The sequence below is a fragment of the Hypanus sabinus genome, chromosome 9 (assembly GCF_030144855.1).
Source record: "Hypanus sabinus isolate sHypSab1 chromosome 9, sHypSab1.hap1, whole genome shotgun sequence".
NCBI classification, from domain to species: Eukaryota; Metazoa; Chordata; class Chondrichthyes; order Myliobatiformes; family Dasyatidae; genus Hypanus; species Hypanus sabinus.
In genome coordinates, this window is record NC_082714.1 from 110,450,661 (window position 1) to 110,522,749 (window position 72,089).

Consider the following 72,089-nt stretch of genomic DNA (forward strand, 5'->3'; position numbering starts at 1 on the left):
TTCGACTTATTTGCTGTAGGGTTGGATGATCTCTCCCAAAGGTGTGGGATTATCTTCTCTTGAATCCTGAGGGTTCATCCTATTGGTTTCAGAAGGCCAACTCCTTATGTTTTAATGGATGGTTCCTATAGACTGGATCTGGGGGCCCAGAAAGTCTCCAAGATAGATCACTGGCTGTTTGGTGCATTTTCTCCTCGATTCCAGTCTCAAATGTTCACCACACTGTTTCCAGAGTGATCACCTCTGGACGTCCACGCACGCTGCTGTCGCCGACTCTTCCATCTGGTTTTCAACAGAACCTCTATTACAAGTTGGACGTTACCCCGCACCTCCTTTCCCTAAACCCTTGTGAATCCCGCCAACTCCACCCTAGCGATCCTTCTCCCTCCAAATTCCCTCCCATATTCAACTGTGCCAGAGCGTGTGGGCGGGTTCTCCCGACGGACTCTCGTTTGGGAGGCGCGTTCGGAGCCAGCTCGGCATAAAGGACAGGGAGCGACCGTCCACAGGGAAACCAATGAAAGGGTGGGACCATCTGGATTCAGCGCGCGGGAGTTCAGGAAAACAGACTCAGGACATAGAGCACCTGGATCTCGGGACAATGACCGGAATAAAGTAACCGGAAGATTCCGGGATACAGAACTCCGAGAAATCCTGGAATACGGACGGGGACGGTAGACTACGAAATTATAGAGACCAATATATAGACTCCAGGGAAAAGAGATCACGCAGACTCCGGAACAGAGTGAACGGTTTACAATTTGGTTTACGTGGATACTGTGCGCCAGAGAGAGCTGGATACAACCCGAGACAGTCCGGGAAAAAGACGGTAGTTCGGAGAGCGAGGCACTAGTTCAATGTGGGTCCTGGCGCTTGTGCTACTGGTCGGAATTCTCCCGGGTGCAGGTAGGGAAAAGCCAAAGCGAGTAAGGTGGCAGCAGCCGAGGGACAACGCGGGGATGAGACGGGCGAACGTGGGACGCGAGAGGCGACGTGCAAAGGTGGATTGAAAAGGAAGTGTTAAAAGCTGGAAAAGAGTGTCAATAAGTGGAAGAGAGACAGAAAGGCAACATGGAAAGGCAGAGGGGATGGAATTCACAGGGAGAGATGTGTACAGGGTGAGAGAGATTGAGAATGTGATACGCATAAAAGAACTAGAAAGGAGCGAGAAAACAGAGTTGAAAGGGGAGTGAAAGGAAAAGCAGGTAATTGGAGACCGATAGCGCAAGGAACCGAGAAAGGAGCTGGATAGACGGAACGAGGGAAAGGGGAGAGAGAAAGACAGAGTACTGTATAAACAGAAGCGATTCTTCAGATGCTGGAAATCCAGAGAAACACACACGCAATGTTGGAGGAACTCAGCAGGTCAGTCCCCGTCTTGGCCCGAAACGCCGACTGCTTACTTTCCTCCGTAGATGCCGCCTCATCTGCTGCGTCCTGCCGGCACTTTTGTAATAGAGACGGCGCAAGGAGAAGTTGGTGATGAAAGAGGACCCTGGTGAGACGTACAAGCTGACAAACTTATGGGAGGCACAGACAGGAAAGACGGTGGGAGACTACTCCCAGAGGCATGGGTGTGTAAAACCGGGGTGCTTAGGTTAGAAGGAGGGGTGCGAATTTTAGAAAGGGTCTGATGTTGTGTGCTTTAATTGGGTTCGGGAATGTACTGCCCGAGAGGTTCGGTGGAGGCAGAGATTCCCATGGCATTTAGAAAGCATCTTCAGGGGTTTTGAAGCCCCCAATGAACAGAAAGTTCAAGTGCTGGATTATAGGATTTGTATCGGTGGGGACTCCAGCATCATTACGGACCAGGTGGGTTGAAGGTTAGGGTTAGTAAACTGTGGGCATGCTCTGTGACGCCGAAAGCGTGGGACAGCTGAGGGCTGCTCTGCACAATCCTCGCTGAGCTGAAGTAAACGGCGCATTTCGCTGTTTCGATGTACGTGTGACAAATAAAGTTAAACTTTAATCTGTGCTGTACGACGCTATGGTTTCTCGCCAAGTGGCCGTGAAATACCGAGAGAACATCAGATTAAAAATATGACAGCGATTGTGAGGCGCAGAATTAGGTTTGAGAGTATGTTGGAAAATGAGGGCGCAGAGAGGGAGAAAGGGGACTGAGAGAGAATGTGACGCGGTGAAAAGAAATTGCGAGGGTGACCAGATAAAGGGGACCAAATGACATGAGACACAGAAAGGGAGTGTGTGAAAGCCAGAGAAGGTGGTCTGAGAGAGTTAAAGCGGGTCCAGAAAGGAGAAGACGGTCTGGGGAAACGCACCAGTCACAGCCCGAGGTACATCGAAACATATCAGGAGGGGGAGTAACTCGTCAGCCCTGGATCATACCCCACCTTTCAATAAGCTAGTAGATGATCTAACCTGTCTACTCAGGTGACCTTTCGCCCCTTTGTTTCTACTAACTTAAAGGCACTCCTTTCAGTATTTCAGAGTTATAAGTAAAGTTATTATATCAAAGTACACACGTATCACCATATACGAGATTCATTTTCTGCAGGCATTTACCGTAAATACAAAGAAATAGAGTAGAATCGACTCAAAACTGTACAGAAACAAAATCTGACAAACAACCAAAGTGCAAATGACAATAAATTGTGCAAATACAAAAACATCAATAAATAAATAATATTGAGAACCCAAGTTGAAAAGTCCTTGAAAGTGTGTCCATAGGTTGGGGAATCAGTTCATCGTTGAGGTGAGTGAAATTATCCACTCTCATTCAGAGCCTGATGCCTGAGGGATAATAACTATTCCTGAATCTGGCAGTAAAGGTCCTGAGGCTTCTGTACCTCCTTTCTGATGGCAGTAGTGAGATCATGATCTGGGTGGTGGGGGCCCCTGATGATGCTGCTGCTTTCCTGCAATAGTATTGTAGATGTACTGAATGGTGGAGAGGGTGTACCTGTGTTGGACTGGGCTATATCGACTATTTTTTGTAGGATTTTCCATTCAAGGGCATTGGTGTTTCCATACCAGGCTGTGATGCACCTAGTCAATATACTTTCCACTGTGTATCTATAGAAGTCAAAGTTCTAGATGATGCCAAATTTTTACAAACTTCTAAAGTAAAGGTGCTGCCATGTTTTCTTTGTAATGGCACCTATGTGCTGACCCCAGGATAGGTCCTCTGAAATTATTACTGAAGGAATTTAAAGTTACTGACCCTCTCCACCTCTGATTCCCTGATGAGGAGTGGCTCATGGACCTCGGGTTTCCTCCTCCTATAGTCAGCTCCTTGGTCTTGCTGACACTGAGTGAGAGATTCAGCCAGATTTTCTATTTCCCTCCTACTGTATATGCTGATTCATTTTCAGCTTTGATTTGGCTAACAACAGTGATGTTCTCAGCAAATGTAAGTATAGCATCAGAGCTGTACTTAGCCTCACAGTCATAAGTATAAAGCAAGTAGAGTGGTCAGCGTACAGAACCTTGAGGTGTACCTGTGCTGATGGAGATTGCAGAGGAGATGTTGTTGCCAATAGAAACTGACCAAGTGAGGTAATCGAGGATCCAGTTGCACAGGGAGTTATTGAGGCCTATGTTTTAAAGTTTATTGATTAGTTTTGAGGGGATGATAGTATCTGAATAGTAGTATTTAAATAGCGTTTAAACTGTAGTCAATAAAGAGCACCCTGATATAGACATCTTCATTATCCAGATGTTTGAGGGTTGATTGAAAAGCCAATGAAATAGCATCTGCTGTTGACCTGATATGACAGTAGGCAAATTAGGGAGGACCCAAGTTGTTCTTTGAACAGGAGTTGATATATTTCATCACCAACCTCTCAAAGCACTACATCATTGTGGAAGTAAGTGATACAGCATGCTAGTCATTGAGGCAGGTTCTTCTTAGGCACTGGTATAATTGAAACCTCCTTGAAGCAGATGGGTACCTCAAACTGCTGAAGTGTGAAATTGAAGAAACTTTCCAGCCAGTTGATTAGCACAGGTCTTCAGTACTATGCCAGCCACATGTTTTCTGTGGGTTCACCCTCTTGAAGGATGCTCTCACGTCAGCCTTAGAGGCTGAAATCACAGGGCCATCGAGGGCTGTGGGATTTTGTGAAGCTATCTCCAGGTCAAAGTGAGCATAAAAGGCATTGAGCTTAACTAGGAGCGAAAGCTTGTTGTCACATATGTATATCACTTGGTTTACTTTATGGGAGGTAATGGTATTCAAGCCTGCCTTCGAGGAAGATTCACAAATCTTTGAGAGAAAAACATTAAGCTCATCTCTTGTGACCACCAAGGTTGAGATTTTCTCACAAGACAAAAAATATCCTTTCAATGCTTACCCTGCCAAGACTGATTGAGATCTTCTACATCTGGATCAGGTCACTTCTCACACTTCTTAATGAATACAAAGCTAGCCTACCTAATCATTTTTCATTGAAGGAAACATGCCATTGCAGGCATTTGTCTGGTAAACCTTCTTTGAACTTTTTCCAATGCAGTTACATTCTTTCTTGACTAAGGAGACCAATGACCAATGCAGTGCACAATATTCCAGTGAGGTCTCACCTATGCCCTACAGAACTGTCACTCAGCCTCTATCCTTAAATTGTGGGGCGGGGGGTGGAGTGGAGTGTGAAGGTGGTGGGGAAACAGTAGTTTCCATCACATACAGCAGGAAGTAATGAAGGAGACTAGTAGGATCTGTGTAGTCTGTTGACCCCTGGAAAAGATGCTGCCAGTCCCACAAATACACACATATACCATGCCAGTCAAGAAGCAGCACAACTCACAGCAGCCCATGGCACCCCAGACTCTCTACACTAATACAGTTTTGGCTTCTCCCCTGGTTTATGTATATGCATGCATAATGCTGCATTGTCACCAGTTAGCACAGAATCCATAAGATATTTAATCCAGGGAACATGTGCTGAGAAGCATGTTAAGTAATAGTTCAGTGACCCAATGAACATAAATAAGGTTGGAGGTATATGTAGTGAATCAATGTATAGAGATGAGGGTTGAATTGTCTGTAGTGAATCGCCATATGGAGATGTTGACAAGTTGTGAACTGACGTGTAGAAATGGAGGGTGGAATTATGTGTATGTAGTGAATCAATATATAGAGCTGGGCCCCTAGGACCCAAATGCCCAAGGCCCCTACCCCTCTGTCCTCGTTTTGTCCACCTCATTTTGGTTGTCAGTAGGATGTCGCATGGTTATTTGGGCCATAGGTGACCTTGACAGAAGTGAAGCACTTCATGAGCACTATATGCAGTGAATCAATGTATGGAAAGAGGAAAGGATTACAGTACTGTGCAGAAATGTTAGGCACATCAATATATAGGTAAGGTGCCTAAGACTTTTGCACGGTAATGTATTTGTCAATATGGAGCTGGGAGCAAGTTTGTAAATCTGGCAGCAGCAAAAGATGTTGGGAATGGTGAGGATGGAATGCTGCAGGAGGGGTGTGAGACAGGTGGCAGAGAAGGAGTGCCAGGGGTGGGGTTTGGTGTGGGTGCAGGCACACCCAGCGCTGACACACCAGGCAAGGAAATCTGATTCCATACAATTAATTTATTGATCATTACAGAATGTCTCTCTGGTGCTTCCCGCTTCCTTCCCTTTACCTTCCCCTTTTCCCAATGATGATTCCCCTCTCCCTGCTCCCTTCCCACTCTGTCTACAATAGAGACCCTATCAGAATTAGGTTTATCACCACTCACATATGTTAAGAAATTAGTTTTTTTTTGCAGCAGTATAGTGCAATACATAAAATTACTACAGTACTGTGCAAAATTCTGAGGCATCATAGCTATATATATGCGCCTAAGAACCTTGCATAGTACTGTAAATTAATGTATAGACTAAGGGACCATTAATATATATTGAATTGAAACAGAGAGATGGGTTTAGTTATATAGATTTAATCGACCTTTAGAGATCAGGGTTGTTTTTTATCAAGTAATTGTAGACAAAAGGGATAAAATGGTTAAGGTATAGAAATGGGATGGGGTTGTTTATCAAAACTGTAGAGAAAGGGATGAGATGGTTTAAGGTATAGAGATGGGATGGGGTTGTTTATAGTAACTGTAGAGAAAGGGATGAGATGGTTTAAGGTATAGAAGTGGGATGGGGTTGTTTATAGTGTCTGTAGAGAAAGGGATGAGATGGTTTAAGGTATAGAAGTGGGATGGGGTTGTTTATAGTGACTGTAGAGAAAAGGATGAGATGGTTTAAGGTATAGAAGTGGGAAGGGGTTGTGTATAGTTAATTCATGAATGGAGATGTTTTATACCTTGTTGCTTTGCCCACCTTCTTTCCTTGCATTGGTTACCAATCCCACTCTCTTCCACAGTGCCTCTACTCCTTGCTCTCCCTTGCCTCACCTTCCCCAACCTTGGAGGCATCATTTTTGGCAGAGGAGGTCCTCCACTCCAACTTTGAAAAACAAATCTTGGCCTGCATCATCAAGGAACTCAAAGTGATCTGTTTGGGAAAACCAGTGCGTGAGACGGAAAGGATACAATCCTCTGGCAAAGCGTGATCATTGAGGGAATAGGGAAAGCGAACTCTAATTGAGTCCTCCTCTTGACAAGATGCTTGAAGCACAATTAGCATCCTGTTTGGCCAAAGAGTTGAACAAAAGATGCCATGGCTTCGTCCCTGATCTGGGCACTGGTATCCATTGGTTTCGACCTTTGTCAAATCAGCGATTCACAAGGATGCCTGCATCGCCCAGGGATAGGGACAGATGACAGTTGCCTGACCACTGTCTAATCACTAGCAATGTGGGAAGTGGGAGGGAGAACAGCCAGAGGTCGTGGTACATATTGGTACCAACAACATAAGTAGGAAAAGGGAGGAGGTCCTGAAAACAGACTACAGGGAGTTAGGAAAGAAGTTGCAAAGCAGGACCTCAAAGGCAGTAATCTTGGGATTATTGCCTGTGCCACATGACAGTGACTATAGGAATAGAATGAGGTGGAGGATAAATGCGTGGCTGAGGAATTGGAGCAGGGGACAGGGATTCAGATTTCTAGATCATTGGGCCCTCTTCTGGGGCAGGTGTGACCTGTACAAAAAGGACGAGTTGCACTTGAATCTGAGGGGGACCAATATCCTGGCAGGGAAGGTTTCCTAAGGCTGTTGGGGAGAGTTTAAACTAGAATTTCTGGGGGGTGGGACCCAAACTGAAGTGACAGAGGAAAGGGAGGTTGGCTCACAAATAGAGAAAGCTTGGAGACAGTGAGAAAGGGAGGATAGGCAGGTGATAGAGAAGGGAAGTGCTCAGTCCAGTGGTTTGAGATGTGTCTATTTTAATGCGAGGAGTATTATGAATAAAGCAGATGAGCTTCGAGCGTGGATCAGCACTTGGAGTTGTGATGTTGTGGCCATTACAGAGACTTGGATGGTTTAGGGGCAGGAATGGATACTTAGAGTACAGGCTTTAGACGTTTCAGAAAGGACAGGGAGGGAGGCAAAAGATGATCTTAGGGTGTGGCACTGTTGATCAGAGATAGCGTCACGGCTGCAGAAAAGGAGGAAGTCATGGAGGGATTGTCTACTGAGTCTCTGTGGATGGAAGTTAGGAATAGGAAGGGTCAATAACTCTGCTGGGTGTTTTTATAGATCACCTAATAGTAACAGGGACATTGAGGAGCAGATAGGGAGACAGATTCTGGAAAGGTGTAATAATAACAGGGTTATCATGGTGGGGGATTTTAATTTCTCAAATACTGATTGGCTTCTCCCTAGAGTGAGGGGTTTAGATGGGGTAGAGTTTGTTAGGTGTGTTCAGGAAGGTTTCTTGACCCAATATGTAGATAATATGTAGACAAGAGGAGAGGCTGTACTTGATCTGGTATTGGGAAATGAACCTGGTCAGGTGTCAGGTCTCTCAGTGGAAGAGCATTTTGGATATAGTGATCACCAATCTATCTCTTTTACCATAGCATTGGAGAAGGATAGGAACAGACAAGTTAGGGAAAAGTTTTATTGGAGTAAGGGGAGATATGAGGCTATCAGGCAAGAACTTGGAAGCAAAAACTGGAAACAGATATTCTCAGGGAAACATGCAGAAGAAATGGGCAAATGTTCAGGGGATATTTGCATGGGGTTCTGAGTAGGTACGTTCCAATAAGACAAGGAAAGGATGGTAGGGTACAAGATCCATGGTGTACAAAGGCTATTGTAAATCTAGTCAAGAAGAAAAGAAGAGCTTACGAAACATTCAAAAAACTAGGTAGTGATAGGAATCAAGAAGATTATAAGGCTAGCAAGAAGGAGCTTAAGAATGAAATTAGGAGAGCCAGAAGGGGCCATGAGAAGACCTTGGCGGATAGGATTAAGGAAAACCCCAAGGCATTCTACAAGTATGTAAAGAGCAAAAGGACAAGACATGAGAGAATAGGACCAATCAAGTGTGACAATGGAAAAGTGTGTATGCAACCAGAGGAAATAGCGGCGGTACTTAATGAATACTTTGCTTCAGCATTCACTACTGAAAAGGATCTTGGCGATTGTAGGGATGACTTGCAGTGGACTGAAAAGCTTGAGCATGTCAATATTAAGGAAGAGGATGTGCTGGAGCTTTTGGAAAGCGTCAAGTTGGATAAGTCGCTGGGACTGGACGAGGTGTACCCTAGGCTACTGTGGGAAGCGAGGGAGGAGATTGCTGAGTCTCTGGCAATGATCTTTGCGTCATCAATGAGGATGGGAGAGGTTCTGGAGGATTGGAGGGTTGCAGATGTTGTTCCCTTATTCAAGAAAGGGAGTAGGGATAGCCCAGGAAATTATAGGCCGGTGAGTCTTACTTCAGCGGTTGGTAAGTTGATGGAGAAGATCTTGAGAGGCAGGATTTATGAACATTTGGAGAGATATAATATAATTAGGAATTGTCAGCATGGCTTTGTCAAAGGCAAGCTGTGGCTTACAAGCCTGATTGAATTTTTTGAGGATGTGACTAAGCACATTGATGAAGGTGCAGCCTTAGATGTAGCGTATATGGATTTTAGCAAGGCATTTGATAAGGTACCTCATGCAAGGCTTATTGAGAAAGTAAGGAGGCATGGGATCCAAGGGGACATTGCTTTGTGGATCCAGAACTGGCTTGCCCACAGAAGGCAAAGAGTAGTTGTAGATGAGTCATATTCTGCATGGAGGCCGGTGACCAGTGGTGTGCCTCAGGGATCTGTTCTGGGACCCCTATTCTTCGTGATTTTTATAAATGACCTGGATAAGGAAGTGGAGGGATGGGTTAATAATTTGCTGATAACACAAAGGTTGGGGGTGTTGTGGATAGTGTGGAGGGCTGTCACAGGTTACAACAGAACATTGATGGGATGCAAAACTGGGCTGAGAAGTGGCAGATAGAGTTTAACCCAGATAAGTGTGAGGTGGTTCATTTTGTTAGGTCAAATACAATGGCAGAATATAGCATTAATGGTAAGACTCTTGGCAGTGTGGAGGATCAGAGGGATCTTGGGCTCTGAGTCCATAGTACACTCAAAGCTGCTATGCAGGTTGACTCTGTGGTTAAGAAGGCTTATGGTGCATTGCCCTTCATCAATTGTGGGATTGAGTTTAAGAGCCGAGAGGTAATGTTGCAGCTATATAGGACCCTGGTCAGACCCACTTGGAGTACTGTGTTCAGTTCTGGTCGCTTCAATACAGGAAGGATGTGGAAACCATAGAAAGGATGCAGAGGAGGTTTTAAGGATGTTGCCTTATGAGAATAGTTTGAGTGAACTTGGCCTTTTCTCCTTGTTGGGTGAGAGGTGACCTGATAGAGGTGTTCAAAATAACGAGAGGCATTGATCGTGTTGATAGCCAGAGGCTTTTCCCCAGGGCTGAAATGGCTAGCATGAGAGGGCATCATTTTAAGGTGCTTGGAAGTAGGTGCAGAGGAGATGTCAGGGGTAAGTTTTTTTACGCAGAGAATGGTGAATGTGTGGAATTGGCTGCCATCGGCAATGTTGGAGGCAGAAATGATAGGGTCTTTTAAGGGACTCCTGGATGGCTACATGGAGCTTAGAAAATGGGTAAAGCCTAGGTAATTCTAAGGGACATGTTCGGCACAGCTATGTTTCTTGGTCTATATTTCTAATGCGGCTCCATCACAAGTTTGGCAACAGAAGCTTTCAATGTAAGTGGTTTAATGAACCTAGCAGCTTAAGCTCTTCTGAGCCAGCTTCTTACAGTCTCATTTACATCAGCAAGAGTGTTCAAAGTCCATCATCAAGGAGACACCTTACTTATCCTTCATGTTGAGCCTGGTCTGGTTCGATGAGAGTGACCAGGAGATCAAGGAGCTAACTGCACATGCATCGTGTTCTAAAAGTGACAGCTCCACCAATCCTCAAGGGAAAATTAATTTGAATGAAAATTAATTTGAAAGGTATTTGAATGCTGAACCTCACAGAAAATCCAAGACACTATAAGTGGATAGTGGGTGGAAAATGCAGGAATTCCTGCACCCTGCCCCTGGGACATGACCCCTATGAAGTGCTTTACCTCCATCAAGGTCACCTATGGCCCAAAAAACCATGCCACACTCCACTGACAACCAAGATGAGGTGGACAAAACGAGGATGGAGGGGTAGGGGTCTTAGGCATTTGGGTCCTAAGGGCTTCAGGAAGCATTGAAGTAGCTTAAGAACACATGCATGTTGCTGGATTTACTGCTCTTTTACACCCTCCATCCAAGACTCTATCCTTGTCATTTGCAATCTTAACTTCATTACAAGCTTTCCTGGCCAGACTTGCTACCGCTCTTGGCCAACAAGAGGGCGAGAGGCCATATGCCAAGCTCTGCTGGGGTTAAGAACTGAAATTTTAAAACTTCGAGTGGAACCTCCATCAAAGCATCATACATCTCCCACATCTGGCAAGACAAGTCAGCACTCCTCAGGGATGCTATTATTGTGACCCTCTTCAAAGAGTAATAAAAATCTGACTGCAGACTTCCCACTGCCTACCACATAGAGAATCATTTTCAGGATCCTTCTCAATCATCTCCTCCTAGAGGCTAGAGAACTCCTGCCTAAATTCTAGCGTGGATTATCCCAAGAGCAGCACCGAACCATAGACATGGCCTTTGACTTCCCAAAAACTTTTGACACCCATCAAAGGTTTGTATAAAGGGAGAGTTTGTATAAAGTACTCCTTATATCTGACAGTTCACAGAAATGCTATGTCTCTTCTGTGATCCTGTGTGAACTGTGATTGTATACAGTATGTGATGTATAAAGCTGTGTAGTTGTAGTGCTGGGTGTGTATAAAGTGAATCAAGGTGATGTAGAGTAGGGGTATACATTAGTAAATCAATGTAAAGAAGTGTAGAGTGGGGCTGTACAATATATACTAATCAATAAGCAGAGAGGTTGTGATCTTAAACACTGTATTGCTGATTGCTTTTGGGATTAACACCCTGACCCATGGTTCATCTGTAGGTGATCCTGGGCTGGCATCTTTGCCTGGTGCTGACCCCAGTGAGACGGAGCTGCCAAGTCCTGATGGCTTGAGGGTGACTGCAATGGAGGTGGCTGCTGCGGAGGTTCACTCCATGCCCCGAACTAAGCGTTGTACCTGCTTCTCGTTCAAGGACAAGGAATGTGTGTACTACTGTCACCTGGATGTGATCTGGATTAATACTCCAGAGTAAGTAACCTTCAGGCAGAGCAGACCTTATATTTACACGATGGCTAACCACAGGTTTAAGTCCAAACAGGTTCTTAAAGTTAACACGAGGGAATCTGCAGGCACTGGAGATTCAAGCAACACATACAAGATGCTGGTGGAACGCAGCAGGCCAGGTAGCATCTCTAGGAAGTATAGTCGACGTTTCGGGCTGAGACCCTTCGTCAGAACTAACTGAAAGAAAAGATAGTAAGAGATTTTCTTTCAGTTAGTCCTGACGAAGGGTCTTGGCCCAAAACATCGACTGTACTTCTTCCTATAGATGCTGCCTGGGCTGCTGCGCTCCACCAGTATTTTGTGTGAGGTTCTTAAAGTTAAACTGTTCTCCTTTCTCAAGGGAAGACACTGAAAGGTTGGCACTGCAAATGGAAGCTCCTTGCATAGGGAACATCTAAACCCTTCCACTTCCTGAGTTTTGTGTGATCCATTTGTTCATGAAATTCTATTTTGCTAAATTTTTGGATTTTTTTGCATATTTCAGGCACCAGTTCAATATTCAATATGTTAAACATCATTATAAAACTGTCTTGAAGACATACTTTGATATATTTAAGTGCAGTTTAAATGAAAACAGTTTTTTTAAAAGATAAGGATTAGGCTATTTTACAGTATAGTACAGTATATCAAACCATACAGTGAAATGCACTGTTTGCACCAATGGCCAACACAGTCCAAGGACTCACTGGGGCAGCATGCAAGTGCTGCCTGCTTCTGGCTTGAATGTAGCATGTCCACAGCCTACTAACCTAACCCCTATGTCTTTGGAATGTAAGAGGAAACCAGAGCACCTGGAAGAAACCCATGTTCAATAGTTCAATTGTTCCATTTAATATCAGAGAATGTATAAAATATACAACTTGAAATTCTTACTCTCTATAGATATCCTCTCGACAGAAAGAAAAAAACCCAAAGAATGAATGACAGAAAACACATAAGAGCCCCCAAACCCCTTGCCCCCTCCCACACACAGGCAGCATCAGCCCTCCCCTTCCCCCAAATTTTTCCTGAGTAGTCATGGGGAAATTGTACAAACTCCTTACAGACAACGGCAATAATTAAATCCCAATCATTAACACTGAAAAGTGTTACGTTAGCTGCTGTGCTGTCACTGGTAGTAGTCTGTCACAACACTGGCCAATTTGATCAGTCTGATGCACTACTTTAACTGTTTCTACTGGTTATGCTTATCAAAGCTATGCAGAAGGATCTGTTTACTTTCAGAGTGCACAATAATACATTTATTTTATTTATCAATAATGTTATTTTTATTTTAGAGTCCTTTAATGTAGCCATTTAGTATTTTTGCTTGAAAAAGGAGAGCAAGTTAACTTTAAGAACCTGTTTGAAGGCCCACAAACAAATTAAGCTGGGCCATTTTGCATCCAGTGTATTGTAGGAGATGGTGAAATGACTTAATTTGTATCACAAAGTGCTGGAGGAACTTAGCAAGTCAGGCAGCATCTACAAAGCTGAATAAATAATCAATGTTTTGGGCTAAGACTCTTCTTCAGGACTGGAAAGGAAGGGGAAAGAAGCCAGAATAAGAAGGTCGGGGTGGGGGTGGGGGATGAAGAAGTACAAACTGGCAGGTCTTAGACGAAACTAGGCAAGGGAATGAAGTGAGGAGATGGGAGGACATTGGTAGAAGAGATAAAAGGCTAAAAAAGGTATTGGATAGGAGAGGAGAGTGGACCATGAGACAAAGGGATTGGGGAGGGAAACCACAAGGAGGAAATGGGCAACTGAGGAGAAGAGAAAGGGTGAGAGGGTAACCAGGATGGGGAATGGAAAAAGGGATAAGGAGGGAGCAGGAAGAGATTTCCTGAAGCTGGAAAAATCAATGTTCACACCATCATGTTGGAGGTTACCCAGTCAGAATATGTTGCTCCTTGAACCTGAGTTTGCCCTCATCATGGTAGTAGAGGGGGCTACAGACAGACATGTTAGAATGGGAATGGGAAGCAGAATTGAAATAGGCATGTCAGAATAGAAATGGGAATCTCTCTCATTCCTTCTTTCTCCTCACCTGCCCATTACCACCCTCTGGTTCTCCTCCTCCTTCCCTTCTTTCCATGGTACACTGTCCTCTCCTACCAGATTCCTCCTTCTTCAGCCCCTTATCTCTTTATTCTAGCTTCTGTTCCCTTTCTGTCTACTGCTGATTAAAACTCATGTTTATTTGCCTCCATAGATGCTGCCTGACTTGTCGAATTCCTCCAGCATTTTGTGTGTTGCTCAAACATAGCATCTGTAGAATCTCTTGTGTTTATGAAATAACTACTGTCACTGATTTCATTAAAGAACAAATACTTATCTCCCTACCCTCTAAAAAGTACCGCCCCATTTTCAACCTCTCCTTTCTCTCAGATCCTTGAACACGTAACCAATGATTTTGTGATGTGCCTGTATTCCCTGAATCCCTCTAATCAGGCTTTATCCTCTGCTGTGGTGCTGAATTAGCCCTGATCAAACTCATCTTGCATTACGGTACTCTTGGTAATCCCTCTTTCTCACCACCCTCCGTTTTTAACATGGTTGCACCATCCTTCTCCAAAGCCTCACAAAACTGAGTGAGACTACACCCATCGGGTCATCCCTACTAATCAGATCCTCTCCAGGAGATCAGCTTCAAAGAGCATCTTCTGCCCCAGGACCTCTTGATTTTCCAAGGGTTAATATGGCTTGTCCTCATGACAACACACAAATATCCACATTGTCAGCCATAGGCTGATGACCCCTCGCTCAACCTCACTACCATTTCCTGAGAGTTCTGCTTTATTACACTATCTGTCTGGACAACTGAAGTCTATTTGTTGGTGTCTGATTCTGTCCCTTTCCCTGGCCAGTAGGCTTTGCTTGTAAGGTTCAATGTTCAAAATGAATTTATTATCAAAGTTTGTTTATGTCTCCTTATATCACCATAAGGTTGATTTTCTAGTAGGGATTCACAGTAGAAAAAAGAAATACAACAGAATCAATGAAAAACTACACACAAAGACTGACAAACAACCAATGTGCAAAAGTCAAGCTGTGCAAATACAAAAAAAACAAATACACAAGAAAGCAAACAAACAAATAAATAAATGCTACCAAGAACATGATATGTAAGAACCCAGTACAAAGCTCACTTCCTTCTCTGTGCACCTGGTGAAACCCACACTCTTACATTTTCTATGTCTAGGTTGGATAACTCTAATGACATCCTGCCCAATCTTCTATTTTCCACCCTCTCTAAACATCAGCCCCCCAAAATCTCTGGTTGCAATGCTCTATCTGTTTTCTGCTTGCTGCTCTACCAACTTCTAAGTCTTTTAAGCCCACATTTAGTTTACAGATCCTTCCATAGCCTTGCTTTGTCCTAACTCTGTGGCCCTTTGCAGGACAGTAATCTGAAGGATAACCATACTCCTCCAATTCTGATCCCCCGAGATCTACTAATTTTAATCAGTCTGCCATTGGCCATGTAACCATCAAGTGCAAAGACCCAGAATCTGGAAGTTCTATGTAATTTTCTCTGTCACTCCCCTCTCTATTATTATCTCATTGCATTTCACACCACTTTTTATTATGACAGACAGACAGACATACTTTATTGATCCCGAGGGAATTTGGGTTTTGTTATAGCCACGCCAACCAAGAATAGTATAGAAATATAGCAATATAAAACCATAAATAATAATAAGTTAATCATGCTAAGTGGAAATAAGTCCAGGACCCGCCTATTGGCTCAGGGTGTCTGACATTCTGAGGGAGGAATTGTAAAGTTTGATGGCCACAGGCAGGAATGACTTCCTATGATGCTCAGTGTTGCATCTCGGTGGAATGAGTCTCTGGCTGAATGTACTCCTGTGCCTAACCAGTACACTATGGAGCAGATGGGAGTCATTGTCCAAGATGGCAATGTTGTTTACATTGTAAATATATGCTGGAATTTATGTGTTTATGCACATGTTATTCTATATGTATTTTTAATTTTATTTTTATTTTTATAATTGTTGAATGATGTTTTTTTGTTGCCAACACACCACAGCAAATTCCTAATAGATGCATATGGCAAATAGAGCTAATTCTTTCTCCTTGATCAAAAAGTGATCCCTTAAAATTTATCTCCCTCATTCCAACTCCATCACCACCCCATGTTCTACATGGTTTGCTCTTGACATTTGTTTGATAAGTACTTTGGAAAACATCACTGTGCTTTTGCTCCACTGTAACAAAAAAAAGGAGATTTTTGGGTTTTCTGTAAACAACTGATACCTGATGAGGTAGTTGGTGCAGAGGTGGGAAACTGAGGAATGTGAAAGAGGGGAAAGAAGAGTAAAAAAGAGAGTAGAAAAGGATGGGGGAAAGAATGGAGGAGGAGTGGGCAGGGAACATAGTCAATTCAGAAGAGGAGAGAGAGCAGGAAAAGAAGAAAAAGCAAGAAAGGAACTGGGGAGGACAGAAGGAATATGGGAAGGATGTGAGGGAAAGGTGACTGAAGTGGAGTTGTGAAGAGGTAGGAAAGAAGAAGTAAGGTTGAGCTGGATGGACGTAATAGAATGGAGTAAGAATGGTGGGGAGAGAGGGCGAGGGGAGAAGGGAAACTGGGATGGTAGAGGGGAAGAGGGAATGAAAAAGGTTCATTGTTTAATTGTGGGTCAGAGAAGCATTTAAATGTTTCCCTTAGTGATCTGACCACATCTTCCAACAATCAATCTTTAGGATAGTACCTGATTGAGTCTGGGTGAGCTTTTGTTCTTTATATTCTTCAGTATTAATGCTGTTTTTTTCATTCCAGGAGGATTGTGCCTTATGGACTGTCTAATGTGCGAAGGCATAGGCGTTCAAATGAAAAGGAGATGGGTTGGCTGGTGAAATCCCTGAGACCTCGGTGTATCTGTAGAGAGGATGATGATAGACTGTGTGGCCTGTTCTGCAGGTCTAGGCAAAGGGATGTGAAGTAGACACCAAATGAGGTATAACTGTGAGATCAGAGTGAAGAAATTAAATAGCCAAATATGTTGCTTGGCTGATGAAAACTTGCTCAATTGCTGAACTGCTTTGTTAAGGATCAACTCCCGATATTTCTGAGCAGAGTCAGTCCCAGGTTGATCAAAGTTATCTTGTGTAACTAGGAGAAAAATGGGGAATAACAACCCTTTATGGATTCAGTATCTAGCTTTATTATTCAGGTAATCCTCTCCTCCATGATATATCACAGAGCTGACAATCAGACTCCAATTCAACAACCCTGAACAAAATTCTGTCAGGCTGCCGACTTTCCCTGCAGTCATGGTTCTAGAGGCTCACCGTTCTCAGCTGACTCCCACATATTGCAGACAGAGCACATCACCTGTCCTGTCATTCCTATTAAGTCTTGCCTTACACACAAAATTTAGAGCAACACACACAAAATGCTGGAGGATCTCAACAGGTCAGGCAGCATCTAAGAGGGAAATAAATAGTCGATGTTTCGGCTCAAAATGTCAACTGTTTATTTCTCTCCATAGGTGCTGCCTGACCTGCTGACAACATTCCCTCAGTTTTTTTTTACAGAAAGCTGTGGGATACTTTAAATGGTCTTTTTTGTAATATGAATTCTATGAATGTTTAGAATGAAAATTGAAAAATCACATACTTTTGATTTTGTTTATTTATTAAAGGGTACATTGAAATACAGTACAATATTCATCGGCCTGGCGGTTTATTAACATTGAGCTACCAACTTCCATTCTGTGTTTATTATTACAATTTGTAACAGTGTTGTAATTTGAAACACTGACAATGTAAATATGTTGAAGCTCTAAAATGTTTCAAAGTAAAGGGTTGGTACAGTTATTTAGAAAATTTATAGATTACAGTATATTCATTAACACAATAAGAGGGCATTTCACAATTATATTAACATAGATTTCAAAATTATATTAGCATAATTTCAAAATTGTATTAACGCTATATGAAAGAAAATGCTAGCTGTGTGGTAGCAAAGGCTATGTGCGCGGAAGCATTTCAGTTTCTGCGTGGCTGTGCACCCACCTGGCTTAGAGGGAACAGTGCCCGCTGAGTTCCTCCACCACTTGTGTGTGTTGCTCTGAATTTCCAGCATCTGCAGAATCGCTTGCGCTTAAATCTTGTTTTAAATATTCAGTAAGCTGAGGTACTACTCATGTTCTTTAGTTTATTTTAACTGATTTAACATACCCAACAATGGAAACTTTACTTTGCACAGCATGTTTAAGTTATTAATGTGCATATAAAACAAGTAGAATACTGCCATCTGCCATCCTGTAGCTTGTAAGACCATTCAATACAATTAACTGATTTCTGTCTATAAGCCAGTTTCCCACCTATGACCACATTTAATTCCACAGGCCTTGAGTTTGTTCATCAGCCTTTTCTGTGGATTGTTTCTTATCAAGTACATTCTGAAAATTCACGCACATGGCATCTATTATTAACCTTTATCAAATTCCTTTATCAGTCCATTTAAATCCAGACTAAATCCAATTTCCCTTGAATATATCTGTCAATAGCTTCAATAGAAATGTATACAATATACATCCTGAAATTCTTTTTCTTTGCAAACATCCACAAAAACAGAGTGCCCCAAAGAATGAATGACAGTTAAATGTTGGAACCCCAAAGCCCCCCAACTACATCCTCCCATGTATAAACAACAGCAAAGCAATGACCCCCCTCCCCCACCAGCAAAAAGCACCGCCCCCCCCCCATCGAGCACTCAAGCGAGAAGCAGAGCGTCAATAAAGACACAGACTTGCAGTACCCCAAAGACTGCTCATTCACGCAGTATTCGGCATACCACAGGCTCTCTCTCTCTCCCTAATAAGGGAAATAGAGGTTTCACAGCAAGTGGGAGACATAGCAAAACAATTCTCTAATATAAGTCTGTTGCATCACTTTTTCCGAGTTCTGTGCCCAAAGAGCTCGGGTCTCTGGGCACATAGAGAGCAGCCAGCTCACTGCTTCTGATCTTCTGTGTACTCCCACAACACATCAGTCCGTGGTGGCAACACCAGTCTTGTATCAACTCATCTCCAGAGTCACGAAAATCCGGCACCCTGAAGGCACACGCCCTTTGTCAACACTGCTTTGTTAAATTTCTCCAAGTGACTTTTTGTCCCCTGTATTTTGTTTCTAAAACCTACAACATAAATGAAATTAAGGTGATCGGCCTGACGTTGTGTCACATTCTTTTTGAACAAGGGTATTACATTTACCTTTTTCCAGTTCTACTTTGTATCTAAGTAAGATGGGAAGGTTACAGCAAATCCTTCTGCAGTCTCCAGCTTCACTCCCTTAGCTGTACCCATCCAGTCCTGTTAACTTATTCAGTTTAAGCAAAGCTGGTCTTTGTAGTGCTTTCTCTGCTTCAGTTTTCATCCCACCCATAATTTCTTCTATTTCTCATTCCACTGAATTTTGGCATCATTCTCTTTCTTCATAAACACCAATACCAGATACTTACTTAGTTTTCGAACCACGCCTCTGCCTCTTGCAAAAATCACCACCTTCATCCTCAATTAGCCCTATAACTCCTGTCACTAATATTTGTGTATTTATGGAAGACTCCTGAAATCCCTTTCATAACAATTGCCATTCTTTTTACACTCTCTCTTTAAATGCAGTATTTTGAGTTTAACTTTTCTTCTCAGCTACTGTTATTCAGCCTGATATTTTTCACCTGACACATCAGCTTACTTTCTTTCATCATGTTCGCTATCTTCTTTTGTCATGAAGAAAGCTTTGTCGTTTGTTTCCTACCTTTGTGAAAATGGACTGAGCCTGTACCTGAAATGTTACTCCAATTAAAGATAGTTGTTCTATTATTGTTAACAATGAACAAATATTGATAATTGTTCTATTTTGGATTTTCCTGCTGTTGTGGAAGTTCAGTTAGATTCTATACCCACAGTGATCAGTCAGGATTCAAGTTCCCTTGATCACCAGTTTATTCAAGCATGAATGAAACTACCCAGAAAGTGAGCCCAGGATGACTTATAAAGTAAAACTCATACAGTGATTATAAAACCCTAAGCCTAGTTACACATATCCTGCATCATTCAACGATTAGAAAATAAGGATTTTGAATTAATAACAGAAAAAAAAGAAATGACAAATCATTTTTTTTGTATTAGTCTCCACTATGAAGGACATTGCAAATATCACTAAGGTAACAGATGGGTAATTCCAAATAACTGGGAGGAACCTGTAAAAATCCTAATCATAAGTGATAAAGTATTAAAGAAACTCACAGGGATAAAGATAGATATATCGCTGGGACCTGATGTCGTGAACCAAAGGGTTTTAAAGGAAATGGCTACAGAGTTAATAGACCCTTAGGTTGAAGTTTTTCCAAAACTTGATAAATTCCCAAAGGGTACCAAAAGTTTGGAAAACAGACAATATGACTCCTTTGTTCGGAAAAGAAGGAAGATAGAAGGTGTTGAACCACAGGCCAGTTAATTTAACATCTATTATTGGCATGATGTTAGGGAAATGAATCATTTAGCAAAGCTGAATATAATCAAATCCATCAAAATGATTTTATATAATGTAAATCATATTTGACAAGTCTGCTTGAATTCATTGAGGATGGTTAGAGGGCTACCTGTAGATGTTATGTATTTAGATTTCCAAAAGGGTTTTAAAAAGGTGCTACATTCAAAGCTGGTGCATTAATTAAGACCACAAGATATTAGAAGTGTTATCATGGATTAAAAACTGATCATGGAGAGAACAGAGAGTTGGGAAACAATGGGTCATGTTGGAGAGATGTAACTAGGGGAGTACCTGGGTCTTTGTCTCATGAGGATTGGTTGAGCGAACAAGGGGTTTTCTCTTCTGAGTGAAGGAGGATAAGTGGCAACTTTATACAAGTGAACAAGATTATAAGAGGCATAGTTAGGGTGGATAGCCAGTGCCTTTTTCTTATGGTGGTTACACCCAGTACCAGATGACATCCAGTTAAGGTGAACGGACAATGTTTAAGGAAGAAGTCAGAGGTAGTTTTTATTTACACAGAAAGTGGTAGGTTCCTGGAATGCACTGATGGGAGTGATGGTAAAGGTTAATACAAGACACTCTTTTTTAGGCACATGCATGTAAGAAAAATGGAGGGTTATGTGCTGTATTGGAAGCAAGGATTAGATTGATTATTAAGTAGGTTTACATAGATCGGCACAACATTGTGGGCCAATGTCATGTACTTTACTGTACTATTCTATGCTGTTTGTTTACTATTTATATTAATGACCTGGAAGGGGGGATCACAAAACGTTAGCTTTTCTAGTTTGCCCATGATTCGAAAATAGGTGGAAAGGCACATTGTGGTGGGAACAGTGTGATTCTGCAAATGGATATAAATAGATTGAGTGACAGGCAAATCCCGGCAAATGAGGTTTCATATGTGGAGGGGAATATGAGGTCACGCACTTCAGAAAAAGGATTCAGAAGCACTGTTTCCTCTAAGCTGCATGGGTGTGCAGCCATGCAGTAACTGAAATACTCCTGAGCACAAAATCTTCGTTGCCACATACCTGGAATTTTCTTTTATATAATGCTAATATAATTTTGAAATCCATGTTAATAATTACAAAATATCCTGTAGTTAATTATGAGTTAATGAATTTAATCCATAATTTTTTTAAATAATAAACATACAACAACCTTTACTTTGAAATAATTTAGAGCTTCAGCGCATTTACATTTACTTCTGGTTTAACATGGCACTGGTGATGCCCAGTGATTATTTACTGGTGGCAAAAAACAAAACAAGGAAACGTACAAAATACCTTATTAATAATGATCAACATTAACAATGGAGAGGTGAACGGTGGCAGAAGCGCAGGGAAGGCATGGCTGAAGCAAGCAAAGGCAAGCACAAGGCAGATTCATGATGCCCATGAGAGTGAGGAAAGTCCTGATGTCTTATCTATTTAAGCACTAGCTGAATTGGAAAGATCAGATATGGGCCAAATCATGGTGGTGGGGTCCGGGCTCCAGAGCTGTTCAAGAGCGAGGAATGATCTGATGTTTGGATGACTTAAGCACTGGGCCAGACTGAAAAGGTCAGGGTGTTGGGACTGAAGGCGAAGTGAGAGCCAGTTCTCACTAGTACAGTGCAATTCTGCTCGCTGCTCTGCAACATTTACTTAATTCTGCACTGAACTGAGGCTGTGGTCTGCTCCAGCTGCAGTAATGCCTGGATTTATGTCTTTTGTAAAACTTCAGTTCTAAGGCTATGTGCTTACTTTTATTGTTTGCAAAATTTGTTTTTTTTTCTCTATCTGCATTGCATGTTTGACAGTTTTTTTTAATAGGTGCTTTTGAGGTTTCATTGTTTAGTGACTGCCTGTAAGGAGGCAAATCTCATAGTTGTATAATGTATACATACTTTGATAACAAATGTACTTTGATCTTTGAATTTTTCAGTGTTTCAAGTGACAAGACTTACAAATTGTAACAATAAACACAGAATGGAAGCTGATAGGGCTTGATGATACTGTTTATTACAATGACAAAGTATATTCTGACATCGATACTGTGCCTATTGCTTGATTCATTCAATGTATGTGTAATCACTTGGATAATAGATTTCCTGATGATGAGTTAAACTTTTGATCTTATTGCTATTGCAAATACAACCAATTTTGAATTTGGAAAAGAGAATGTTGTATGACTGACAAAAAAATATTCAGCTACTATCAAGAACAATGAAGAAAGCATTGCCTCAAAAATACCACAGCAGTACTGTGATTACTGTGTTGACATAGTTGGAACATTTCAAGCTTCTAGGGCTGACTGCAAACGTGGATTCAGTCTTACACATTCAATGAAATGTAAATCCAGAAACAAACTAGAAGTGGTACATTTAGATGATCTAATGAGGATTAAGATTTTCACCCAGATGCAAAATTAATTGAGACAGTGTTTATAGACAATGAATTTGTAATAAAAACATGTGAAAACATTTGGTGTACTGTAGTTCATTATACCTTTAAATTAATAAATAAAATCAAGAGTAGGTGATTTTTCAATTTTCATTCTAAATATTCATAAAATGCATATTACAAAAGAAAAACATTTAAAGTGCCACTCAGTTTTCAGGCCATGTAAATATTTCCTGCATAGAGCCTTGGTTGATTCACACAGCAGTAAAGAAAAACTCGAATGAACATTGATCAGAATGTAAGTGTAGAATGCAACGAGATTGCAGAGGAGTGAAGTTCAGTAAGATCTAGGTGTTTCAGTGCATGAATCACAAAAAAGTTATTCAGAAGGTCCAGCAAGTAATTGAGAAGGCAAATAGCATGTTGGCTTTGATTGCAAAGGGGTTGGAGTTTAAGAATTGGCAGGTTTTGTTGGTTTTATTAAGTGTTGGTGAGAATGGACCTGGAGAACTGTGCATAGTTTTGATCACTTTATCTAAAAATGGATATGCAGTAATAGCATTGAAAGCAGTGTAAAAGAGAAATATCATGCCAGTTTCTGGGATGAGAGATAGCCCCATTTCCTCTGGTGCCCAACTGTTTGCACACACCTACTGTCCATCCCTGAAATCTTCCAAGGGTTAATGACATTAGAAACGAGCATGTGATTTGCTTTATTTGTTTTAAACACACCCTCCTATTCCATAACTTGACTATCTGGATACGACAGGGCAATTAGGTCTTCCCTATGCATCAGCCTCCATATTGTGCTGCTTGTCCCTCTTGATATGTCTTTGTTATGACCCATGCCCCTAATTATCATGGACATTACCTTACATTACGCTATAACCAAAGAAATGGTTCCTTCAGGAGAAAAATTATTATTTACACTGCCAAGTTTGCTAACTTAATTACATAAACTAAGCCTGACTTGTTTCATTGTTATTGTTCCTTTTTGCACTGGGTGGCCTTTTTTGTAATTTCTGTAGCATTTGACTGTTTTTTATGATGCCGAGTTGCCACCTTGATGCTCAACCCAGCACGAATGGAAAGTGTGCGAGGAGCTGGCCGGATTCAAACTCAGGATCATTTGCCTCGAAGTCTGGTGCTGATGCCACTACATCACCACTCTCCAACACACTTGGGGTAACATGCAGTCATCATACATCAGCCTGGATATCTTTTTGGAATGTGAGAGGAAGCTCATGTACCCAAAGGAAACCGCTGTGGTCTCGGGGAATGTGCAGTCTCCACACAGAAAGCACTGGTAGATGCAGACCATTTTATTTACCATGGGAATTCACCACTGTCCCCACAGTCGGTGTCTACGTTCCCCCCCAGCGCTAATGCTAAGGAGGCGCTCTGTGAACTGTACAGGGCTATTAGTGAACTGCAGAGCACACACCCTGATGGACTGTTTATTGTTGCCAGAGATTTTAATCACGTGAACCTTAAGTCAGTGCTCCCCAAATTCCATCAGTATATGGACTTTGCAACGAGGGGGGAGAACACGTTGGACCTGGTTTACACAAACATCCCTGACGCATACTGGGCGGAGCCCCGCCCCCACCTCAGTTACTCAGACCACATTTCTGTTATGCTAATCCCAGTATACAGACCGCTCGTCAGGCTGTCCAGACCAGTTCAGAGGCAGGTGAAAACCTGGCCAGCAGGAGCCATCTCTGCTCTTCAAGACTGCTTTGAGCACACTGAACTGGCACATGTTCAGGGAGGCTGCAACCGATGGCGACTCCACCAACTTAGAGGAGTACACAGCATCCGTGACTAGCTACATCGGCAAGTACATCAACGACATCACTATGTCCAAGACCATCACTACACGCACTAACCAGAAGCCATGGATGACAGCAGAGGTCACTGAGGACCTGTGTGCTGCTGAGGACCCGTGACTCTGCCTTCAGAGTAGGTGACAAGGCAGCCCTAACAACAGCAATGGCCAAACTATCTCAGGTCATCAGAGAGGCAAAGCGTGCACACACCCAGCGAATCCACAGCCACTTCCAGGACAGCGGCGACACACAGCGCATGTGGAAGGGCATCCAAGACATCACCAACTACAGGACAACATCACCTGACTATGCAGGTGATGCCTCCCTCCCAGATGCGCTGAACAACTTCTATGCTCGTTTTGAGGCGGAAAATGACGTGGCGGCGAGGAAGTCCACCCCTCCTCCAAATGACCAGGTGCTGTGTCTCACCGTGGCCAATGTGAGAAGAACCCTGTTCAGGGTCAACCCACGGAAGGCTGCTGGACCAGATAATATTCCTGGTAGACTGCGCAGAGGATGTGCAGACCAGCTAGCAGATGTTTTCACTGAAACCTTCAACATCTCCCTGAGCAGCGCCATTGTTCCAATGTGCTTCAAGGCCGCCACCATTGTCCCCCTGCCGAAGAAGTCTTCAGTGTCCTATCTCAATGACTACCGTCCTGTTGCACTCACATCCATCATCATGAAGTGTTTCCAGAGGCTCATCAAGACCCTGCTGCCCCCTCACTGGACCCCCTGCAGTTTGCGTACTGTCCCAACCATTCAAGAGACGATGCCATTGCCGTCACCCTCCACCTGGCCCTAACCCACCTGGACAAAAAAGACAGGTATGTTTGAATGCTGTTCATAGACTTCAACACAATCATCCCTCAGAAGCTGATGGAAAGCTGAGCCTACTGGGCCTGAACACCTCCCTCTGCAACTGGATCCTAGACTTCCTGACTGGGAGACCTCAGTCAGTCCGGATCAGGAGCAGCATCTCCAACACCATCACACTGAGCACGGGGCCCCCAGGGCTGTGTGCTCGGTCCACTTCTGTTCACTCTGCTGACCCATGACTGTGCTGCAACACACAGCTCAAACCACATCAAGTTCGCCAATGTCACGACCGTGGTGGGTCACATCAGCAAGAACGACGAGTCAGCATACAGAAAGGAGGTGCAGCGGCTAACAGACTGGTGCAGAGTCAATAACCTGTCTCTGAATGTGTTGGTTCAGGAGGGCATGGAGCGACCACTCCCCGCTGAACATCGACGGCTCCTTGGTAGAGATTGTTAAGGGCACCAAATTTCTTGGTGTTCACCTGGCAGAGAATCTCACCTGGTCCCTCAACACCAGCTCCATAGGAAAGAAAGCCCAGCAGCATCTCTACTTTCTGCGAAGGCTGAGGCAAGTCCATCTCCCACCCCCTCATCCTCATCACATTCTACAGGGGTTGCATTGAGAGCATCCTGAGCAGCTGCATCACTGCCTGGTTCGGAAATTGCACCATCTCGGATCGCAAGACCCTGCAGCGGATAGTGAGATCAGCTGAGAAGATCATCGGGGTCTCTCTTCCCGCCATTTACACTACACACAAAGTGAACAACATCATGAAGGACAGATACAAACTCATACAAACTCTTCTCCCTCCTGCCATCAGGGAAAAGGCACCGAAGTATTCGGGCTCTCACGACCAGACTATGTAACTGCTTCTTTCCCAAAGCCATCAGACTCCTCAATACCCAGAGTCTGAACCAACACCAATTTACTGTCCTCCACTGTGCCTATTGCCTTGTTTATTATTTATTGTAATACCTAAATTTATTGTAATACCTGCACTGTTTTGAGCACTTTATGCAGTCCTGGGTAGGTCTGTAGACTAGTTTTTTTTTCTGTGATGTTTTTACGTAGTTCAGTGTAGTTTTTGTACTGTTTTATGTAGCACCATGGTCTTGAAAAACATCGTCTCGTTTTTACTGTGTACTGTACCAGCAGTTACAGTCCAAATGACAATAAAAAGTGATGACTTGACTTGACTGGAGGCTAGGGCTGAATCTGGGCCACTGAGGCAGAGGGTAACTGCATCACAGTTCCTTCCTAAACTTGACACGTCCTTCAAAGCATGTTGAGTTCTAGCCCCACTACCCTTTCGAGAAGTGACTTCAAAATTCTGTCTTTAATTTCTCTTAACAGTTTCTCTAATATGATTCTAATGTGATCCCATAGTATTCTATCTCCTGGTTTGTAACCTTCAATCTTTACCCAAAACTTCTCTAAGCACCTTAGGGTGCTGTTAAAAACAGAGAATGTTGGATACATCCAACACATAGGGGTTAATGTTTTGGGCTGACAACTTGCTGTAATTGAGAAATTGAACTTGTTTTCACCTCACAGTAAGGGAGGGGATGTAAAAGGAACAAAGGGTGAAGATCAGGAGAGACTGAATGACATTTGGTGCATGTGGGGTCTGCTGAGAGAAGATGGTCACAGAGTTATAGAACAATACTTCCTGGCAACAGGCCTTTTGGCCAAACTTGTTCATGTTGAGCACAACATCCCCCCGCTAGTCATAGAATCATAGTGCACTACAGCAAAGAAATAGGCCTTTTGGCCCATCTACCTGCTCCTGGTCCATAGTCCCTGTTGTCTGTGTTTGTCCATAACCCACCAAGCTCTTCACCTCCATGTACCCATCCAGATGTGACTTAAGTGTTTAATTGTGAAGGCTTGTTAATCATAGCTGATCCAGCTAGACAAGAGGTAAATGAAAACAGAGTAGGAAAGACAGAAAATGTGAAAGTGAAGAATTGCCTGAAACATAAGATACAAACCAGTGAAGTAAAACGCTAGTTTGACCTGGTTCTGGAGAATATGGCATCAGTAGAACAGCTGAAAATTAGATCAGCAAAGGAAGAATCCAAGAGGAGAATGGCCGTCAGCATGAAAGGAATCAGAAGTCTTCTATAGCTTGTAAATAATAAGAGAAATGGATACAGTTAGGTTTACAGAGAGTAATCTATGTAGAGAGCCAGAGGACATAGCTAAAATATTCAATCACTAAGGAATAATTGGTAACAATTTATAAGAAGAAGGACTCAAAAAGCTTAGTATGCCATCTGATCCAAATGAGATGCAGCCCAGTATTATAAAAGTAAAAACCTGCACTTGGTGAGATAAAAAAAAAACAAAAATGCTGGAAATATTCCATGGGGAGAAACAGACTTTACACCTTAGGGAAAAATGGTCAAGGTTAGCCATTTTCAACACTGCCACTGATTTCACATCTTTGGAGAGAAAGAACCAGGATGCAGTTTAACTCAGAATTTGAATTCTTAACAACAAATGAGCAAAACTGAAGTCTGCAAATCTGAAGCAATGCCACAGTTAGCCCAATGGTGAAAACATGGTGAACAAATTGGGCAGCATCAATGAAGAGAAAAACAATGAACACTTCAGGTTGATGACCAAATAGTTTATGACTACTGCTACCTTTTTCAATTTAGTACATACCATTTAGTACTCACAGCATGGGCTCTACAGGAACATACTGAGTGCTGACTTTCCAGAAAACCCCTGCAAAGGTAACCCTAAGCTTTCAACTACCTGTGACTTTAATTCTTGACCTCACTCCCACTCTGATCACTCTGTTTTTAACCTTCTTCACTTTCCCAAAGGTATCCGAAGTTCAAACAATAGAACTTAATTTTCTGACTGTTCATATTCAATTCTTAAGATTTGACATTCAATTCAACAATTTTACATAACTTTCTTAATTCTGAAGTGTTAGAACTCTGAGTTGGACAATCCACGCAGTGTGTAAAAAGAGGTACTTTTTAAATTAGGGTGGCAATTGAGATTTCGAAGGCAGTTTCATGGCGGTTTGAGAAGTGACCAGTCAGCAAGAGGCAGAATGTAAGGAGAGTTACCTTTCAGTCAGGTCCGCTTTCAAGATTTAAAAAGCAGAGCTTCGAGCCAGTATTCGTTAGGGGTGCGTAAAAAGATTTACATTTTAATCAGGATGGCGATCGAGATTTTGAAGGCAGTGTTTCGTGGCAGTTTCTCTGAGCTGAGGAGCGACCTATCAGCAAGAGGGATTCATTAGCAAGGGCCAATAAAAATAACTCAAGTGCAAGCTGAGCAGCTCTTCTTGTGAGTGTGCCGGTCTTTAGAGAACTGGCTATCAGGCTTAGGAGAGATTGGGCTTGTATGAGATGAATTGCCTTGTAAGTTACCCTCTCTGATCTTATTGTTCATTCCTCATATATTAGGACATAGTAGTTTAGTGAGAATGGCTCCAGGGGCAGTGTTTTGTACTCTGTGTAGGATGTGGGAAGTCTGGGAGACATCCAGTCTCCCTGATAAACACATCTGTACCAGATGCACCAAGTTGCAGCTCCTGAGAGAACGTATGAAGCAACTGGAGCCTCAGCTTGATGACCTTTCACTCAAAAGGGAGAATGAGGAGGTAATAGACAGGAGCTACAGAGAGCTATTTACCCCTAGGTTGCAGGAGACAAAGAACTAGGTGACTATCAGGAAACGAGGGGAGCAACACATACAAAATGCTGGAGGAACTCAGCAGGCCAGGCAGCATGTAGAAAAAGAATACAGTCAACGTTTTGAGCAGAAACCCTTCTGTAAGATGGGAAACGCACAGCCAGTGCAGAGTACACCTGTGGCTACGCCCCTCAATTATAAGTATAAAAACCTTGGGTACTATTGAGGTGCGCAGTGAACAGCTCTCTGGCACTGAGTCTGGCACTGAGGCTCAGAAGAGTGAAGAGAACTGCACCAGACTCAGTGCTATCTTACCTCTGAGATTCTTTAGTCAGAGGAACAGAAATAAGATTATGGGTGTGATAATGACACCCATGTTGCCATCCAGGATCAGTGATGTCTTGGATTGCGTCCACAGCATTTTCAAGGGTGAGGGTGAGCAGCCAGAAGTCTTTATACATATTGGTACTAATGACATAGGCAGAAAAGGTGAGAAGGCCCTGAAGAGAGATTTTAGGGAGCTAGGTAGAAAGTTGAGAAACAGGACCTCTAATGTAGTAACCTCTGGATTGGTGCCTGTGCCACATGCCAGTGGGGATAAGAACAGGATGATTTGGCAGGTAAAGACTGGCTGAGTTGTTGGGGGGTGGGGTTAAACTAATTTGGCAGGGGGATGGGAACTGGAGTGATAGTGCTGAAGATGAGGTAGTTGATTTACAAACAGATAATGTGTAGTGAGTCTCCTAGCAAGGAGAGGTTGATGATAGGACTACATTGCAGTCAAAAGGATGAGTGGGCAAAAAGGGTGAATACAGGACTTAAGGTGCTATATTTGAATGTGTACAGTATACAGCATAAGGTCAATGAACTTCTTGCACAGTTACAGATTGACAGGTATGATGTTCTAGGCATCACAGAATCATGGCTAAAAGAAAATTATAGCTGGGAGCTTAATGTCCAAGGCTACACACTGTACCAAAAGGACAGGCAGGAAAGCAGAGTGTGGTTCTGTTGATAAAAATGAAATTAAATCATTAGAAAGTGGTGACATAGGGTCGGAAGGTGTTGAATCATTATGGGTAGAGCTAAGGAACTGCAAGGGTACAAACTCCCTGATGGGAGTGATATACAGTAGTAAGGATGTGGTCTACAAATACAATGGGAGACAGAAAATACATGCCATGAGGACACATGAGGACAATGTTACATTAGTCATGGGGGATTTCAATATACAGGTAAATTGGGAAAATCAGGTTGGTGCTATATTCCAAGAGAGGTAATTTCCAGAATGCCAACGAGATGCCTTTTTAGAGCAGCTAGTGGTTGAGCCCTCTAGGGATCAGCTATTCTGTATTAAATGTTGTGCAATGAAACAGAATTGATTAGAGATCTTAAGATAAAAGAACCCTTAGGGGTAAGTGATCATAATATGATTGAATTCACTCTGAAATTTGAGAAGCTAAAGTCAGATGTATCAGTATTACAGTGGAGTAAAGGGAATTACAGAGGCATGAGAGAGAAGTTGGCAAGAATTGATTGGAAAAGAACACTGCCAGGGATGATGACAGAGCTGCAATGGTTGGAATTTCTGGAAATAATTCGGAAGGCACAGGATGTATACATCCCAAAGAGGAAGGAAGAAGGATTTTAAAGACAAGATGGCACAACTATGGCTACCAGGAGAAGTCAAAGACAAGATAAAAACCAAAGAGAGGGCATATAATAGAGCAAAAAATTATTGGGAAGTTAGAGGATTGGGAAGAATTAATACCAACAGAAGGCATCTAAAAAATCATTAAGAGGATAAAGATGGAATATGAAAGTAAGCTAACCAATAATATTGAAGTAGACACCAGAAGTTTCTTCAGATACATAAAGTGTAAAAGAGGCGAGAGTGGTTATCAGACCACTGGCAAAAATGCTGCAAAGGAGGTAATGTGGAACAAGGAAATGACGGATGAACTGAAAAGTATTTTGCATCAGTCTTCACTGTGGAAGACACAAGTACTATGGTGGAACTTCCAGCTGTCAAGGGTCATGAAGTGTGTGAAGTTACTATTGCTAGGGACAAGGTTCTTGGAAGGTACTGGAGGTAGATGGTGTGGAAAGAAGTGGCTGAAGAGACCATAGAGGCATTAGTAATGATCTTTCAAGAATCTTTAAGTTCTGGAATGGTTCCTGAAGACTTGAAAATTGCAAATATCACTCCACTCTTCAAGAAGAAAAACAGAAGAAAGGAAATTATAGGCCAGTCAGTTTGACTTCAGTCGTTGGGTAGATGTTGAAGTCGATTGTTAAGAATGTGGTTTCAGGGTACTTGGAGGCACATGATAAAATAGGCCGTAGTCAGTATGGTTTCCTCAAGGGAAAATCTTGCCTGACAAATCTGTTGGAACTCTTTGAAGAAACAACAAGCAGGATAAACAAAAGAGAATTGGTTGATGTTGTGTAATTGGATTTTCAGAAGGCCTTTGTCAAGCTGCCTCACATGAGGTTGCTTAACAAGCTATGAGCCCATGGTATTACAGGAAAGACTCTAGCATGGATAAAACAGGGGCTGACTGGTAGGAGGCGAAGAGTGGGAATAAAGGGAGACTTTCGTGGTAGACTGCTGGTGAGTAATGGTGTTCCACAGGCGCCTGTGTCGGGACTGATTCTTTATCATTATGTCATTGGATGATGAAATTGATAGCTTTGTTGCAAAGTTTGCAGATGATATGAAGATAAATGGAGGGGCAGGTATTTCTGAGGAAGTAGAAAGGCTACAGAAGGACTTGTTCAGATTAGGAGAATGGGCAAAGAAGTGGCAGATAGAATACAGCGTCAATAAGTGTATGGTCATGCATTTTAGTAGAAGAAATGAAAGAGTTGACTATTTTCAAAATGGAGAGAAAATACAAAAAAAAAATTAGGAGCAAAGGGACTTGGGAGTCTTTGTTCAGGATTCCCTAAAGGATAACTTGCGGGTTTAGTCTGTGGTGAGGAAGCCAAATGTGATGTTAGCATTCATTTCAAGAGGACTAGAATATAAAAGCAAGGATGTAATGTTGAGGCTTTATAATGTACTGATGAGGCCTCACTTCGCATATTGTGAGCAGTTTTGGGCCCTTTATCTTAGAAAGGATGCGCTGAAACTGGAGAGAGTTCAAAGGGGGTTTACAAAACTGATTCCAGGATTAAACTGCTTGTCATATGAACAACGTTTGTTGGCTCTGGGCCTGTATTCACTGGAATTCAGAAAAATGAGGGGTGACTTAATTAAAACCTATTGAATGGTGATAGGCCTTAATAGAGTGGACGTGGAGTCGATGTTTCCTATGGCGGGCATGTCTAAAATCCGAGAACAAAGCCTTAGACTAGAGGGGCATCTTTTTAGAACAGAGATGAGGAGCCATTTCTTTAGCCAGAGAGTGGCGAATCTGTGGAATTTGTTGCTACAGGCAGCTGTGGCAGCCAAGTCTTCATGTACATCTAAGGCAGAAGTTGATAATTCATGACTGGGTAGGGTGTGAAGGGATACAGTGGTGGGGGGGGGAGGTGGGTGGAAGAGAAGCAAGAGATTGGGGTGGAAAGGAAAACTAGATCAGCCACATGAAATGGCAGAGCAGACTTGATGGGCCAAATGGCCTAGTTATCCTCCTATATCTTATGGTTTTGTGTGTGTGTGTGGATTTTGGCAGAGCATATGTGAGGAGAAACTTTGTGCCTGGGGAGTGTACTGCATGCCAGAGTCTAATTCCTAGCTGACAATGTTCCTAGGGCTATTATTAGGACTTGTGGCTGTTATTGCCTGCCTGAAGACATCAGCTTCTGAGCACGTGCATGCCAGAAGCCTTTGTTTGCGTATTTTCTCGTGAAAAACACAAAAACAGCATTTTTGTTTGTGCTGGCTCTTGTTTGTGTGCATGAATATGTGTGAACATGTATGTGTGCAGACATGCAGGCACTGATACCTATTGGTAGAGCAGTTGTGTGTGTTTTACTTTGTTCGCTCATGGGATGTCAACATTACTAGAATTTTTAACATGTTGTCCAGACCTAATTGTACCCAAACTGAGGAGTTACTTAAGAGTTGGCAAGAAACAACACGCATAGGTCAGATGCAGATTTCCTCCCTGGCAGGGAATTGTTCATTAACGTTCTAAGAGGTTAGTGCTATTGAAACTTTTTATTTCCAGATTTATTTAACTAAATTTAAGTTCCCCAGCTGCCATGGAGGACTAGTGTTTCTGGATCAATGGTTTGGAACTCTGGCAGCTAGTACAGTTACTCCATCCCTGTGTGTTATTGAGCATGTACACAGATCGAGTGCCATATCCCTTTGCCATTCTTTTCGCTGTGGGACAGCAAGTGGGACAGGTGTGTAACCCTGCTGACCAGTTGTCGAGCCTGGGCATGACCCAGTGTGTGGAGTGGAGCTTGCGAACCTGGGAAATATGGTGTGGTCACTGGGTACAGGTACACCTGTTGGTTGACACACAAGATGCTGGAGGAACTCAGTAGGTCACAACTCATCTGTGGAGGGAAATAAACAGTCAAGGTCTCCTATGAGGGATCTTGGCCCAAAACATCATTTGTTTATTCCTCTCCATAGATGCTGCCTGATCTGCTGAGCTCTGTGTGTGTGTGTGCACACAGAGCTTGATTTGTGCTTCTTGCACTACCTTGGCAGTGTCCTGTGGCTCAAATAGAAGTTTTGAAATTCAGAATTCCGGTACACATTGTGCATTGCCTGATCCACCTGTTGAAATATCACTTGCCCCTAGCCTCACACAAAGCCAACACAGTCCCCTGGGTGTTTTACCTCAAATACAAGATAAGACATAGACACAGAATTAGGCTATCCTGTCTGCTCCACTTGTGCAACATCATGTGCCTAAACACAAGAGATTCTGCAGATGCTGGAAATCTTAAGCAACATCCAGAATAGTCCTTCAGCCCATGATGTTGTTCCTGCCTTTAACCTACTCTAAGATCAATCTAACCCTTCCCTCCTGCATAGCCCTCCACCTATCATCCCTAATGGATCTGCCTGTACCACCACCCCAGCACTCAGCACTCTCTGTGTATACCTCTGACATTCTTCCTATACTTTTCTCCAATCACTTAAAATTTAGCCCCCTCGTGTTAGCCAATTTCACCCTGGGGGAAAAGTCTCTGGCTATTCCCTCCTCCAATGCCTCGTATCATGTTATACACCCCTAACAAATCTCTCCAAAGAGAAAAAAATCCTAGTTTACTCAACTGATACTCATAAGACATTCTCTGTAATCCAGTCAGCATACTGGTAAATCTCCTCTGCCCACTCTCTAAAGTTTTCACAGTCTTCCTATAATGACCTGACTAGAACTAAACACAATATTCCAAGTGTTGTCTAATGCTGGAAGAACTTGGTAAGTCTGGTAGGATCAATGGAGGGAAATGAACACTCTCTAGGTTTTGAGAGTGTTTATCAGGAATCCTCGACTGTTTACTTCCCTCCATAGATACTGCCTGACTTGCTGAGTTCCTCCAGAATTATGTGCTTAATTGCTTGGCCACAACATATTAAAGTAAATTGAACTCTTCACTGGGAGGTTGCCATGGTCTACTTCTGCGCATGGATGTGCTAATGGAGTCATGGCAAGGTATCTGCTTTTGGACTGTGTTATAGATATACAATAAACATTTTACAAAAGCTTTTGAAGGGGAAGGCTTGTTCTTTAAATATCTCTAATCAGTGCAGACTGCTGTTTCACCACAATTAGTGTGCAGCAATGGGAGCCAATCCTGTGACAAGCTCCTCATTGTCATGGATACAGAATTGTCTGGATGAGCTAAGGCATCCAGTGTGGGTCTCTGCTAATCATGGGAGGAGTTAACATTTTCACTGCCACTGTCTCTGCCTCCCATTGGTGCAGTGACGCCCATTTAACCCATCACAGTGCTATGAATTTTGGCAATGTCAAACAAGGCAATGATAGGGCTGATAGAAGCAGTAGAAATGTGAGTTGTCCGTGCTGTTGGAGGTGCTGGGAGGGATGGGGCATGGCTCCGATCTGTTGTTTGAGCCAGTCCTTTCCAGGAGAAGGAATGTGCAATGAATCGCTTGTTGCTCAGCTGTGTAGGGACAGGCAATGCTATAATACATGTACCTTCATGGGCTGTGTGGAGTTGGCACATTCACTGTGACTATGGGGAATTTTTTTCTCCCCCACACACCCCTGCAGTGCTCCAGTTTCTTCTCACATCCTAAAGATGTGTAGATTGATAAGTTAATCGGTTGCCATCTTACTCCTTGACAATCGTGGTTGGTAGAGCAAAAGGGTGGAGATGATGAGTGTGTATGGCTACACAGAAATAAGTGAGATGATGGGATTGCTCCGACAGACAGTGTAGACTCAACATGTGAAATGGCCTAGATTATCAGAAGTGTGAGTTTGTTCTCTGCTCCTCCATGGTTCCCAGGACCCTCGGTTACCAGCACTGAGAATATGCCCACTGGACTGGAATGAGCCACAACTTTGGATACATGGACTGCCCCAATCAATACTGGGATGATTGCTTTGAAATGCAGAAATACTTTCAGCATTACTTATACTCTTGAAGTCTCAGTCTTTCTTTTAGTTTCACCCCAGAGATCTGTCTTCCCCTCAATTTAAGAACTGAAGCAAGGGGCAGACGAGGCTATTAGAATGTCAATTCCATGAATGCTGCTCTATTACTTTTCCATCCCATTTCTTTCCCCATGGCCTTACAGATTTCTTCACTTTTGATTACATTTTCTTCCACCACCCTTTCAGGTTACAACTCCAGAGCCAAGGGACACTTGACAACAGCAAGATAAAGATTTGGGGTAATTGGTAGAAGACTGATATGAGGAGGCACTTTGTAACTACTTCTACTAATTTACTCTTGTCTAGTTGATCTTTGCTACCCTCCCTCATGCTCATCCTTTCCTGGGTAACTGGACCAAAACAATACACTATTCAGGTGCAGTCTCACCAAGACCCCTGTGCAATTGCAGTTAGACTTTGCACTATGTGTATTCAAACCCCTTCATAATAAAGTGGGGGCATTTCAACATTTACATAAGTCACCATACGTGACTTATGGTGGCTGCACTCCAACCAATGTCACCCCAATCTTAGCAGTGGTGCTGCAATATTCAGACAATGCTTGCTTTAGTGCACACTCAGAGGCCAAACTCCAAGTCATTGTTGATACATGTGCTGGAGGATATGAGCAGATGGGTCTTGTAAACGATGTCCCCAGGCTCAATTCCCCCACTGTTTGTAAGGAGTTTGTATGTTCTCCCTGTGACTGGGTGGGTTTCATCCAGGTGCTCTGGTTTCCTCCCACATTCCAAAGATGTATGGTTTAGTAGTCACATGGATGTAATTAGTTGGGATGGGGGTACATGGGGATAATTGGGCAACATGTGGGCTGGAAGGGCCCATTGTGTGCTGTATCTCTAAATAAATAAGTAAAACAAATAAGTCAGCAAGACCCTGGAAGACCATGTTTTTTGGAGCCACCTCTTGGCAAAGGCAGATACCAATGATGAAATACCTCACTGCCTTTAATGCACCAGCTCAACCTCTGGCTATCAAAGAAAAGGACATCTGAAGATCAAAGCCTCAAACCTGATACAAAACTCATGTTAGAAGGACAATGGAGCACAAGGATGACTGGGCGGCAGTAATTCTTGCCTGCCATGGTGCGTCTAGGACCAGGACTACTTACAGCAGGCATCTCAGGTGTCTGAAAAAATACAACCAACTTTGCCTTGCAGTCCTGCTGTATCAGGATAAGCAAACTGATGTCAGTGTTCTCTCCAAAGCCAATGCTCCTAGTACCAAGGTCTTTAGACTTAGTTGACTACATTTGCAGGACACCTTGCTCAAATCTATGACACTATTCTTTCATGGGTAGAGGTTATCAGGTGCACAGAGTCAAAGTATTCAAGGAGGTGCTCAAAGCTTCTTCGAAGAAATGCAGCATCCCAGTTGATTCCAGGGAAGCTCAGGCTCATGACAGCTCAGGCAGTTTTGAGTCCATCAGACCATAAGACATAGGAGCAGAATTAGGCCAATCAGCCCACAGTTGGTTCTATCCAGCCTGTGAAAGGGCAGGAGGAGAAAACCACTTCAAAGCTAACCACACACCCACTGTGGCAGGCACCACATGTCCCATCTATGGAAGGTCTGCAGTTTCCACATGAGTTTTATTAGGCATTTCAGAACCCATCACACTAGAGTGGAAAAGATCATTCTCAACCATAACAAATAGTCTTAGAAGTGCCTTGTTCTATTGCGATCAGTTCCTGCTTCTCCATGCTACTGTGTCAGATGATATCAGAAAATGAAAGGGCTTTGAATATTAAGGGTTACATGGTGAAAGTTGTTGTACAGAGTGTTATTGTTAGTGTTTACAAACTGCAGATGGAACCTTTCTCTCCCATTATCTCATTATCCATTCCTTCCACTTCCAGCTTTCTTTCTTCTCTTCCATTCATCATCCCTTTCTAATTCCTAATTTTCACTCTCCTGTTTCTGTGCATTTCCTCAACCCATACTATCCTTTTTCCTCATATCCATTTCCCTCTCCTGCTTTCCTTTGTACTCTTCCATTCTCCCCTCTCCTTTACGACTTCTTCCCTCTCTCATCCCCACTCCTCTCTCATCTCTTTTTACACTCTCACCTTCCACTGTACCTCAGTGTTCCACCTCTTTTATAATCCCTTCCAAATCTCCTTCACTTACTTCTAGCCCTGCTCCCTCTCCCTCTACAATACTCTTCCTTCTCTCAATGCTTTGATCATGATCTCATTAACTCTCTCTCTCAATTTCACCACAAACCATCCAATATTCCCTCCTTCTCAATCTCCTCCTCAATTCTCACTGCCCCTTTTATTTCTTCACTTCTGTCATTTAATTCCCTTCGCTGACTTGTCCTCTCTGTCTCCTCCTTTCCCTACCTTCTTTTGCAGAATATTTGACATCAGGGTGTAGTAATATTCCTGACACTGCACAGGTTTCCTTTTCATGAATGCACTTACAAACCTTTGGTACTTTGCTTGACAAATACAGTTCTGTGCAAAATTTTGGGGCATACATATATAGCTAGGGTGCCTAAGACATTTGCACAGTACTGTATTTGTCAACGTGGAGTAGAAAGCGAGTTTATAAACCTGACAGGAGTAAAGGATGTTGGGAATGATGAGGATAAGGTGCCCTAGGAGGGGCGTGGGACAGGTAGCAGAGAAAGAATGCCAGGGGTGAGAGGTGGCTAGGGTGCAGACACATCCAGCTCTGTGTCACCAGGCAAGGTCATTTCATTCCAAATAATTGCCTTATTGATCATTACAGAATGTTTCTCTGGTGCCTTCTGCTCCCTCCCCTCTCTTTTCCCCTTAACCCACCCCTGATTGCCTTCTCCCTGCCCCCTTCCATTGCAGTCCACAGAAGAGACCCATATCAGAATCAGGTTTATCATCACTCATATATGTTACAAAATTTATTTGTTTTTTTGTGGCAGCAGTTCAGTGCCATACATAAAATTACTAGAGTACTGTGCAAGTGTCTTAGACACCCTGGCTAAATATAAGTGCCCAAGACTTTTGCACAGTACTAAATACTTTCCAGATCATTGCTTCAGGCTGTGCAAATCAAAGTTAAGACTTGTGATCTTGTAAGACTTGTGAACATTCCATTCTGCCCTTAAAGAGAGCTGTCAATAGCTGCCTCCAGGCAGCTACATCAATCACTGCTAAATTTATTTTCATTCCAGGAAATTTGACAGTCCTTCTGTAGCATTAGTCCATTGAGCTGCTCCCAAACTTCACACCTCGGGAGCAGGCCAATCTTGGTGCAAGGGAACCAAGAGCAAGCAGGCACGTTCAATGACATTGTGCAATAAAGTTGTTAAATTAAATATAAATTGCTCAATTAGACTGTCAGATGTGTTTCCACAAATCCTGATAGTTGCTGATGCCCATCAGTTTCTGGCTGAAAACTTTATAAAGAATGCAGATGCTGAACCTTCTCCTCCACAGCAATTTATTAGGCACTCACTTTTGCTTTCAATAATGAGCTGACCATCTTCAAACAGCATAACAAGTTGTAAAAAGCATAGCCCATAATTATATACAGGCAATGGCTCATGATTTTGCATGTACCAAGTGTCTGTTAGATGATAAATAGTTTCATAATATCCAGCCAATCACAAAAACAAAGAACAGCTTTAGCTTAAAAGCAAGTAAATCAAATTCTTATTAAGTGAATAGAGTTACCTTAGCCTATCATAAAAGTTCAGATTGACATGGAAATTTAGACAGGGATTTAAAATATCTTAGTACAGTATATCTCAGTGTGAAATGTACTGGATAAAGCTCTCTCCCAATTATATCTGCACTTTCAAAATCTCTTTTAGCCCTCCATTTTTCAACACAATCTTGTGGTTACTAATCTACTCAGTGAAATAACCATCCTAGACTCACTGAATTCAGTACTAGCTTTCACTCTAGCCACTCTGAATCAAGGAAATTCAGGATAGGGTCAATTGAATTGAACTGACTTTATTTCTTACATCCTTCACATACATGAGTAAAAATCTTTACGTAACTTCTCTGTTTAAATATGCAATGTGCAATCATAGTAATTTATAATAAATAGTACAGTCAATGTTACATAGAAATACACTCAAATCAGTGTGAGTTAATTAGTCTGATGGCCCAGTGGAAGAAACTGTCCCAGAGCCTGCTGGTCCTGGCTTTTATGCTGCAATACCATTTCCTGGATAGTAGCAGCTAGAACAGTTTGTGGTTGGGGTAACTCGGGTCCCCAGTGATACTTCGGGCCCTTTTCTCACACCTGTCTTTGTAAATGTCCTGAATTATGGGAAGTTCACAATTACAGATGCACTATGCTGTCTGCAGCACCCTCTGCAGAATCCTGCGATTAAGGGAGGTACAGATTCCATACAAGGCAGTGATGAAGCCAGTCAGGATGCTCTCAATTGTGTCCCTGTAGAAAGATCTTAGGATTTCGGGGCCCATACTAAACTTCCTCAGCTGTCTGAGGTGAAAGAGACACTGTTGTGCCTTTTTCACCACACAGCTGGTGTGTACGGACCATGTGAGGTCCTCAGTGATGTGGATGCTGAGGAACTTAAGGCTGTTTACCGTCTCAGACCCAGATCCACAGATGTCAATAGGGGTTAGCCTGTCTCCATTCCTCCTGTAATCCACAACCAGCTCCTTTGTTTTGCGACATTAAGGGTTGTTTTCTTGACACCACTGTGTCAGCGTGATGAGAGATGCAGATAATAAAGTCGCAGGTAGTGAGGATGTGGTGCCAGAAATAATAACGAATTATTTCATGTGAATTGTTACCAGAAATCTGATGTAGTAATTGTGGCCTAAAGTTGTAGGTCAAAGTACATAAAGAAAATTTAAAAAGTGGGAGAGATAATTGATAAACCTTTGGCCCTGATAAATTACACCCATACTTTTTAAAAGAATTTAGTGAGGGATGGCTGAAGCATGTTTATGTTTGTGAACTCAATGAAGTTTAAACGTGCAGAAGGAGGCCATTACTCATTATTCCGCTTTTTGTCGGTCAGTCTGGTTATTCTCTTTCCTTAGTTTCCTCTCCATGTAATTATGTAATTTATGTTTGAAATCTGTGATTTAATTTGGTTCCTTTTATTCCATAAGTTATAAAAGTTTTAGGAAAAGTAGCAGCATGAGAAAAATGACAGACATATGTTATATTTCCTATAAATGGCTCCATCACCAAGTAATAAAGTCTGTCCCTGTCCGTCCTTTCCCTATTACTTAAGAAAATGACATAACAATGTAACTGAGTCCTTAAATGAGTGTAGCTATCCCTTTTGTTCAAGAGCCTAATGGTTGAGGGGTAGTAACTGTTCTTGAACCTGGAGGTGCGAGTCCTGAAGCTCCTGCATCTTCTACCTGATGATAGCAGCAAGAAAAGAGCATGGCCTGGGTGGTGAGGATCTTTGATGATGGATATGCCTTTCTACAGCAATGTTGCATGTGGATGTGCTCAATGGTTGGAAGGGTTTTACCTGTGACATACTGGGCCAAATTCACTACCTTTTGTAGGATTTTCCACTCAGAGGCACTGATGTCCCCATACCAGACCATAATGCAGCCAGTCAGCACACTTTCCACCACTCATCTATAGAAGTTTGCCGAGGTTTTCATTGATATGCTAAACCTCTGTAGACTCCTGAGGAAATAGGGGTGCTGTTGTGCTTTCTTCACAATAATATTTATGAGTCCAGGACAGGTCCTCTGAGATAGTGACACTCAGTAATTTAAAGTTACTAACCTTCTCCCCCTCTGATCCTCCAGTGATTACTGGCTCATGGACCTGTGGTTTCCCTCTCCTGCAGTCTACAATCAGTTCCTTGTTCTTATTGACACTGAGTGAGAGATTGTTGTTATTACATCACTCTGCCAAGTTTTCAATCTCCCTCATGAATGCTGATCCATCACCACATTTGATACAGCCCACAATAGTGGTGTCATCAGCAAACTTGTATATGGTGTTGGAGCTGTACTTAACCACATATTCATTGGTGTAAAGTGAGTAGAACAGGGGGCTAAGTCAACATCCATGTGCTGATGGAGATTGTGGAGCTGTTTTTGCCAATCCAAACTGACTGGGATCTACAAGTGAGGAAATCCAGGATCCAATTTCATAAGAGGGGTATTGAAGCCCAGGTCTTGGAGTTTACTGATTGGTTTTGAGGGAATGATGGTGTTAAATGCTAAGTTGTAATTGATAAAGAGCATCCTGATGTTTACACATTTGTTGTCCGGATGTTACATAGAACATAGAATAGTACAGCACAGTACAGGCCCTTCGGCCCACAATGTTGTGCCGACCCTTAAACCCTGCCTCCCATATATCCCCCACCTTAAATTCCTCCATATACCTGTCTAGCATGTCCCAGGGTTGTGTGAAGAGCTAATGAGATAGCATCTGCTGTAGACCTGTTGCTTCAGTAGGTGAATCGGAGTGGATCCAAGTCGCCATTCGGACAGGAGCTGATATGTTTCAACATTAGCCTCTCAAAACACTTCATCACTGTGGATGTAAGTGCCACTGGGCAATAGTTACTGAGGTAGGAGACCACACTCTTCTTGGGCACTGGTATAATTGAAGCAGGTGGGTACCACACACAGCCAGAGTGAGAGGTTGAAAATATCCATGAATACACCAGCCAGTTTGTCAGCACTGTCTTTAGTACTCGGCCAGGTACTCAGTCTGGACTGGATGCTTTCCTTGGATTCATTCTCCTGAAGGCAGCCCACAAGTCATTTAAAGTACTGAGAGGATTTTACCAAAGGATCCCTAGGAGACAAGGGGGGTGTGCGCTGGTTCCTCCCTGTTCTGGTGGTCAGAGTATAGAAGACATTGAGCTCATCTGGAAGCAAAGTGCTGCTACCCTCTCTGTCACAAGATTTAGCTTTGTAGGAGGTTAAGGCGTTCAAACCTTGCCGCAGCTGTTGAGCATCCTTCATTGATTCTAGTCTAGTCTGGAATCTCCACTTTGCCCAAGAGATGGCTTTTCAGGGAACAGACCTGCACCTCTTGTAGCATTCTTGGTCTCCAGACTTGAATGCCTCTGATTTGACTCTCAGCGGGTTCAGGATTTCATTGTTCATCCAGGACGTCTGATTGGAGAAAGCCCTGAATGATTTTGTGGAGCCACACTCATCCACAGCTGTTTAAATAAAGTCTGTAATGACCTTGATGTAGTCATTCAGGTCCGCAGAAGAATGTGGCCCAGTCCACTGATTCAAGGCAATCCTGTAATTGTTCCTCAGCCTCCCGTGACCATCTCTTGTTGTCTTGAACTTCGGAGTCTTACTCTTTAGGCTCTGTCTGTATGCAGTTAACAGTACAGCCAAATGATCTGATTGCCAAAATGTGATTTTGGGAAGGAATGATATGCATTCTTATCATAGTGTAGCAGTGGTCTAGTGTGTTGGGACCTCTGGTGCAGCAAGTTATGTGTTGGTGATAATTGGGCAGGGTTTTCTTCAAACAGGCCTGGTTAAAGCCACCAAATATAATTTGAAATACGTCAGGTTGGGCTGTTTCTTGTTTATAGATGGCAATAGGCAGTTTCATGAGTGCTTGCTTATAATCGGCCACTGGTGGCATGTAAACTGTGGTCAGGATCACAGATGAGAGCTCCTGAGCAAGTAGAATGTTCTACTTTTGATTGTTAGTTGTTCTAAGTAAGGGGAACAAGAAGAAGAAGAAGAAGAACAACAACAACAAGTTGACATACCCCCAACATCCTTACAACAATGAGAATTGACTAAAAATCACACTCCGCCAACTCTTTCCTGTAATTTTTGATAACATTTTTTATTGTCCACTATATGGGAAAGCATGCAAAATGGAAATGATATGGAACTAATGTTAAATCTAAATGAATCGAGGGGTTAGTGCAGAAAAGTGGCAATGAGGTAAATATCAAGGGATCAAGGGAGTTAAGAGATATGGGGAGAAGGCAGGAATGGGGTACTGATAGTGGATGATCAGCCATGATCACAGTGAATGGTCGCACTGGCTCAAAGGGCCGAATGGCCTGCTCCTGCACCTATTGTCTATTATCTGTCATCATGTTGTTGAACGTCAGTATAGGCAGAACGCAACAAATCACACAAGGCTGCATCTATTTCATTTGGAAATTGACATTCAACGAACATTTCCAAAAGACCGTAAGACCCAGAAGCAGAATTAACCAATTCAACTATTCCAAAATTCAAAGTAAGTTTATCATCAAGGTACAAATATGTCACTGTAAACAACACTGAGATTAATTTTCTTGCAGGCATTCGCAGTAAATACAAGAAACAATAGAATCAATGGAAGACCAACCCCAATAGGACGGACAACAATTGATCATCAATGGGCAGCAAACTGCAAACACAACATGAGAAAAAAATCAAATAATAATAATAAATAAATAAGCAGTAAGTACCAATAAAATGAGTTGTAGAGTCCTTGAAAGTGAGTCCATAGGCTGTGGGAACAGTTCAGTGATGGAACGCGTGAAGTTGAGTGAAGATATCCCCTCTGGTTCAAGAGCCTGAGATTGTACAGTAATAACTGATCTTGAACCTGGTGGTGCGATGCCTGGGACTTCCATACCTTCTTCCTGATGGCAACAGCAAGAAGAGAACATGACTTGGGTGGTGGGGGTCCATGAAGATGAATGCTGCTTTCCAATGACTGCAGTCCACATAGATGTGCTCAATGGTGGCTGATTTAAATCTTGGCTGATTAACTATCCTGTCAGCCCCTGTCCTGCCTTCTCCCTGTAAACCATGATGCCTTTACTCCTCAAGAATCTATCAATCTCTGTTTTAAATGTACTCAATTACTTGGCCTCTACAGCTGTCAGTGAAAATGAATTCCATAGATTCACCACTCTCTATCTAAAGAAATTCTCATCTCTGTTCTACAGTGATATCCTTTTATTCTGATTCTGTACCCTCTAGCACTGGATTTATCTGCTATAGGTAGCCATAAGACATAGGAGTAGAATTAGGCCATTCAGCCCATCAAAGCTGCTCTGCCATTTCATCATGGCTGGTCCATTTCTCTCTCAAACTCATTCTCCAGCCTTCTCCCCATACCCTTTCACAAGCTGACAAATGAAGAACCTGTAAACCTCTGCCTAAAATACACCAAATGCCCTGACCCCCACAGCTGTCTGTGGCAACGATTTCCACAGATTTCACTGCCCTCTGGCTAAAACAATTCCTCATTTCCATTCTAAATAAATGTTCCTCTATTCTGTGTCTGTGCTCTCTGGTCCTAGACTCCCCCACCATAGGAAATATCCTCTCCAAATCCAGTCTATCTAGTTCTTTTAATATTTGTTATGTTTTAATGAGATTTCCCTCTCATTCTTCTGAGTACAGGCACAGAGTCATCAAATGCAACCTCCACCATTAACCCTTTCAGTCCTGAGATCATCCTCATGAACCTCTTCTGGACCCTCTCCAATGCTAGCACATCCTTTTTTAGATAAGAGGTCCAAAATTATTCACAATTAATTCACAAAATTATACTCCATGTGGTGTTTGTCCAATGTTTTATAAAGCCTCAGCATTATATCCTTTTGTATTCTAGTCCTCTTGAAATTAATGCTAACATTGCATTTGTCTTCCTTGCTACACACTCAAACTGCAAGATAATATTTTGGGAACCCTGCTTGAGGATTCCCGTAATCTGGAGCTCTTTTCTGCAGTAAAGAGAAATTCAAGGATAGAACTGATGAAGGGATTTGGCCCAAAATGTTGACCGCTTGTTCCTCTCCATAGATCTGCCTGATCTGATGAGTTCATTCAGCATTTTTTGTTCATGATGAGTTCATTCAGCATTCCCAGCATCTATAGAATCTCTTGATTCAAGGAGAGCCCTGGCAGGGATTTCAAGAGAGTGGAGTATCTGGATTATTTTCCTTTTGTGAAGCTGAGGTCCAGGCAAATAATGTATTGAAACATTAGTCTATCTTTCTTTTCTCTCCTAGGGTGGCTCTTTTTTTCCTTCCTTTGTGTGTCCTTTACATGCCAACTGCATTACACAGGGGGTCTAAATTCAGTCCTTTTTGAAATTAAGTTATCCATACCATTCCCTTGTTATTTTGTGACATGTTAACTGATCCCAAGTCCTGGTCACCATTCCTTATGGCTAATGTAAATAGCTTTAATTTAAGTAACATTTTGATTTTGAAGTTTCCTTCAAGATTCCATATGATCTCCCCACCCGATTTCTACACTCTTAACCAGCTCTTCAAACCTCTGAGATCATGGTACTTTGCCATTTCTAGCCCCACAAACATCTCAATTTTAATTAAGACAGTAATACCATAAGAAATAGGAGCTGAAGTAGGCCACTCATCCCATTAAGTCAGCTCCACCATTCAATCACGGGCTGATCCAATTCTTCCAGTCATCCCCACTCCCCTGCCTTCTCCCCATATCCTTTGATGCCCTGGGTAATCAAGAAGCTATCTATCTCTGCCTTAAATGCACCCAATAACTTACCACAGATTTACCACCCTCTGACTAAAGTATCTCCGCATCTCTGTTCTAAATGGACTTCCTTCAATCCTGAAGTCATGCCCTCTAGTTCTAGACACCCCTACCATGGGAAACAACTTTTCCATATCTACTCTGTTCAGACCTTTTAACACTCAGAATGTTTCTATGAGATTCCTCCTTCATTCTCCTGAACTCCTGGGAATACAGCCCAAGAGCTGCCAGACTTTCCTCATACGGTAACCCTTTTATTCCTGGAATAATTCTCGTGAAGCTTCTCTGAACCCTCTTCAATGTCAGTATATCTTTTCTAAAATAAGGAACCCAAAACAGCACACAACAGAACCTCAACATCACACCCTGCCCTTATATTCTATACCTCTAGAAATGAATACCAATACTTCATTTGTCTTCTGCACCACTAACTCAACCTGAAGGTTAACCTTTAAGGTATCCTGCACGAGGACTCCCAAGTCCCTTTGCATCTCTGCATTTTGAATTCTCTCCCCATTTAAATAATAAATGCCCATTTATTTCTTCCACCAAAGTGCATGACCATTCACTTCCCAACATTGTAATTTATTTTGCCACTACTTTGCCCATCCCCCTAAACTATCTAAGTCTCTCTGCAGGCTCTGTGTTTCCTCAACACTACCTGCTCCTCCACCTATCTTTGTATCATTGGCAAATTTAGCCACAATCCATTAATCCCATTGTCCAAATCATTGACATACACTGTAAACAGCAACGGTCCCAACACCGACCCCTGTGGAACTCCATTGGTAACTGGCAGCCAGCCAGAATAGGATTCCTTTATTACCACTTTCTGTTTTCTGTCGATCAGTTAATGCTCCACCCATGCGAGTAACTTCCTTGTAATTTCATGGGCTCTTTTCTTGCTAAGCAGCCTCATGTGCGGCAACCACTGGTGTCGCCACAGATTTTTTTCTTGCTGGTGCTACAGTGGGGCTGAATTATTCAGTGATGGTGCTGAGGGATGTACTGTATGGTAATATGTATTTGCATGGCCAGACACATGGCATTCAAAAGTCAGTTTCAAGCATTATGTGCCTACTATAAATGCCTCTGTTGATTCACAAGCAACAACAATTGATTGATGTAATATAGAAGTGAACTGTGACAGTGTCAACAGCATCAGAGACAACCTGGGCTGCAGAGCATAAACAAACCAACAGAGCATCTGACCCACAGTGCACAATGTGAATCACGCACCAATCCTGCAATCAGCGTCAAATGCGTGCTTTTCAACTGAAAAACACAACACCAACTCACAATGTCCACTGCTATACACATTACATAGACAGACAATGCCAAAAGATACACCGTTATTAACATCATATAAGGCAAACAACAGATGCAAGGCTTTACCGGGAGTTGGACAAATCGTACTCTGACCATGCAATACCTCAATTAATTTGGCTATTGAATTTAAAACAAAAATCAACAGAATCACCGCTTGGAAGTCTAATAAAAACCAGTAGGCCTAATAACAGTAAATGTAATATTTTAGTATTTGCAGGAAACATAAGGACTATGGGGTATCCACCACAAAATAATAATAATAATCAGCATTAGTCTAGGCTCAAATTTAAAAAAAAAATCAACTACGCTCACCATTGATGTTTTCAGAGAAACACAATCCATCTGTTGTTATGAATGGTGACGAAAGCATCAATGATTTTCTGAATGTTACGTGCCTTGGTCCTCCGGCTGTTTATGGCCAACAGGGCCAAGTTGCTGTTCTGAGCATCCCTGCTGCTATTCCTTAGGTAATTTTTGAGGCATCTGAGATAAGAGAAACTCTGTTTGCATGAGGCAGATGTCACAGGCAGAGTCAGTGATATGCAGATTAGTTTGCATAAACCTATGAATGCATTGCGGTAGGGTCTCATTAGAACTAGAAATTCCACTGTGTCATTTACTGTCTGTCCTTGTTTATGTTTTGTTTCCAGCAGACGCTGAACCTGATGTAAGCTCTGCAGTAAGGTTCACTTCAGTCACTCCATAGTATTGGGCCATTGGCCAAAGACAACTCTTGTCTAGGAAGAGCTTTTGTTTGGGACTCAATGAGATGCCAGTCAGAACACACCCAGTCTCAAATGAGAACAGTCTTTTCATTTCAGTCAGAAGTATGTCTATAACTGGATAGAAACAGTGCTTGTGAATATCATCAGAAGATGTGATAGGTGTGTGTTCAGTTTGGGCCTCAACAACAAAATCACGTAGGCGGCGGGGTGGCTGGGCCTGTTTCCTTTCACGTGGTCTGCTTTGTATACCAGCCTTGACGCACAGCTCCCTAGCTCTTGCTTTACTCCAGCCAGGGGTACAGGTCAAATCCGCCACGAATAAAACTCCTTTGCTGATTGCCAAACTGTTGCGAAGGATACTTTTTCAATGCCGGCCGACAGGGTCCTTCCTCAGGCTGCTGGCTAACATCGCTAACAGTATTCCTACTACCACTAAAAGCAGCTTCATCCACGTTCTCTTCTGAATCCCGCTCCACTTCTTGTTCCTCTACTTCACCCTCACACTCCTTTGATGAACTGCTGTCATCCTCATCCCCACTTGCTTCTTTCTGCATGTCATTTTCAATTAAGACAGGCTCAGGCTGAGACACCACTGATTCCTCTGGATGAGGTCATTTTCTCACTAAAAATCGATCAATTTTTCACGCCAGCCAAAATAATGCACATTACCAGGCCCACACTAACTTGTGAAAGCACAATGTGTGTGTGTGGCATCCGTTAGTTTCACAAGACGATGGATCTGCCCCTGGATCCTGCAAAATGTATGGATATTATCAATCTCTCGTGTGAGTGAGACTGAGTGACATCACCACCTTAAGTGATCTTAGATCAGCTTAACTGATCTGAGTGAGGACAGCAAAGGCAAGACATTCACAATGAACGAATAAGCAGAAGTGTAGAGTGGATCTGACCTTAGACCTGCACAGAGTTTATAACTTTATTGCTGTGTGGGTGCTGTGGTAATTGGGGGCGCTGTTTCACTGGGCCAACTGGAGAAACAAGCTGTATTCAAAACTATACAAAGAAAGCAGCTGCAATTTGTATGTCAAATTTCAGTTAATTTCTTGGTGGTGCTATTGTAATTTCTGCTGGCACCTTGTCAAAGGCCTTTTGAAAATCCAAATACACCACATCTATTGCATCTCCTTTGTCTAACCTGCTTATAATTTCCTCAAAAAATTGCAGTGGGTTAGTCAGGCAGGATTTTCCTTTCAGAAACCATGCTGACTTTGGCCTATCTTGTCATGTGCCTCCAGGTACTCTGTAATCTTATCCCTAACAATTGATTCCAACGACTTTCCAACCACTGATGTCAGGCTAATAGGTCTACAGTTTCCTTTCTGCTGCCTCCCACCCTTCTTAAATAGTGGAGTAACATTTGCAATTTTCCAGTCATCCAGTACAATGCAGAATCTATTGATTCTTGAAAGATCATCGTTAATGCCTCCGCAATCTCTCCAGCTACTTCCTTCAGAACCCGAAGGTGCATTCCATCAGGTCCAGGAGATTTACCCTCAGAACATTAAGCTTCCTGAGTACTTTCCCAGTCGTAATTTTCACTGCACATACAGTTCTTCACTTCCCTGACATTCTTGAATGTCCAGTATACTTGTAGATGTCTTCCACTATGAAGACTGATGCAAAATATGCATTCAGTTCCTCTGCCATCTCTGTGTCTCTCATTACAATATCTCCAGTGTCATTTTCTATTCATCCTATATATACCCTCAACTCACTTTTATCCTTTATATACTTAAAAAAGCTTTTAGTATCTTCAATATTAGTCACCAGCTTCCTTTCATAATTCATCTTTTTCTTCCAAATGACCTTAGTTTCCTTCTAAAAGTTTTTTAAAAGTTTCTCAATCCTCTATCTTCCCACTAGCATTGGCTTCCTTGTATGCCCTCTCTTTTGCTTTTACTTTGGCTCTGACTTCACTTGTCAGCCACAGTAGTGTCCTTCTTCCATCTGAAAATTTGTTTTTATTTGGAATATATCAATTCAATTCAATTCATTGCACTCCCCTCACTTTTTGCAGAAACTCTAGCCATTACTGCTCTACTGTCCTTCCTGCTACTGTCCCTTTTCAGTCAACTTTGGCTGGTTCCTCTCTCATGCCATTGTAATTCCCTTTACTCCACTGAAATACCTAATTACTTGAACATTTGTTTCCATACCTTCAGTTCCCAAGAAATGTACACTAAAATTTCTCACTAAGTCCGTTTGCCCTGTTTTTGTTCTTTTGTGCTTATGAAATCTTAAATCTTTGATTAAATATTTTGACACCTCTCCTGATCTTTCATTTCCTTCATTGTAACATTTACCCTAACTTTTACTTGAAACCAAAGGAAAAATCTGTGAGAAGATGTTTCTGGCTGGTTTGCTGTCAGTACCAGCACATTAGGGCACTTTATCTGTGTCTTGTGTTGGATTGTTAATGTTAAGATGGTGAGGTCTGCCACCAAGGTAGCATAAAACAAGTAGCATAAGAGAAACTGAGCCAACATGATATAGAAAATGCCAGAAAATACAAATAGGTTCAATAGCATATGTGGAAAGAAAAACAATCAGCATTTCATATGTGGGGCTCCTCATCTACACCTACACCTTAGTGTAGATAGCAGCAAGCAGCGGATAGAACAAAGAGGTTTTCTCTAATAGAGTGGCAGGAGGACCCAGATAAAGGTACAGTGGTTGTTTAATTAATTTGTTGCTGATCTGATTATGGCATACAGGATCTTAATCTTCGTTACAGGAACTCTAAAAGTGTGAGTTGTAAATAAGGTTAATCAAGAATTTGTTAATTTAGACTTCCTTGGCCTCCCCTATTTTAAGATGATCTTTAAGATCCAAGTATTTAGTAATGCAATGGGAACCTTCCCAATATAAATACATGCAACTTTGTGTTTAATTTTGATTGCTGCACTCCTGTGAAGTGTCCTGGAAAATTAAGCTAAATTAATGCAAGTCTCCATTGTTTTGCTGTTAATCAACATAACTTGAGATTTCTTCTGTATTTCTCCATTGAAAGAGATTTATAAAACAAAGCAAACTAATGCAACTTTCCAGACTGTAAGCAGTTACAAAAATGAATTTGAGACTTTATATGCTGAAGTGTAAAATGTGGATCATGTAAAATATTCTGCAATGCGAGTGTACTTAAGGTTAGATTGAATTTTTGGAAATGTTTAATGTTGGACAATGATCAATGAGTCATTTAAGATAACTAGCTGCAGTTGGGAAAAAGCCTGAAGAAAGTATGAAGGTTTGGAAATTTGACAGCTGCTGATTAGCACCCTTCAAAATATCTGCAATTATTTAAAATAATTCAACTAACTCCAAACATGCAGGTTGAAATCAGAGATCTCTGAACGTCCTATTATCTATCAAATCCTTCTGGTTCACTAATATTGTCCATATTTTTTCCTCATTTAATCCTCACTAAATAAATAACATTACTTTCTTCATGTTTGATGCAGGAATAACTTAAGGCTGGATTACAAGAGGGCATCCCAACAAAGTGATTTAACAAGAAGTTCTTGCAGAGATCTACAGTCTATTAATGTACTCAAATCACTTTTTATTCCTCACTTCCATTCAAACTACCTCAGTAGATGAGTCCTCTAGTAGGTCCTCCCTAAGCACTGCTGTGTCATTTTCATTGATGAGTAATGTCACCCCTTCATCTTTAGCACCTACATCTCCTTCTTGTCTTAAAGAATGGAAGCCTGAAACATTGAGCTGCCAACCCTGCTCCTCAGTCTAATGTTTACAACATCATAATTCCTGATGCTCATTCATGCTCTAAATTTATCTGCCTTACCTACAATAGTCCTTGCATTGAAATAGATGCAATTCAGAACATTAATCCCACCATGCTTAACCTTTTGGTTTCCATCTTTGCTTGTAGATTTAGCATCTACTTTCTCCACTGCCACACCACTTACCGTGCTGCCATTCTGGTTTCCAAACCCCTGCAACTTTAATTTACCCCCTACCCCCAAGCAACACAAGCAAACCTTCCTGCAAGGATACTGGTCCCCTTCAGTTCAGTTGCAAGCCTTCCTATATGTACAGGTCCCACCTGTCCTGGAAGAGAGCCCAATGATACAAAAATATCTATCCCACCTTCTTGTACCATCTCCTTAGCCACGTGTTAAATTGCACTATCTTCCTATATCTTGTCCCATTAGCATGTAGTAATCCTGAGATTACCACCCTATATATTAATTTAGCACCTAACTCCTGGAACTAGCTTTTCAGGACCTCATTGTAAATTCTGACATATACTCATTTAATAAACAGTGATTAAAATTCACTGGATGTTGGATGTTATTGTTAATGTTGGTATCTATTTTTTCCTATTTGACACTGAATTAAGAAACAATTTAAGCATCAAATGTAGCAGGAGTTACGTATTACGTTTCTGTGGCAAGAGTCATATATTAACTATACTGGATAAATACGGCAAATTTTCTGACCTGAAGGATATTGAAACTCTAAGTTTTAAGATGGTTTTAGATATGGATTAAGTAAGGACCTTGTGTAGATTACCAAAGTGAAGCAGAGTAAATTACAAGAATATAAGGCAGGAACTAGGGAGAGTTAATTGGGAACAGCTGTTTTTGGAATAAGTCCACATCTGATATGTTGAGTGTGCTTAAAGACCAACTGTACAAAATGCAGCAAAGATGTGTTTCAGTAAGCAGAATGGCAAGGTAAAGGAATCTTAGATGTTGAGACTGGTGGTCAATTTAGTCAAGAAGGAAACAAAAATGTATAAGATTTAGAAACTTAAATCAAATGCAGTTCCTGAACAATATAAAGCAACAAGCAAATAACTTGAGAGGGGGATCAGGAGAGCTTGGAGTGGCCATGACAAGTAGGATTAAAGAGAATCTCAAGGCATTCTATATGACAAGAGTAAGAGGATAATTAAGGAGAGGGTAGGAGCACTCAAGGATAAAGGTGGGACCATGTGCTTGAAGGCAGTGGATGTGACAAAGTCCTAAATGAGCATTCTATGTTGCTATTTACCAAATACAAGGACATAGAGGAAATGAGATTAGTGTGGAGCATGCTAATATGCTAGAACATTTTGAGATAAAGAAATAGGTAGTAAGGTGGATGAGTCTGATGTGATATACCCCAGGTTACTGAGAAAGGCAAGAGATGAGATTGCAGGGGACTTGAACAATATCATCATGACCACTCCAGGCAGAAACAATGTTCCAGAGGACCGGAGAGTAGCTAATGTTCTTCTGGTATTCAAGAAAGGAATTTGAAATAATCCTCAAAAATATAGTCAGATCAGTCTCTCGTCAATAGAAGGGAAGCTATTCAAGATTATTCTTAGGGATAGGATTTATCAGCATTTGGAAAACCAGAGCCTAACTAGGGACAGTCAGCATGGCTTTGTGTAGGGCAAATGATGTCTTATTAACTTCAAACACGAGGAAATCTGCAGATGCTGGAAATTCAAACAACACACACAAAATGCTGGTGGAACACAGCAGGCCAGGCAGCATATATAAGGAGAAGCACTGTCGACATTTTGGGTCGAGACCCTTATTAACTTCATTGAGTTTTTTGAGGAAATGACAAAGGTGATTAAAGGTAAATCTCTACATGGAATTTGGCAAGGCATTTGACAAAGTTGTTCATCCAGAAGAGTAAAATGGATGGGATCAATGGCTGTTTGGATTCAAAATTGGCTTGCTCTTAGAAGACAGAGGGTAGAGACTGATAGGACATATCCTGGCTGGAGGTTCATGACTAGTAGTAAACCACAGCGATCTGGTATTAGGGCCTCCACTGTTTGTGATATATAAGTGGTCCAGATGAAAATGGTGGTGGGTAGATTAGTAAGTTTGAGGAAGGTATGATGATTGGTGGTGTTGTGGATAGGAGATTGCCAAAGGTTACAGCAGCATATAGATCTGCTGCAGATATGGGTGGAACTTAATCCGGGTAAGTGTGAGGTATTGCACTCTGAGTGATTGTTATGGGGAAGTGGATTTTGTGGATTTGGGAAGTGGGACAGAAGACACTGATTACGGGTATGCATATTAACCATTTATTTACAAACAAACACAAACACTCAATTAAGTATCTAAGTCAAATAAGTACTTATCTAAGCTACTCTAAGTTACAAAAGACTACAACACTAAACATTCAATTACACTTCTAACTCACACGGATACTTTGTTAAGTCTCTCCAACTTGCACAACTACAAAACTAAGCATTCATCAAACAAGTACTTATCTAAGTGCGCGCATGGGCTCTTCTGTCTGCAGCATACTTTCCCAAAGGCTCTTCAGCACTGGTCATGATCTCAATCAGAAAGGAGCCCCAATAAAAGGCAGAGTCTCTTGGGTGTGCTATTGTTATACCCCTGGAGTGCCAGGAGAAAGGTGTGCTGTAATGCTAAATGGGAGAGAGCTGCAACATCCTTCGAACTGACCAATCAATGCCTGGCATGGCAGAAGTGGCTTTTGACTGGAAAGCAAGTTAACCTTGCACACTACCTTCTACCCCTCAAAAGATGCAACACCATGACAATTTAGTCCTTGGACTATTATGATGCCTGCGAATGCTGCACTAAACTACATATAAAGCACAAAAGTACATTTGTACAATACCCAGTACTATAAGCTCAATAATCACTACCTAGTGTACCAACCTCCACCAACCTCCTATCACATTGAAAAACCACCAGCTCCCCCCCACCCCGGAGTGTAATAGCTATGGAACAGGTCCCACACTTTCTTAATCTTATCCACCAACTGTCAGATGTGACCAGCCAGGTGAGTTATGTTCCTGGATTTCTCAGGAATGTAGGTGAAACACTTGACTGATAACAGTACAGTGCCACCTTTCTCTGTGAGCAGGTAGTCCAGGTCAATGCATTCTTTATTAATCTGAGAGCTATGGCTATCTTGTTAGCTAGCATCTTCATCACAGAGGCCATATGTATCAGTTACCAGGACAGTCTGGTCGTACCATACTGAGAAAAGCCTATCATCCAAAATCTTTCTGCCTCTGTGTTAGCCCTCTTACTATGCCAGCCATCATATGCAGAGCGCTCATCCAGGGCACTGAGGTGGTGTATGTACCATATACTCCAGATTGTGGCAGCCATACCACCCCCTGTGAAGCCATGGGTAGGTCCTGGTGCTGTATATCCAGTAAGTGCCATTCAGTCTCCAGGGAGTGCTCACCTTCACAGCACCATTTGGTGTAGACACAGTCATCCCAGGATATCACTTTTGCTCACACCGACTGATTGTCCCTGTGCTTATCATATTGCCTATCCCAACATTCCTTTCCTTTCCCTGTTGGCTTCCTTTATGGTCATAGGATTGACTTTGATGTCACAAAACTACTGTCCTGTGCCAATGGCTTTTGTGACCACCTTGTAAAGGAAGCCATTGAAATAAAATTGGAAGAAAACAATTTGAACAAAGACAAAAGACTTGCTTTAAGGAAGAACTGGAAAGCAATTGTAAACAAGGTGGGAGAGCAGAAACTTGATTGCATGAGGATTAACCAATTAGGAGGGACAGACTATGAGGGTATAAATATCATCAGACTAGATATGCCCAGCCATCGTCCCTAATGAAGATGGCGGAGTTTGTCATCAAAACATCAGTTATAATCGCTGAAAGCCTGAGAAGAGTTTATTTGACCCCACCGCCTTATTTTCACCATGGACATCCAGTCCCTATATACCTCCATCCCCCACCGAGATGGTCTCGAAGCTCTTTGCTTCTTTTTGGATTCCAGACCTAACCAATTCCCCTCTACCACCACTCTCCTCAGTCTAGCGGAATTAGTTTTTACTCTCAATAATTTCTCCTTTGGCTCCTCTCACTTCCTCCAAACCAAAGGTGTAGCCATGGGCACCCGTATGGGTCCCAGTTATGCCTGACTTTTTGTTGGCTTTGTGGAACAGTCCATGTTCCAAGTCTATACCGGTATCCATCCCCCTCTTTTCCTTCGCTACATCGACGACTGTACTGGTGCTGCCTTCTGCACGCATGCTGAGCTCGTCGACTTCATTAACTTTGCCTCCAGCTTTCACCCTGCCCTCAAATTTACCTGGTCCATTTCTGACACCTCCCTCCCCTTTCTTGATCTTTCTGCCTCCATCTCTGGAGATGGCCTATCTACTGATATCTACTATAAGCCTACATACTCTCACAGTTACCTGGACTATTCCTCTTCCCACCCTGCCTCTCGCAAAAATGCTATCCCCTTCTCACGATTCCTCTGTCTCAGCCGCATCTGCTCTCAGGATGAGGCTTTTCATTCCAGGATGAAGGAGATGTCTTCCTTTTTTAAACAAAGGGGCTTCCCTTCATCCACCATCAACTCTGCTCTCAAACGCATCTCTCCCATTTCCCGCACATCTGCCCTCACCCTATCCACCCGCCACACCACTCGGGATAGGGTTCCCCTTGTCCTCACCTACCATCCCACCAGCCTCCAGGTCCAACGTATAATTCTCTGTAACTTCTGCCACCTCCAACGGGATCCCACTACCAAGCACATCCCCTCCCTTCTGCTTTTCGCAGGGATCGCTCCCTACATGACTCCCTTGTCCACTCGTCCCCCCCATCCCTTCCCACCGATCTCCCTCCTGGCACTTATCCTTGTAAACGGAACAAGTGCTACACCTGCCCTTACACTTCCTCCCTCACCACCATTCAGGGCCCCAGACAGTCCTTCCAGGTGAGGCGACTCACTACCTGTTAGTCAGCTGGTGTGGTATACTGCATCTGGTGCTCCCGGTGTGGCCTTTTATATATTGGTGAGACCCAACGCAGACTGGGAGACCGTTTCGCTGAACACCTACGCTCGGTCTGCTAGAAAAAGCAGAATCTCCCAGTGGCCACACATTTTAATTGCACGTCCCATTCCTTAAAGTATAAAATGTACCATAAAGAAAAACGATATCCTGCAGAACTTAACAGCGGCATCATAGATATAAATCCACTTATGTAAAGCAGTTCCCTACATTACATTACATTTTAATTCCACGTCCCATTCCCATTCTGATATGTCTATCCATGGCCTCCTCTACTGTCAAGATGAAGCCACACTCAGGTTGGAGGAACAACACCTTACATACTGGCTGGGTAGCCTCCAACCTGATGGCATGAACATTGACTTCTCTAACTTTCGTTAATGCCCCTCCTCCCCTTCTTACCCCATCCCTGACATATTTAGTTGTTTGCCTGTTCTTCATCTCCCTCTGGTGCTTCCCCCCCCCCCTTTCTTTCTCCCGAGGCCTCCCGTCCCATGATCCTTTTCCTTCTCCAGCTCTGTATCACTTTCGCCTATCACCTTTCCAGCTCTTAGCTTCATTCCACCCCCTCCAGTCTTCACTTATCATTTCGCATTTCCCCCTCCCCCCACTACTTTCAAATCTCTTACTATCTTTCCTTTCGGTTAGTCCTGACGAAGGGTCTCAGCCCGAAACGTCGACAGTACTCCTCCTATAGATGCTGCCTGGCCTGCTGTGTTCCACCAGCATTTTGTGTGTGTTGTTTATTTGACCCTTACTTGTTTGCAGGGGTCTATCCCTCAGCACATCATACCCAGGATGCACTCTGGAGATGCTGCCACCTAGACAGTCATAGATCCTGGTTGCCCTGGTTCAATAGCTACCTGCAGTATAGCTTCCCAGTTGGGAAGAAGAGAGCCTCCTAAACCATCTATGTAGCTTGGCGACCCCGTCAACTGTCGGGGTTATCTGGAATGAAGGTATGCTTGGCACCGGTGTCTACACATTGCTGCACAATCCCTTCCCCCAATACTGTGCAATGGGTAATGTAAGGACTCTGGTCCACCAGTTGGGAAAAGGCTACTGAACATATCCGCCGGGTGCCCTGACCCCATCCCTACTTGAGTCTAACCCTTGCTGCCACTGGTCCACCAGTGCTCTTTGTAGGGCCACTAGCAAGGGATTTAGGAAGCCCTAATCTTGAGACGAAGAATCTGGTGAGGGATCAAATGAACCATTATTCAGCTTAGAAGATGAGCCTTCTCCTTTTACAGTTCCCTTGCCCAACTTCACCTCGCAGTGTTCCCCTCCACATAGCAGAGAGAATGGGAGTGGGAACCCCAACCTGCTCCTTTGTTTAAGCACGCTAAAAACATTTCCTTATGGGTCAAAAGTGATTCCCCACTCCCCGTCTGCTTATCCAACTTCACATACTGTACTCCAACCCTTCCAGCAATTGAATGGCAGCATTTATGGTACCCCGAATGCCGGTCCAGTTAAAGCCAGCACCACCCCTTTCAAAAGGGGAGCTGCTGTCATAACCAAATACTGTCGTAATCATTGCAGGGGGGTTTAGATAGCTATGGGGGGCTACCACCAGTGCTGTATAAACCTGTAATTAGAATCCACTAGTAAAGGGCTCCACTCTGTCCAGGCCTTTGAATCCCACTCAAGGAGGAATGGATACCTGACCTTGACCACCACTGCCAACTGATCCCATAATGATGTGGACTGAGTGGCATCCTCAGGGCATTATTGATCACGTATTGGGACGACAGTGCCCCTATGGTGCCCATCTCACTATTAGATAGAGTCATTCCAGTACCCATCTCATCTCATATTCTCAACAGCCACATTGCCAGAGGCTCTCCTAGCTTCTACCTGTACCTATCCCCCTGTCCTGTTGAGAATATGAGATGGAGATGACAGAGAGCTCTCTGATCTCGGTCATCTTGGAGGAGCCCATTGTAAAACTCCCCGACATCCACATGTTGAAATCATCGTCCTCCAGAATCAAGGCTTGGACCTCAACTGGATCTGGTTTTCAATTAGTCCATTGGACAGCCTCTAATTACTGCAACTCCATTGGTGATAGGTTATATCCATGCCTTTCTGTTTTAGCTCTTTTGCCCGGAAGCAGCCAAAAAGCATCCCTTTGACTACCCTTCATATCTGGGAACCCTAGCTTGTTTCACACAGTTACAACATGGTGCCCAATCAAATCCCCTGTGGGAGTCCAACTTGTTTGACCAATTGGCTTGCCATGGCCTGCCAGTGGATTGGTGAGACTGCTGTCCACCTTGAGATGTGGTACTCTTCCCACAAGGAGATCTCTTGCTTACTCTTACCTATGAACATTTTAAACTCCTATTGCACTCACAAAGTTCTGCCAACTACACCAAATGTTATGGGGAAGCAGTTTCGCGGATTCAGTAAGTGGGACAGAAGACAGTGATTACAGGTAAGTAATATAACCACTTATATACAAACAAGCATACAAGTCAAACACTACTCATGTAAGCCACCCTAAGTGACAAAAGTCTACGACACCAAACTTTTGGTAACACTTCTAACTCAATAGGTACTTTGTTAAGCCTCCTTAAGTTACACAACTACAAAATTAAGCATTCAAAATACAGGCACTTATCTAAGTATGCACATGAAGTTCAAAGTAAAATTTATTATCAGAGTACATGCATGCCAACACATACGACCCTGAAATTCTTTTTCTGCGGGCATATTTAGCAAATCTATAGAACCTTAACTGCAAATTGTAAACAACAGGAACTGTAAGCTATAAACAAACCACGCAAATGCAGATATAAATAAATAGCTATAAGTAACGAGCATGAAATAACAACATAACAGAGTTCTTAATGAGTGTATTTATCATCTTTTGTTCAAGAGCCTGATGGCTGAGGGGTAATAACTGTACTTAGCCACACAGTTATAGGTGTAAAGTCAGTAGAGCAGGGGGTTAAGTGCACATCCCTGAGGTGCTCCTGTGCTGATTGATGGAGACTGTGGAGCAGATGGTTTTGCCAATCCAAACTGTCGGGAGTTTGCAAGAGACAGTACACACTAGTAATGGCCAAACCTTTAACAATGTTATGTACAGCAGGATCTTCGGATAACCTCCTGAAAGTCATATGCAAGCTTATAGGGTTGTAGAGAAGGAGTATTGTGTCATTCCCTTTATTAGTTTCAGCACTGAGTTCAAGAGTTGGGAAATTATTTTACAGCTTTATAAAACTCCAGTTAGATTTCTTCTGGAGTATTGCATTCACTTCTCGTCACCGAATGTAGAGGCTTTGTAGAGAGTGCAGAAGAGATTTATCAGGAAGCTGTCTAGGTTAGATTGCATGTGCTATGAGGAGAGACCAGAGAAGTTTGGGCTACATTTCTCTGCAATACATATGCTGAGAGGAGACCTCATGAAAAATTTATAAAATTATGGCACGGATAGACAGACAGTCAGAATCTGTTCCCAACAGTTGAAATGATTGACACCAGAGGGCATGTCCTTAAGATGAGAGGGAGTAAGGTCAAAGCAGATGTGACAGGCAATGTTTTTTTTTCACAGAGAATAGTGGGTACCTGGAATGCACTGCTGGAGTGGTAATGGAGGCAAAAAGGAGAAAACATTTAAGAAGCTCTGAGTTGGTCATGGCTGTAAAGAGAATGGAGGGATAAGGACATTCTGTAGGCAGAAGGGATAAGTTTGGTTGTTATTTAATTAGTTCAGCACAATATTATGGGCTGAAGGCCTTGTTCCAGGAACACTACCAGATACTGATGTTTTTCTGGAAGCATGATTTTACTTTCCGCCAGATGTTAGTGTAAAGTTCTGAGAGACTGCCAAAACTCCTGGGATTGAGGAAATCATTGGCTGGAGCAACAGGATCTATAGCTGGGGTTGAGAGAATCTTGGGCTAGGATAAGAGAGCCATGGGATGGGTCTTAAAGGATTAAGCTTAAGTGAGGATGTCATAGTAAAGAGTTATGGCCTGAGTTCCTCTCACTTCCAATCATTAGATTCTTGATTAGCTAGGGCATCAAATGGTGTGGGGAGTACACAGTCAGGGGATTGAGGGTGTCTGGAAGAAATGGATCAGCCCATGATTGAATTGTGGAGCAGACTCGATGGGCCGAATGGCTCCAAAATTTTATGGTCTTATGGGTGATACAGCCAACGACTGGGGCTGGGAATGAAAAGGTGAAGGGATGGGAGAGAGGTACAAGTGGCTTTGAAAGACGTAACGCTGGAAAGCGAAAGGGTGTAGGAGTTGAGCCGCCGAGGGAAGGAAATCGTTAGTTGGTGCTAAAATGATCAAGGGCTGAAGATATGTATTATGACCACGAACCGAATAGCTAGGATCAATGGATCAGAACTGAAGATGAATTGAGCGCAAAAAGGCATTACAACAACCTACCCAAGTCGGCTGAGAAGTTGTCCGTCTGAACCCGAACTTCCTTCGCTGATTGGACAGAATCGGCAGCCAATCGGCAGCCGCATACAGCGCGCGCTCCGTGGTTGTCAACGGCAAGAGGTGAGCGAGTGAGGGAGAATAAATGGGAGAAGGGCAAGAATAAATGTATGAGGGGAGAATAAATGGCAGAGTAAATATGTAAGCTGGTGATTAAATGGGTCAGCCGACGTCAAATGGGTGAAGGAAAATAAATCAGTAAAGCGACAGCAAATGGGTGGGTGAGGGAGGGAGGGAGGGGGAGAGTGTGAGGTGGCTGGAGGGAGTGAGGGGGAGAGAGTGGAGGTGGCTGGAGGGAGTGAGGGGGAGAGAGGGAAGGTGGCCGGAGGGAGTGAGGGGGAAAGAGGGGAGGTGGCCGGAGGGAATGAGGGGGAGAGAGGGGAGATGGCTGAAGGAGGTGGGGGGAAGAGGGGAGATGGCCGGAGGGAGTGAGTGGGAGAGAAGGGAGGTGGCCTGAGGGGGAGAGAGGGGAGATGGCCAGAAGGAGGGGGGGAGATGGCTAGAGGGAGTGTTGGGGAGAGGTGAAATGGCTTGAGGGAATAGGGAGGAAGTGGCTGCAAGAAATAAGGGGAGGAGAGAAGAAATAGGTGGAGTGTATATGGGAGAAAGGGATGGCAGGAAGGAGAGAAGAGGAGGAAATGGCTGGAGGGAAGGGGAGAGGGTGGAAATGGCTGGAGGGAGTAAAGGGATGAGGAATGAATTGGCTGGTGGGTATAAGAGGGGAGAGGGAGGAAATGGATTGGTGGGAATAAGGGGGCTAGGGAGCAAATGGAGGGAATAAGGGGAGAGGAAGGAAATGGATGGAGGGAATAAGGGGAGAGGAAGGAAATGGATGGAGGGAATAAGGTGAAGGAGAGGGAGGAAATGGATGGAGGGAATAAGGGGAGGAGAGGGAGGAAATGGATGGAGGGAATAAGGGGAGAGAGTAGAAATGTCTTGGGTATAAGGGAGAGGAGAGGGTAAGTGGCAAGAGGGAATAAAGGAGAGAGGGAATGGCTGGGGGATTAAGAGGGGGGAGAGTGGAGTGAATAATGGGGAGAGGGAGGAAACAGCTGGAGGGAATAAGGGGGAGAGTGAAGAAAAGGCTGTGGGGTGGTAGTGAGAGTTTGAGAAGAAATGGATGGAGCATTAAGGGAGAGTGACAGGTGGTGTTTGGGGGCAAATCGGGAAGAGAGGGATAAGAAATAGATGGGGAAATGGTAGGGAAGTATGTGCTGTAGCAGGAGAGTGGGAGAAGAAAGCTTGGGAAGTAGGGAGGAAGGGAGTGAGAAGAAATAACTGGGGATGTAGGGAAGGGAGGGGGAAGTGATTTGTGGGAATAAGGGTGAGAGTGTCAGAAGAAAATATGGGAGGATGAAGAGAGAAGAAATGGCTGAATGGCATAGGTATGTTTCTGTTTAAGAAAGAATGAGGAAGTTGATTTGGAGGTAGTAAGAATGTGATGAGATGAGAGCTGAGGGATTGTGATAGGGTATTCTATGAAATGAGATGGCAAAAGGTGAAGTTGAAGTAGATGAGAGTGGTCAATGGGTGATAGTTTGGTCATCTGGATCAGCAGTTGATAAGTTGAGATGAACAGGATTGTGGTGTAAGTGAGATGTGAGAGCTGTCGAATTGGTGTCTGGATGTTATGTAGATTGATGGGTGGTAAGGTGTTGGGAGGGTGCAGTACTGAGATGGAGACAGAAGATTTGCAAGATGAGGAAAGTGAATGGGAGAGTTGGAGAGTGATGGAAAAATGAGTGAGAGATTTTGTTTGAGTGCATTCTGTGTGGCAGGAAACCTGAGGGATATGTAGTGAATTTAATAACATCAATAAAACAAGATGGGTGTACAAATTGTTGCAAAGACTTTCAGAATTGGCTGTGCAAACAATGCAAATTGTGCTTTTCATGAGGTCTAACAAAACATTTTGCTTTTGTGTTCTTATTTTGCAAACAAAAGTAAACATTCTCTTTAAATTTTCAGAGTTTATTTAAATCTGATGACGGGAATATAATAATGAATTACAGAAAAGACCTGCAGGTATCAAATGTTTTTATTTTGTAAAATATAGTGCGTAGTTACTGTTCACTTTTTGGAAAAAAACCAAAGGTTCTTTTTATCATTTAATAAACAAATCAATTATTACATTTAGCTATGATGTCCATTTCATCTTATCATCACACCAGGATTCACCACTTAAAGATACATCTCTACCCAATATTTATTAGATATTTCTGCATATTATCTCACCATTACTGCTTGGGTCCTGTTTGGTTAACCACTTTTTTCCAGGTAAATGCATTTAAAATTGAAACCTTAAAGATTTCCTTTGTTTTAAGATATTTCAGGTTTTTTTTTTCAAAGTTGTTATTTTTACTGGGGGAGTATCAGTAAGTCATGGGGTCATTGAGCACTATAGAACATGAATAGACCCTTTGGCCCATCTAGATTGTGCTGACTTGTTTTTCTACTTAGTCCCATCTACCTGCACCTGGACTATGGCCCTCCATACCGTCTTACCCTTGCACTTATCCAAGCTCCTCTTAAACATTACAATTGAACCTGCATCTACCACTTCTGCTGGCAGCTTGTTCCACATTCACATTGCCCTTTGAAGAAAGCAGTTCCCCCTCAGCTGATTTTGGTATCCTAATATTTCTGTTTTTCTTCCGATGTTTTCTATTAATTGACTTGTGTGGGTGGATGGCAGGTGGTGTCATTATTCGGGATTTCCCAGAGTTCCATTTTTATATTAACTAGAAGAATTTGTAGCTGTTTAATAAATTTGAATATAGGAAAAATCTTAAAATTTATTGCAGACATAATCAGACAGAATGGACCATGAACCAATCAAAGAAATATTGACTGTGTTAGAAAAAAACTAATACATTAACACAAAATTTATGGGTTTGTATGTCTTAAGATAAATTGATTGGTCTGGGTGCAGACTAATGGGATTAAGGCAGATTAATGGTTCGGTGTGAACCAAATGAGCTGAAGGGCCTGTATCTGTACTATAGTGTTTTATGACTCATTGGTTTTGGTCATGTTGATAAAATACTAACTTAAGCAAGATTTTTAGCTGTTACTCAAAAGTAGTTTGTTTATACATAACAAGTGACCCAAGTTAACTTGTTTTAAACTAGCTCTGCGTTTACTGTCTGACACTGTTTTATGGTGCAATTGCATCAGTAGATGGCAATGTCTCACATTATCATCCATTTAGTTGTTTGACACAAGAGATTACAGATGTTAGAAATCTTGAGCAACGCATAACATGCTGGATGAGCTCGGCAGCTTAAGCAGCATTTATGGAGGTTAATGAACAGCTGACATTTCAGACTTCACCAGGACCAGAAAGAAAGAAGCAGAAGCTAGAATAAAAAGGTGGTGAAGGGGTAGGAACATGAACTGGTGGGTGATATGCATAGCCAGGTGAGAGTGGGAAGGCAGGAAGGTGGGGGAATTTGAAGGAATGATGTGAGAAACTGGGAGGTGATAGGTGGAATAGATAAAGGGCTGGAGAATGAATCTGATAGAAGACGATAACCCATGGAATAAAGGGAAGGAGGTGAGGACCCAGAGGGAGGAAGTTGGTGAGATGAGCAAGTTGTGATGGGTGCAGGGGAAAGATAAGTAAAGGGGCCATTGATATAAGGGGGAAATGAAGGAGTGGGGGAAGCAGAAGGGAGTAGTTATGGGAAATTAGGGAAATCAATGTTGATGCCGTTAGGTTGAAGACCATCAAGGCAGAGAATGAGGTGTTGCTCTTTCACTCTTTGTCTAGTCTCGATGTCACAGTAAAGGAGGGCATGGACAGACACATCAGTGTGGGGATGGGTAGTGGAATTAAAATACATTATAGCCAACTTGTTAACTTATATCATAAAGAGCAAAGGTTTCAGCACCAATCCCTGTTCCAATAAGAAAAAATATTTTCATCTACTTCCTCTGCCTATCACATTTTGGATCCATTCAGGTAGCTTGCTTTGGATCCTAGGTGTCTAATCTTCTGGGCCACTCAACATGTGGGACCTGGTTAAGTGCTTTTCTAAAATCCGTACTGCTCTGCCTTCATCAGTCTCTTTTGTTACCTCCTCAAAAGCATTTAAATCAGTGAGGCAGGATTCTCTCACCTCCCCCTCCAATAAAGCCATGCTGACTATCCCAAATCAGTCTTTACCTTTCCAAATGTACGTAAATCCTGACCTTTAAAACTTGCTACAATGATATCTCTATCACTAACATGAGGCTTACTGGCCTGTAGTTACCTGGATAATCTCTGCTGCCCAGTTTGAATAAAAGAACACTATTAGCAATCTTTCAATCTTCTGGTACCTTGCCTATGGGTAATGAAGGTACCAAAACCTATTGTCAGGACACTTAGAATTTCTTCCTTTGATTAGCATTCTGGGACATACCTCATCTGGTCCTGGAGATCATCCCTCTCCTGTTTTGTGTTCCAAGGCATCAAATATTTCCACCTCCTTCAATCTGGCATGTTCCAGACTGTCAACATATCCTTCCCTGAACCCACTATCCGTATCCTTCCCTGAACCCACTATCCACCATGTCTTTCAGCATAGTGAATACATGCAAGAAGTTTTCATTTAGGTCCTCGCCCACTGTCCCTACTTCTAAAGGGATGCACTGTTACCTTTGCTATCCTCTTGTTTCTAATTGAGGCCTTGAAGGGCTGCTTTGAGTTTACTGACTGGAATGCACTTTGAACCATATGGCGAAGACATTAATGGACTTCCTGATTGCATCACTGGCTATGCCAACTTCTGTATGGATACTGTAATACCATCAAGGACTGTCCATTGTTTTCCTATCAACAAACCATGGGTCACCAATGATCTAAAGGCTCTTTCCAACTGTGGAAAGAGAACCTTTAGATTGGGATACAGGGAGAATTGAAACATGTGCAGAGGGGCTAAAGGAGAAGATCAAGGTGGCTAAAGAGGAATACAGGAGAGAGCTGGGTAGAGTAGCGTACAGGAGGAGTGGAGAGGAGAGGCATGAAGAACATCACTGGCTTCAATTACCCTAGCTGTAGAGCCTCAGGATGTAGCTGTGAATGGGCTAATGAGTTAAACCAATTTTTTAATTGGTTTGACAATTGCCCTCCTGTTCACACCTCCTCCCCAATGCACCAGTCCAAATGCAGAGGTACCGATACTCCCTCAGGACCAACCTTCTTCCCTTCTCCCCCCTCCAATTCAACACGTAGATGAACAACACAGGCTACCACTGTCAACATCCCTGCCTTGCTTTGCACCTACCATCTACACTTCCACCTACCAACTACTTTCATCCCAATCTTAACCTCCCCAGCCCCTACCTTCCACCAATTCCCCAGTCATCATGGATTCCGTTATTACTGAGCAGATGAGAAGGGCTCTAGGGAAACAGACACAGCAGAGTATTGGGACTGGATGGTGTGAAACCCATGGTCCTGAAGGAGTGCTGAGCAGTTGTGTGGAGTTCTCTAGTGCATTTTCAATCTGAGTCTCAGCCTGGAAAGAGTCCCAACTATATAGAAAACATCATATGTGGTCCCAGTACCCATGAAGGGCCAATCAAAAGTATGGAATGACTACTGTGGCCTGACCTCACTCATCATGAAGACCCTAGAGAGGCTGGTCCTGGCTCAGCTCCAATCCCTTGTCAGATCCCCTGCAGTTTTCTTACCAGGAGCACATTGGAGTTGATGATTGGTAGATGCTGTCATCTACCTGCTGAACAGAGCCTACTCCCATTTGGATAAGCAGTGCAGCACTGAGAGGATAATATTTTTTGATTTTTCAAGTGTCTTCAATACCATTCAGCCCTCATTGCTGGGGGAAAAGCTCCATTCAATGCAGATTGGCACATTCATTGTATCCTGGATAATGGACTACTGTCTGCTGTACCTGAGTGGCAGACCACAATTTGTGTGGCTTCAGAGCTGTGTAAGACATGGCTATAAGCAGCACTGGGGCCCCACAGGAGACTCTATTGGCTGCCTTCTAGTTTACCTTGTATACCTCGGACTTTAGATACAACACTGTTATGCCGTCTGCAGAAATTCTCTGATGACTCAGCAGTAGTTAGGTGTGTAAAGGGAGGACAGAGGATGGATACAGGGCCTTGGTGGAGGACATTGTCAAATGGTGCAAGATGAATCATCTGCAGCACAACATCAGTAAGACAAAGGAGATAATGATGGACTTTTGGAAGATTAAATCTGCATTGCTTCGTTATTATTGATGGTGAGGACATGGACCTGGTGAGGACCTAAAAGTACCTGGGGGTGCACCTGGATGACAGACGAGTGCAGCACCAACACAGAGGCTGTGTACAAGAAGGGCCAGAATCGCCTTTACTCCCTGAGGAGACTGAGGTCCTTTGGAGTACGCAGGCCTCTCCTTCACAAGTTCTACCAGTCCCTTCTCACCAGTACAGTCTCCTATGCGGTGTTGTGCTAGGGCAATGGTATCAACACAGGTGATGCCACAGGCTCAATAAACTGATTAGAAACGTCAGCTCTGTTGTAGGAGTCAATCTGGACACAGTGGAGGCTGTGGTAGAGCAAAGGACCCTAGGGAAAATCCTGGCAATTCTGGACAACGTTTCTCACCCTTTGCATGCCACCTTGGCTGAACACTTTTAGTAATAGACTAAGATAACTTTGCTGCTCTAAAGGATGCTATATGAGGTCATTCTTTCCCTGGGCCATTAGGCTCTATAATGAGTCAACCAATTGACAGGGAACTGATGACCCTCACCTGTTAGACCATTTGTGGTAACTTATTTTTTATTCTTCCTACGTCTCTTCTAATATTTATATTTGTGCACTTGTAATACGATTCAGACACTGTAATTATCAATAAAGTATCTAGCTATCTAATGTACTTCCAGAATGACTTGAGATTCTCCTTAACCTTAGCGCTCAAGGATATTTGATGACCTCATTTTGTCCTCCCATTTTTTTCCCTTATACTCACTACATTTTTTATATTGTTACATAACAAATGAGTCAATCAATTTAAGTAATTCAAACTCCCACAGGATAGGAAAATCTGATAATGATCAGTGTCTATTTTTGGGATGTTGAAAAAAATCATCGATCAACAGGAAAATTTCCTGAACCTCTTTCAAACAGGGTTTGCTCCAAGGTTTACAAAAACAATCAATACTTAGACATAGAACAATACAGCATAGATACAGGCATTTTGGCCTAATGAATTCATGGTGACCATTCAGCTAGTCCCAATTTCTTTGTTGCCTCTAAGGCCCGTTTCTTCATGTAGCTGCCCAAGTGCTAATTAAATGATACTGTTGTATCTTCCTCAATCACTTCCTCTGCTGGCTCTTTCCATATACAACACCCTCTTGGAAAATAATTTGCCCTGCAGGTTCCTTTTAAATCTTTCCCCTCTCCTCCTAAAATCTTTGTCCCCGATTTTGGTCTCTCCTATCTGAGGATTGTCCATCTTATCAATGCCTCTCATAATTTTAAATATTGCTATAAAATTGCCCCTCATTCTATTATATTTCAAACGATAAAGACCTAGTCTGGCCAACTTCTCCTAGAACTTGGGCCCTCTAATCTGGCACATCCTGGTAAATCTTTTCTGAATTTTTTCTAGATTAAGCACACCTTTCCTGAGGAGCTATCTGAATGATCAGAGCTATACACTGTACCTGTACTTCAAGTGCAGCCTCACCAACAGCTTATGCAACTGCAATATTATGTCCCAACTCTTATACTCCAAACTCTGATGACAGCCAGCATGCTAAGTGCCTTTTCCACCATCTTGTTTACCTGTGAAATTGCTTTCAATGAACTATGCATTTGTACTCCTAAATCACTCTGTTCCATTACACTCCCTAGTTTCTTACCATTCCTATGCTGGTTTGACTTTCCACACAGTCCTTGGCCACTTCCCTAAATGGTCAAGATCTCCTCATTTCAAGAAATTTGTGGGTAGTTCTCATTTCATAGCCAACATTTGTTCCTCTTTTTTTTTAGCATTTTATTCAAAATCAAGAGACTAATTATCTGTTCAATCTTATTTTTTGGAGCTTCCCATGCACAGCTATTGTCACAATCTCTCCAGTGTTGTAACACTTAAAGTACTTCAGATTTATTCAATTAGATGGAAAATTCTTTGCGATATTTTGAGGATGCCAATGTATAATTTGTATAACATTCTACAAATAAGCTGGTTCTTTTGGGAGAATAGGTGTTCATAAGCACATTTTAAAAAGTAATGAATATTGCTAGTGAATAAAAAGTAATAAACACCGACTAGTGCTCAAACATTTCAAGTTGTGGGAATCATTTGGGAAATATTGTTAAGGTGTGGTTGGATAGGGTAGATTCATTTGGATAACAAGATATTGAGAATGGGCTGATTTGGTCAACATGCAAAGGACATTCATTTTGAAAGATGTAAGGTGGTTGGGTAGTACAACTTCTACATATGAAGGGTAATGCTGCATAGTTATAGTCATACTGAAAAATCTTGACAATTTTGACATTGAATCCTATTTCTGTTGTGAAAATTTGATTGGAGGAAATCAAACATCTAATATTCTATTTGTGGGGTAAAACTGAGTTTGAATTTATAGGGTGACAAACTGTTCCTTGGTGGTATGATTCTGAGAAAGGGTGATAGTTATTTTCAACTGGAAGAGGGTCAGAATAGAGAAGGTAACTAATTGAAATAGACAACAAAGAATGTAGCTTCTTTGGTTGAGTTAGCTATGGCACTTTGACCCGATTCTGACAATTTAGATGACTGGCCAATTCAATATATTGATGCCACTTTTATATGAATTCTAATCTCACTTGGTTCTCTTGGCATCAAGAAATCTTTTAAACTACAACTTTGAGAAAACTCAGCAATTCATAGATAATTCCACCTTTAGCCCAACTCCCTGCCTGCCCAGGTAGGAAAATTCAAACATTGACAGAATGTTTGAGTGTAGAACAATTTTCCCTCTGACTTGGTCTTATTAAGGCCTAAACATTTTCAGATTCTTCAGTTTCATTCCACCTGATTTTCAACTTAATTTTCAATTCAAATAAATGAATTAGATCTTCAACTTCATGCAGCAAATTGGAGACAACAGTCAGGCTTGAGTTGACAAGTAGTGAGTTCCAGGCAATGACCATTTTCAAAATGAGAGATGGTAACAACATTACCAGCATCAAAGTTCTATCATGGGTATCCAAGAGGTAGAATCTACACAGTCAATGAAAAGGTGATTACATGAAGAGATCAGGAAATGGTTAGTCTGACATACCAATCCTAATCCACCATTTAAAAGGTGCATCAGGAGTGTGATAGAAACTCTGCTTGATTGAATATGGAGCTGATACTATAATCATTGTTCTGTCTGCCCATTTGAAGCACAGTCTCCCTGACCTTCAGATGTGTTGTCTCAGCACCATAGAGTTTGGTACCTCAGCCTCAACATTTTACAATCTATGCAAATAATGTGGAAGAAAACACCAAAGTTATGGAGGTGATAGATAGTTAAGTAAAAAAGAATTTAGTTGCAGGGAAGTAGCAGGCTTAATGGGATTCAGTCACAGAGTCATACAGCATATTGCATTAACATTTGAGATCCACGTACGACATTCTCAAAGCAAAGTGACTGCTGAAATGCAGTTTCTTCATCACTGACATTCATGCCAGTGTGGAGTTTTAATCAAGTTGAGTCGACTTTCCTGTCATGTGCACAAATACATGTCTGCAGAGTTGCAAATGGGAAAAAAACTTACTTGCGGCAGCATTACAGGCACATGGTATCATATAAGAAGCATTTACAAGAAAACATTATACACAAATTTTGCAAGAAGAAAACAACTATAACTTTTTATAAAATAGTCCATTTTAGTACAAAGTGCCATAGTGTTGCTAAACTGTCACGGTGATCATGGCCAGTTGATTCAAGAACAAAATGGTTGAAGGGAAGTAGCTGTTCTTAAATCTGGTGGTGGTGGATTTAGGCTTCTGTACCTCCTTCCTGATGGTACCCATGAAAAGATGGCATGGTCAGGATGATGTGGACCTTTGGATGCTGCCTTGAGGGAGCACCCTCTACAGATGTTGGAGAGAGATGTGCCAGTGAAGTATTGGCAGTGTCTGCTCCTACTTCTTGCATTCCAGCGCATTCAGTAATGAGCTGAACTTTTTTAACCTCTTAAGTAAAAATTTTGGCACACATTCCTTATGATTGTGTGTACGTGCTGGTAGGGAAAGATAAAAATGTAACTCTTACAAATTGACTTTTAAGGGAAATGTTTTTAAAGGAAAGTGCATTTTCTTCGTGAAAACTGGAAGAAAAGAATCTATAGTTCAAATCCACATCCAACACTCACATAAAATCCTGGACAACGTACTCTGGGCACAGCGATAGGCTCTCTCCTCTCTGGTACAGAGCAAGTGATCAAATGGCAAGAAGCAGCACTCATTCTCTGCACTTCCATGCTGTTCACTTTTGGAATACATCTATCCTGCATCTTCCTCATTTTTCCCAGAAACTCACACAATTGCTGCGTGGTTGTCATCCCTGCCATCATTTTCTTCCACTTTACTTTGGCCAACTCCTCTCTCATACCACTGTAATTTCCTTTACTCCACTGAAATACTGCTATGTCAGATTTTACTTTCTACCTATCAAATTTCAAGTTAAACTCAATCATATTGTGAACACTGCCTCCTAAGGGTTCCTTTACCTTAAGCTCCCAATTATCTTTAGTTCATTATATAACACCCAATCCAGTACAACTGATCCCCTAGTAGGGTCAACGACAAACTGCTCTAAAAAGCC

General features: G+C 42.4%; 1 protein-coding gene across 2 annotated transcripts; it reads left to right on the top strand.

Annotated features, from left to right (window-relative positions):
- The first annotated feature begins 771 nt into the window (after positions 1-771).
- edn3b (endothelin 3b) lies at positions 772-51,509 on the top strand. Of its 2 annotated transcripts, XM_059978736.1 has the most exons (4): positions 772-906; positions 11,424-11,631; positions 16,451-16,628; positions 51,478-51,509. In XM_059978736.1, the coding sequence occupies exons 1-3, from the start codon at positions 858-860 to the stop codon at positions 16,614-16,616; spliced, it is 423 nt and encodes a 140-aa protein (XP_059834719.1). In that variant the 5' UTR covers positions 772-857; the 3' UTR covers positions 16,617-16,628; positions 51,478-51,509. The 2 variants fall into 2 exon arrangements, with proteins under 2 accessions (XP_059834719.1, XP_059834718.1); XM_059978735.1 differs by lacking the exon at positions 51,478-51,509 and having other exon boundaries at positions 16,451-17,535.
- Positions 51,510-72,089: the final 20,580 nt, after the last annotated feature.

Bases quoted from the DNA above. Each gene is read 5' to 3' on its own strand.
- edn3b (XM_059978736.1), top strand. From the start codon at position 858: ATGTGGGTCCTGGCGCTTGTGCTACTGGTCGGAATTCTCCCGGGTGCA. The intron at 907-11,423 runs GTAGGGAAAAGC...GTTCATCTGTAG, and splicing joins CGGAATTCTCCCGGGTGCAG to GTGATCCTGGGCTGGCATCT. The intron at 11,632-16,450 runs GTAAGTAACCTT...TTTTCATTCCAG, and splicing joins ATCTGGATTAATACTCCAGA to GAGGATTGTGCCTTATGGAC.